General features: G+C 33.7%; 4 protein-coding genes and 1 long non-coding RNA gene across 9 annotated transcripts; 4 read left to right on the forward strand and 1 right to left on the reverse strand.

Annotated features, from left to right (window-relative positions):
• Window positions 1-12,583: 12,583 nt before the first annotated feature.
• Window positions 12,584-14,201, forward strand: LOC105771491 (GATA transcription factor 12). Its single transcript, XM_012592950.2, has 2 exons — window positions 12,584-13,024; window positions 13,303-14,201. The coding sequence occupies exons 1-2, from the start codon at window positions 12,758-12,760 to the stop codon at window positions 14,047-14,049; spliced, it is 1,014 nt and encodes a 337-aa protein (XP_012448404.1). The 5' UTR covers window positions 12,584-12,757; the 3' UTR covers window positions 14,050-14,201.
• A 14,254-nt stretch (window positions 14,202-28,455) lies between these two features.
• On the forward strand, window positions 28,456-35,390 carry LOC105774372 (uncharacterized). 5 transcript variants are annotated; one of them, XR_008196908.1, is made up of 7 exons: window positions 28,456-28,808; window positions 30,599-30,843; window positions 30,950-31,168; window positions 31,326-31,418; window positions 31,514-31,621; window positions 32,559-34,783; window positions 35,046-35,390. It is a non-coding gene; the product is annotated as an uncharacterized LOC105774372 (long non-coding RNA). The 5 variants fall into 5 exon arrangements; XR_008196911.1 differs by having other exon boundaries at window positions 28,461-28,808; window positions 32,559-33,133; window positions 33,351-35,390; XR_008196910.1 differs by having other exon boundaries at window positions 28,461-28,808; window positions 32,559-33,128; window positions 33,351-35,390.
• Window positions 35,391-37,600: 2,210 nt separating this feature from the next.
• On the forward strand, window positions 37,601-38,577 carry LOC105771548 (hypothetical protein). The gene has a single exon (XM_012592990.2). It carries the CDS (start codon window positions 37,679-37,681, stop codon window positions 38,426-38,428), a length of 750 nt encoding a protein of 249 aa, XP_012448444.1. The 5' UTR covers window positions 37,601-37,678; the 3' UTR covers window positions 38,429-38,577.
• A 983-nt stretch (window positions 38,578-39,560) lies between these two features.
• LOC105773874 (nuclear pore complex protein NUP85) lies at window positions 39,561-44,244 on the forward strand. Its single transcript, XM_012596050.2, has 18 exons — window positions 39,561-40,059; window positions 40,155-40,257; window positions 40,403-40,513; window positions 40,615-40,698; window positions 40,855-40,926; window positions 41,039-41,095; window positions 41,215-41,334; window positions 41,425-41,625; window positions 41,724-41,834; window positions 41,932-41,969; window positions 42,150-42,306; window positions 42,582-42,683; window positions 42,809-42,865; window positions 43,034-43,180; window positions 43,302-43,372; window positions 43,490-43,577; window positions 43,689-43,745; window positions 43,846-44,244. The coding sequence occupies exons 1-18, from the start codon at window positions 39,683-39,685 to the stop codon at window positions 44,038-44,040; spliced, it is 2,148 nt and encodes a 715-aa protein (XP_012451504.1). The 5' UTR covers window positions 39,561-39,682; the 3' UTR covers window positions 44,041-44,244.
• Window positions 44,245-44,693: 449 nt separating this feature from the next.
• Window positions 44,694-49,215, reverse strand: LOC105772277 (carotenoid cleavage dioxygenase 8 homolog B, chloroplastic). The gene is made up of 6 exons (XM_012593579.2): window positions 48,864-49,215; window positions 47,766-48,509; window positions 47,483-47,676; window positions 46,747-46,936; window positions 45,652-45,754; window positions 44,694-45,564 (listed from the first exon to the last, which is right to left on the reverse strand). The coding sequence occupies exons 1-6, from the start codon at window positions 49,167-49,169 to the stop codon at window positions 45,419-45,421; spliced, it is 1,683 nt and encodes a 560-aa protein (XP_012449033.1). The 5' UTR covers window positions 49,170-49,215; the 3' UTR covers window positions 44,694-45,418.
• Window positions 49,216-72,089: the final 22,874 nt, after the last annotated feature.

Consider the following 72,089-nt stretch of genomic DNA (forward strand, 5'->3'; position numbering starts at 1 on the left):
TGTAATCAATTACATGGAAAAAGAGAATTAGGATATTTTTTTATTATGTTGGGGTGTTTTTTAGCGATACTCTTAGATCAAAATGAATTTATTTAAACAATAGATTTATTATTTACCCTATCAAGTTAAAATAAAATAACCCCAACACCCAATTTTTTTTCTTATTCTTTTATTATTTATTTAAATAAGAATATAAAAATATTGTAGAACTCTAAATTCAAATAGAGTATAATTTGGAAAAAAAATAGTGTTTATGTGACTGTTTTACTCTTAATTATTTTTTATTTAAATAGTTACTCTTTATTTTATTGCTAATTTTTAGGACTATATATGATGTGTGCTCTAAAGTTATTTGAATTGAATCAGATTGATCAGTCGGATCGGTTGGATTGAGAATTGATCGATTAATCGATATGTAGAAAGAGGTTGCATTAGTTGATCCGCGAATTGGCGCATGGATTGGTGAACATGATTTTTTTAATAAATTTTAAATAATTTATTTAATTAGACCAACCGATCGAATATGAAACTGATGACCTAACTAATCCGATTACAAAAACATTAATGTATTTTGTTTTATTTATTTATTTTTTAAAGAAAATTTAATTTTGGAGGATAATTTTTTTCATAAAAACAAGAGGATTGTAATTCTTTTTGCAATTTTTTATATCCTTATTTAAACAATAAAAAATTGACTGTTACACATTATTTTAATGTAATAGAATAATAATGTATAAAAATGTGATAGAATAATTGATAAATTTATTTATTTTAATTCAAAGATGGATGATATTTTGATTTTCAAAGTTATCACCTAAATTATATTAGATAAATTAAAAATTCTAATTTCATTGCAAAAAAAAAAAAGTAAAACCAGCAAAAAGATGCGCGACCCTCTTAAATTTATAGCCCCTTAGAGTTGTTAATCCTATGTGCCATACCTAACTTGTTCTATTGTCCTTTTTAACTAACCTTGCTTAAAAATTATATTAAGATTATTTTTGCTAAGATTTGGGAACCGATATTCCAAGTGATAGATAGGATCTAGACTCCGATCTGAATGAACCCGACTCGAAAGAAGAATGTTTGCCTACAAGCATAGTCAACTAAGAACCTCGCGGAAATGCAAGATGTGCACAAAGATAGCTCATGCGGGAAGACCTCGGGAGGGAGCTCGTGTAAGCCTTACAGGGACGAGGCCGCTAGCCATGTCTGTAAAGAGGACCTCTGCTTGTGACTGACATGTGCGAGGTTCACTGGGAGAGTTGGTCCTAGGGTCAGAAAGGACCGCATGCTCCGCAAACAAGCGTCAAATAAGTTGAAGGAGACCCAAATAATGTCAGCACTAGGGACAGGGAATGTTAGTACCCTTAGCCCAAAGGCCGAGACAAAATAATGGGTCTTATTGTGAGCTTTAATAGTAGCAGTAGGAATGTGTATAAATATCCCATTGTGTTTCCCTTAATACAACACGAGAAAACATTACTCAATAATTGGTGTGGTGAACGTAGATTACTTTCGACCAGTAGATTTTCTCCAGTTTGATTCAGTTCTCTTCAACCTAAAGCAAAAAAATAACCCACCCCGACGAGACCTTTCCTTTTATCCCCCATTCGATCAAGTAAAAGCATCGGGTCTCGACCCTTGACATGACGAGAAAGACTTGTTTGCTATCTAGTTCACTGACAGACCCAAAAACCCCGACGACACGGTTTATCAGGGGCTTTCTCCTTTCCTGGACCTTAATCTCTCCTCCAGTTAGGGAATGTCTCTTCCCTTAACCAAGAACCACTCCGCCGTATCTTCTGACCCTCCAAGAGCAAATGGTGATTCAAGAAGCATGATTTGTAGAATAGCAACCTTTTCAACAGGAGCTGCTAAGATAAAATAAGGAATTGCATCGAAAGGCATGTAATGATAACTCGGGATCCTAGGGAAACGCTAACACCAAAGATGAAGCCCTGAACACTTAGGTGAAGAAGTGGATGAATGAGATGGATGAGCTTTGTCGCGATGTACGGGCCTTGTACCCTGAGTCACGAGACATGGACTGGACTGGTAGTTCTGTTCTAACAACCCGTTGGCTCCCGAAATCGCCTACCCCATGACTTTAAGGTGCCTAAGGACATGTTTGAGGGAATAAGGGATCCGCAAGCCTATCTAATATAATATAATGACTATATGAATGTGCTGGGAGCATCGAACATGACCAAATACAAGTCCTTTTCTACAACGCTGAAAGCAAATGCCAATGACTGGTATCTCTCCCTTCCATAAGGTTCAATTCACAACTTCTCATAACTGGGACAAATGTTCTTGGAAAGATTACGAGCCTACGGAACAATCATGAATACACTCATAGGGTTGATATCGGTGAAACAACGAGAGGGTAAATCCCTCCAGTGCTACATAGAGAGGTTCCACGCAGCTACACTCAACACAAAGAACTTAGAAGATCAATAGGCAATAGATACCTTCATCAGGGGGTGCAGAACGACTATATGCAGTACTCGTTCACGGAAAATAGGTCGCAGAGCCTAGCTGACTTATACTAACGGGCTCATAAGTTCACGGAGGCAGAGGAAATCAAGAAAGCAACCTTCCAGCAACCAGTCCTTACGGGTTATGACCGACAGGTCACATAGAACCTCAGCCCAAGGCGATACACTTAGAAACCCGCAGGGTAACCAGCAAGAGCACGCGAGGCATTACAACCTCCAGGCAGGTTCAAAGCTTACACCCCATTGTTTGCCACGTAGGGGTGAGCATTCGATCGAATTGAATCAATTCGAATAGAAAATTTTTGAGTTAATCGAGTTTTCGAATCTCATTTTATCATCCTAACCTTGTTTGAAGTTTTCTCGAATCGAGTCGAGTGAGATGGAATTCGAATCGAATCGAATCGGATATATTTGTTCGAGTTAAATTTTAAAAAATAATTTTGGGTCCTTGTAACCATTGTCACCCATCGTAATAAAATTTGTCCACCTTAATCAAATTTTTTATTACCTTTCATCACCTCATAATTTATTTATTAATTTTTTATATACTGGTTAGCTTATTTGTTTTCTTAGTTGTTTCAATTATCTTCAGATTATTATCACTATATATTTTGGAATTAAAAATATATTAAATATAAAAATATGTTTTTTAATAAAAGTTATTTTAAAAATAAAATGCTAAATTGATACCAATATAAAATTTTAACACGAATATTTTATGGCATAATTAAGAATTCAATTTAATATAAATATTCAATATGACTAAACAATTCAATAATATAAATAATATAAAATGTGAAATTTAATTTAATAATATAAATAGTATATATAAATAAAATTATTACTATTTATGTTTAGTGATTTTTTGGATAATTTTGATTTTTATTTGAGAGTAAAGGGTGAGAAGTAAAAGTTTAGGGGAAATAAAAGTTTTGGGGAATAAAAGTTTGAGGAAAGTAAATAGGGGAGTAAAATTTTAGAGGAAAATATTAAAAAAAATTGGAGGGGGAGGGTTTGGGGTAGATGGGAGGTGGGATGAGAAGAGAATAAAAGTTTTAGGGGAAAAGTGGGAGGGAGTAAAAATTTTGGGGTAAAATAAAAGGTTTTGAGGGTTTTTGGGAGTAAAATTTTGAGAAAAAGTAAATAGAAGAGTAAAATTTTGGTGGGAAATGCATTTTGGGTAGATTGGGGGGTTGGGAGGGGAAGGGAGTAAAAGTTTTGGGGGGAAAGTGGGAAGGAGTAAAAGTTTTGAGGGAAAAGTAAAAAAGTTTGGGGGTTTAGGGTACAAATGTAAAATATTATAGTTTGATATTCGAATTATTCGAATTATTCGAGTTATTCGAATTCGAAAACTTAACTCGATTTGAACTCAAAATTCGAAAAAACAAATTGAGTTGATTCGAATAACTCGATTAACTCGAATAACTCGATTCGTTTAACTCGAAATTCAAATTTTTTTTTGATTTTTTCGAGTCGAATCGAATTTTGCTCACCCTATTGCCACGCGAGCTTACATCCTTAACCAGGTGAAGAGCCTTGGCATCCTTCCCGAGCTACACCAGATACGAAGTACCGGCAGAAGGAGAAATTTTAGGGACTAGTGAACCTTCCATGATGATACGGAACATAAGGCCGAGGACGGCTTCACGCTAAAGGACACCATAGAAGAAGCTGTCTAAAATGGCAAACTGGTTGAGTTTATAAACCGAAGAGGTCCATAGTAGGGCTAAAGCTCATAGAGACCATACCTTAATGGAAAGAGAAGGGTACGAGGAACCATTCATGTAATAATAAGCACCAACGACGAGTGGATGTAGTCAAACACAAAGAGGTGAGCTCACATGGGGTGGTAATGTCACTCATTGTCTCGAAAAAATATGAAGCCAGGAAAAGTGGAGTGTGGAGTTCAAAAATGATGACAATGAACTAATACACGACGAAGAAGGTAACGACCCAATGGTGGTTTCGACTAACATCGTAAGCTTCGAAGTTAAAAGGATACTTGTTGATAGCAGCAACGTAGTGGAAGTCCTATCTTGAGAAGCGTATAAGAAAATGAGCTTAAAATAACAATCCTTATCTACAGTCAGCCTTTTATACCACTTCGTGAACCATCCTAGTTAAGTAAGGGGCATCATCACGTTGCTAATCACTCTGGGTAACGACAAACATACGACCACAGAGTGTGTCTAGTTCTATGTGGTTGATCACCCAATGGCATATAACGCCATCTTTGGTAGATGAATCATGCGAATGGCGAAGATGGTGATGGTAACTTATTATATGAAGATCAAGTTCCCGACCAGCGCATGACGAGGTAGTGTCACATGTTGTCAGTGCGACAGACAAAGTAGTCTCTGACTAAGAAGTAAAGTTCGCCAGCCCAAGCCATCAACTTGGATGTGAAAGAAAAAAATTGAGATAAAAAAGGCATGGCAGCATAGTACATTGAGACCTTGCAACTATTCTACGATAATTAAGAAATGACAATAAAGATTTCGTCGGCGCTGAGTGGAGAAGAAAAGATGTTACTGGTCGAATGCCTGAGGGGGAATTCGGATGTCTTCGCATGGCCCGTAACAGATATGCCAGACGTGGATCTACGAGTAATAGTGCAGAGGTTGAATATACTCTCAGAGGTGAAACCTATGAAACAAAAGAAGAGAAAGTTTGCACCATATGTAATTGAAGAGAAAGTTGGCGGATGGATTTATCAGGGAAGTAGAGTACCCGGATTGAATTCGAATGTGGTGATGGTAAAAAAAGGCGACAAACAAGTGGAGGATGTGTATTGACTTCACCAACTTGCACAAGGCATACCCTAATGATAGCTTCCTTACCATCGGTAGACCGCCTAGTGGATGCCTCCGTTGGGCACAGTTTCATAAGCTTTATGGATGCCTTTTCGGGCTACAATCAAATCCTATTAGACTGAGGGAACCAGCAAAAGACAACCTTCATCACTAAGGAAGGTCTCTTCTGTTACCAGATTATGTCATTCAGACTCAATAATGTGGGTGTAACTTACCAAAAGTTGGTAAATAAGATATTCAAAGAGCAGATAGGTCGCGGTCTAAAGGTATACATAGATGATATGCTCGTAAAAATTGAATCCATAGAGAAATATGTACGGAACCTATTTGACACATTTGCAATGTTGAGGGCCCACAACATGAAGCTTAACCTTGAAAAGTATGCATTTGACGTGCGAGTTGGAAAGTTCTTAGGTTTCGTGATCTTAGAGAGGGAAATAGAGGTGAACTCAGAAAAAAATTCAATCTATCGCGGAGGTTCCCCCATTACGAACTATAAAAGAAATCTAGCGCTTTAAGGGCAGGGTGATGGCGTTGAACAAATTTATCTCTAGAATGGTAAACAAGTGCCTACCATTTTTAGAGCTTTGAGGAAACTATTCTCATGGACTGAAGAGTGCCAAATCGACTTCGAACAACTAAAGCAGTACCTTACTTCCCCGGCTTCTAAAGTCACCTCAAATAGGAGAAATACTACATCTGTACTTAGCAGCTTCAGAGGAAACAATAGCAGTTGTTTTGGTCAAATTCAAAGTCACCCTTCAATTTTCGGTGTACTATGTTAGCAAGGTCTCAGTTATACAAATATAGAAAAATGCATCTATGCTCTAATCATTGTAACTTGCAAGCTACGACTATACTTCCGGGCCCACTCAATCGTTGTCGTTACTAACCGCCAATGAAGGAGGTGCTCGCTGAGGTAGACACCCTGTGGAGGATAACAAAATGGAAAATCAAACTGGCAAAATTTGGGATAAACTTCACCCCGTGGACGGTAATAAAGGGGGAGGTGTTTTGCAGATTTCATGGTAGAATGCTCGTTCGAATAAAGTGAAGACACGACAGGTAACATAGAATGTAATTTGAAACATCAAATAGTGAAATACCTCGCGAATATAATGTAATATGCAAATATTGAATTAGCTATTTAACAATGGCACATAAGATGAAAATGACAACTCTAATGATTCTCATACATTACGGAGAAACAATACTCACTTTGAATTTTTTTTACTAAAATTGCTTTTCGTTGTTGGACACTACCAATAGTAAACACACCCCAGGAATTACGTGCACAATAACGAAATCGAAAGATTGAATGGTTTACGTCGACGGCTCTACAGCCAGAATGGGATCTAGGGTAGGCGCACTCGTGATAGACCCAAAAGGCAATGAATGACAATATGAAATGGCATCTGGATTCCAAACATCAAAGAACACCACCAAATACGAAACTTTGATCTTTGGGCTACAATTAACGTACCAACTGGGTGTTAGCAAATTGACCATACACACTGACTCCCAGTTCATGCAAAACAAATACATAGCGAGTACGAGGTTAAAGAGCCAACACTAAAATGGTATCATACAAAAACAATTCAATTACTAGAGGGATTTGACAAAGCTGAGGTCAAACAGCTTTCAAAGAATGACAACATGCGGGCGAATGCTCTGTCAAACTTGGCATCCTCCATCACTATTAAGTAGAGAGAAAAATCATGCTCGAACATAAGGAGACACCGAGCTATTACATTCCCCAAGTGCTTTCTACAACCTAAGATGAAACATGGATGACTTTTATAATCCACACACTACAGGGTAAAAAGGAAAGCCAAGACTGAAAAGAGATCACCAAACAACAATGTAAGGCAACACGATTCACCTCCTAGAGGGCGTACTATATAGAAAAGGGTTTTCACACCCACTTCTTAGATGGCTCTCTCGAAAGCTGAGTATATCATGAGAGAAATCTATAAGGACATTTGTGGCGATCATTTGAGAGGTAAATTGCTAGCGTAGAAAATACTTAGACATGTAAATTATTGGCCTACTATCTAAGAAGACACCTAACGCATGTTCCGAAAATGTGACCCCTACCAAATAAACGCCAGAATACAACGACAACCAGCAAAACTTCTCCAAATCATGACAGGGCTATGGTCTTTTGCAATATGGGGGGTCGACATACTCAGACCATTCCCCATAGCCACAGCACAGAAAAATTTTATCATAGTAGTTGTTGATTACTTCACAAAGTGGATTAAGGCAGAAGCTTTGGCAACCATAACAGAGAGGTAGGTAGAGTCATTTATATGGAAGTCGATTGTCTGCAGGTTTGGGACACCTCACACTGTTATCATAGACAATGACACACAATTTCAATGGAAGTTTATGAATTTTGCACAAACATCTGGATATCTTTGGTTCAAAGCTCGGTGAAAAGTCTGATTGCGCTCAAGAAGAAAGTGGGCGAATTAAAAGGGGCTTGGTTGGAAGAGTTACCAGGAATCTTGTGCGTATTGTGCACCATGCCCCATACGACAATGGGTGAAAAAACCTTCTCATTAGTTTATGGCACAGAAGCCGTCATCCCTGCAGAGATAGGTCTAAGATCGCATAGAACGCAACACTGTAACGAAGAAACTAATAATGAGGTACAACACTCAACCTAGACTTAATTGACGAACTAAGAGAGACGACTGAGACAGAAAACACAACATGTACCCGACAAGTAGTTTGCTACTGCAACTCTAAAGTCAGAGAAAAGTAGTTTCAAGTAGGTGACCTTATGCTAAGAAACATCGAAGCCAGTTTACCTGCTTCATAGCGCGGAAAGATGACCCAAGTTGTGATAGACCATATAAGGTGGTAAAGAAGATATGCTATGGATCATATAAGTTTGCGATATAGAAGGCGCAATGATACCGCAAACATGAAATGCCCAACACCTCAAAAAGTACTATGTATAAATACCCATCATATGAATAAAATTCTTTCTTTACAAAATTATTGTTTATAAAATCAAGGTTCGAAGGTGAAGAGCTGCAACCTCTAACACAGTTAGCGAGAACAAAGCTCTTAAATGTAAAATCAATGTTAGCTGGATAAGAGCCACGACCTTTAACACAGTTAGCGAGAGTAAAGCTCCTAGCTGTAAAATCAAGGCTCGCAGGCGAAGAGCCGCGACCCCTAACACAGTTAGCGAAAGTAAAGGTCCTAGTGTTAGAATCAAGGTTAGCAGGTGAAAAGTTGCGAACTCTAACATAGTTAGTGAGAGCAAAGCTCCCAGTTGTAAAGTCAATGTTCGTAGGCAAAGAGTCATGACCTCTAACATAGTTAGCTAGAGCAAATATTCTAGTTGTAAAATCAAAGTTCGCAAGCAAAGAGTCACGACCTCTAACACAGTTAGTGAGAGCAAAACACCTAGCTGTAAAATCAAAATTCACAAGCGAAGAGCCGCGACCACTAAAGCAATTAACGAGAGCAAAACACCTAGCTGTAAAATCAAATTTTACAGGCGAAGAGCCGCAACCACAAAGCAGTTAGCGAGAGTAAAGCTTCCAGTTGTAAAATCAAAGTTCACAAGTGAAGAGCCACAATCTTCAACAGTTAGTGAGAGCAAAACTTCCATCTGTGGAGGCAAGGTTCACGTATAAAAAATTTTTGTTTAAAAAATTCCAAGTATGAAATAGCTCGCAAAAAAAAAACATAAAGAGAACCAAGCTAGAAATCAAAACTATATTTATTTATTAAAAAAAGGAATACAAGATCATTTTTTAACTACATCATCACCCACCACCCTGATCTTCATTAGTAGGATCAACATCCTCAACAGTTGGGGAAGCATCTGTAACATCCTCAGTCACCGAGAGAAGAAGTGAAGTCATAACCTCACCAACAACAGATAGAGCCAAGTTCGCAGTACTAGAGCCCTCCCTCTCCTCCGCTAAAAACTCTCATTTCTAAGTGGTTATGAATGAATCCCAAGTAGACCTAATAGGATTACAAACATTGAATTTCAAGCTACTCACATTCACATCTGCAAGCGCATCAAAATCCACCTTGCGGATATCAAAGGAGCCGTAGGCAACTTGGGTATAAAGAAGCAGATTCTACTTGAACCTTTAAAGGGAGCCTTAGATGTTCTAGGATATTTGCTGCTTGAAAGCTATCAAGGCATCCCCCTACTTCCGAAGGGTACTATCCACTTGCTCTTGACACTCCCTAATGATTCTTTCCAGCTTGAAGGAGTGCCTCGTAGTGACCTTCTTCAACTCCGCCTCTACGATTATGTGCATCTCTTTTTTTTACGGCGAGCTCAGCTCCGCACTCTTTCGCTTTTGTCTCCTTTATCTCTAACCGCTTGGTGAGGATCCCTTGTTGTTTATTTCTTATCTCATTTTTCTCCCTTACCTTGTTGTACTGCTCGCTCACCATATTTAGCTCAGCCTGAGTATTAGCGAGCTCATTATCATGGGCTACCGTGTACTTTAGGTTGAGAGCGCCAACCTGAGACAATTAGCGGCATAGAGATAAGGGGAAATCCTTCACAACCTCAACAGATACCCTTTCAGCTACGGGAACCACCAGAGAGTTCTCATGAGCAGAAAGAAATAGAGTGTCCTCGGTGATGTAACGGGCGAGCTCGCCTACGCAATGGTTAGCAAGTTCACGAAAAGAGAAGAGCAGATGGGGGTGATCGCAGTAGTAGGGCCTTCACAATTAGCTCTACTCATCTGTCTATGTTATAGTTGACAACCACTCCCTTTTTCCTCGCTAGAAATATTGACACGTCCGCCCCCAGCTGAAGTCCTGCACCTCTTCAGACCACTATTTATTAAAACATCAATGTCTATGGCTTTGTTAAGCTTGTATGATATGTTGTCACTGTCACTTGAACTACCTTCGCTACCTTGATTGCCCTTTGTACCACCAATAATCCTAGGATTAATAGAAGTAAGTAACAAGTGAGTACCTCTTCCAACACGCTCCTTTAACTCGAACTCTAGAAGGGCAAATAGACGAAGCGTTATCCCACAATAATGGTAGAAGAAGTTCGCAGGCTCCTCTAAGTGCCCCATTAATATCATCCCCAACTGATCGCATGAGTCTTGAGGCTAAGTGCTCCTCGCTTGTTGCCCACTAACAGACCGTATGACCTTTTGGTTGTCACCAACCCTCCAACCATCTGGGCTAAGATCCTCTAAAAAAAATATGAAGATATTTCTAGCAGTTAAAACCTCCTCCAAGGCCAGTATGCGACCAACACGTAACATCTGAAACTGTGCGATAGCCATATCAATGGTGAGACTCCTTTGAAAGGCACGCATGTATTTGCTAGGGGAGGACCACCTAGTTGGGAATCCAAAGCCTTTGCCAAATAAGATGTGAACTTGGATGTATTTCCTCTGCTTCAGGCGAAGATTCTTGCACTGGTTTTGATAATTGTTTGCACCTTACAATGGGGAAAAAATTGTAAAACCCCGCAGATTCCCCCATATCAATCCCTTTAAACTGATACAGATGTTGGAAGATGGAGAGCATAGAGACCTCGCCATGCTAGTAGCTATCAATAAAGTACGCCATGGCAAGCCACCGGGAGAAACCAGAAAGTTGGCCAAGAGCAAGCCTATAGTTGTTGAGAATATTGCAGAAGAAGGGGTGCAAAGGAAGGTGGAAGCCCGTTTCCAAGACGCGTAATGGAAGAAGGTAGTTGAAGGAGACCCAAATAATGTCAGCGCCAAGGACAGGGAATGTCAGTACCCTCAGTCTAAAGGCCGAGACAAAACAATGAGCCCTATTGTGAGCTGTAATAGTAGAAGTAGGAATATGTATAAATACCCCTTGTGTTTCCCTTAATACAACACGAGAAAACATTACTCAGCAATTTTCTAAAGTTAATATAGATATAATATGTAATTGTATATATGAATTTTAATTTGGTGCAATTATACACTAATTATGGTTCAAATGTATACTTGAAACTTTAATTTTGATTTAATCATACACATTTAAAGAAATAAATACATCAATTTATTTTTATATTTAATAAATATAATTATTTATGTAGGCAATATATAAACATAAAATAATGTTTTATCAATAATTGTGTTAATAATTTACAAGAATTAGATCAAATCAAAATTTCATATATACAATTGCACATTAAATAACTTGAACTATTATATAAAATAATTAACTTTTAGTACATCAAAATCCAAGAATTAAGTTAGCAAGAATTTAATTAAATTTAAGAAGAATGGACCCAAAATTAGCTAAAGCATTAAACAATTTGAATAAGCCATTGAAACTTGGAGTTTGATTGAATTTAGATGTATAATTTAATATAGATTTGAAAATATCAAACATAAATTAAGAAATACAAAATTTTAAATAACTTCAACTATCTTTTCATCAATAGATTTCTATTTTTAAACTTTTATATTACATAATTTATATCACCTTTTCTTTTTCTTTTTTGGTAACCAAATGTGCATACTTTAAAGTGTAACCCTATGTTTGGAAATTTAGAACCCAATTTGGCGAAGTATTGTAATATTACTACCTTATATTTGTCTTAAAAAAGAAAAAGAAAAAAGAAGGTAAGTTATGTATTAATGCAACAACTAAAGTTTGACATGAACTTGGTTTAAACAATTATGGGTATAATTTAAATTTACCACAAACCTTTGACTTTACCTTAACCAATCCCCCACCTTCCATTTCTTTTAATAATGAAACAAATCCAGCTCAAAATGCACTTGTGTTTGTTTCTTGGGTTAATTCCACCAAACTATGGCACAAAATTTACATCTTTCCAACCAACACTATTGTATCAATCATTTAGTCAGCTTTGATGTTAAATAACAGTTCAATTTAGTCATGGACGTACTGCTTGGATCTAATGTGCGAAAAGAAAGGAATAAAGTGATTTTGAAAAAAGTTTTTAACCTTGTCCACATTAATCTCAAAATTTGATAATCTTTTTCTAACTGAATTTTATTAAAGTATGATAACGTAAAACTTTTTTAGAATTTCATATTATCACCGGTAAATAAAAGAAATAGGTGATGATGTGACGTAATCTTAAAATAAGAAATGTTGTCAAATTTATATTTATAAATTAATGTTTGAGAGTTTTGGAGTGTAGGGTGATGTTGGATGGAGTTAGCTCATTTGTTTAATTTAAATTATATATATTGTGTTTATAAAAAAGAAAGATATTCACGTCGTTCAAACTCAAAATCCTCCATTTTAGGTTGTCCGCCTGTTCCCTTCAAAACGCAAATAAAAACCACAACTTACACACACACACACACACTTATCTCTATCTCTCTCTCTTTTTCTCTTACACTTGCATATATTTTTTTCCTCAGTATAATCTCCCTTTAACGCTAAAGCTTTGATTTGAGTTATAAACGAAAATAAAAGTTGGAAATTATTATGGAATTCATTCAAGAAAGCAGCTATTGTGGCGGTGACCATTTTATTGTGGAGGACTTGCTCGATTTTTCCAACGACGATGCCGTTTTTACCGACGGCACGTTCGACTCTTCCCTAGCCCTCGCCCATTCGACTGATTCCTCCACCTTCACGCCCGTCGACAGCTGCACTTCTTCCTTGTTTTCCGTTTGCGAACCCAATATAGGGACTGATATCGGTTGCCGAGGTCTCAACCACGATCAGTTTGCCGGTGACCTACCTCCGCCGGTAATTTCCTCCCCACATGCAATAGTGTGATAGGTTAAAATACTTTCTATGTATGTATACATGAAGCGACGATCGAAGTTTTGCTCTTTTTTTCATTATTGTAATTTTAGCTTGGGTTCAAATTTCGAGAAAATAAAGCTAGTGAAATCTGGACATTTTACAGTTTTACGTTTTTCTTTTACCATTTTTTTTGATAAATTTTCCCGGGAACCAAAAATGGATAAAGGCCCATATGCATACCAAATGTAATAGTGACAATGGTATCTTTTTTTTAACAGTACGACGATTTAGCTGAGCTCGAATGGCTGTCGAATTTCGTTGAGGAATCGTTTTCCTGTGAGCACCTGCAAAAGCTCCATCTGATATCCGGGTTGAAAACTCGACCGGACAAATCGTCGGAAACTCGAGAAACCCAAGCCGTTGACGGTGACAGTGACCACAGTAACAGTAACGGCAACCCGATTTTTGACCCGGACATGGCAGTACCGGCCAAGGCGAGGAGAAAAAGGTCCCGGGCTGCCCCGTGTAATTGGGCCTTCCGCCTCCTTGCTCTCAGCCTGACAAGTTCATCTTCTGAACCAGGAACGGATGTTGCTGTCCCGGTTCAACCGCCACTAACGAACCAAACCGGAAAGAAGCCGGCCAAAAAGACCTCGTCGAAGAAAAAAGACGGTGGTGAAGTGGCGACTAACCCAGATGGACGGAAATGCTTGCATTGCGCTACGGATAAGACGCCGCAGTGGCGGACCGGCCCGATGGGTCCGAAAACTTTGTGCAATGCTTGCGGAGTGAGGTATAAATCGGGTCGGCTTGTGCCCGAATACCGACCCGCCGCGAGCCCGACATTTGTGCTGACGAAGCACTCAAATTCTCACCGGAAAGTGCTGGAGCTTCGGCGGCAGAAAGAAATGGTGAGGGCCCAACAGCAACACCGTCATCATCAGAACATGGTTTATGATGCATCCAATGGTGATGATTACTTGATCCACCAATATGTAAGCCCTGATTTTAGGCAGCTGATCTAAGTGGGTGGTGCTAGAGTAGGTTCAATTAACGTTCAGGTTCTTTAAAAAATTTCCCCAGGAGTTAGGTTCTTTGAAAATTCTAGTTTAGTTTTTTTTTTTTTTCCTTAGGTGTAATTCTTCCAAACTGTTGTTATTTTAGGGAAATTTTTGTAGACTCTAATTTTCCTTTTCAATTTCTTTTTTCCTGACAAATTCCGCAAAGCACTTGAAACCTATGTTTTTTGTTTTCAGAACTTGAATTCTTAGATTAATGAATATTTTGCATGAATTTCTATAATGGTCAACTTGTAGTTTTCATCCCTGTACGAGATTCAACTTGAGGATTTAGTTTGTATAATATGGGATGATTTGATCTCCTACTATTAGAAAGGTTATGCCTCAAAATTTAAATTAAATGTGATATTATGCTTATTAAAATAATTGTCATTTAAAATTTTAGGTAAATCTCATTTTTGGAAGAAACTTAAGAACCAAATTTGTTTGTGTGTTTTAAAAGGTGAAAATATGATTATTAAGTAACCTCATAATATGAATGATAATTAAAAATATGAAATTAAAATCATAATTTGACGGTTTTCGTAGTTCATATGCAAAAGAAACATACTTGAAGATCCCATCCCCACCGGGGAAGCTAAATGCAAACCTTTTTCAAGGGCTAGTTGTAAAGGGGTTTAGGTCAAATTTTGAAAGGGAAATTACTGGCCCTAAAGGACAAAGTTGATGTTTTTAAGGTAAATCTGCAAACCCCAAACCCCAAGTGCACCAGCTTTTTAGTAAATGAGGAAATCATGGAGTGGGAGATGATTATTTAAGTGAAAGATGAAGCTATCAACATAAATTTTAGTGCAAAAGAAATGGAGGGGTAGCTTTTACATGCAGTAGAGAATGTTGGTAGTTCAAGTTAAATGTAGATTCCTTAACATTGTTTTCTGCCTTGTACTTGAATCCCCTTTTTGCCCGTATCTTTTCCTTTTCCCACCCTTGCTTTGCAACACTTGAGACTTCAAAGCAAAATGAAGAAACAAAGTTTTCAATTTAATTATTTATTTTACAAGACTAATGTCATCAAATATTCGCAAATTGTGATTTAAATTTTAGATTAATCTCAAATTTCAAAACATTCTAAATGAGTAATCAAAGTATCATATCATATTAATCAAGTCCTTCAATTAGTACAATTGTTAGCTTGAGTGTTAAATACTGAACATATTTTATGTACATGCATACCTAGTTACCTACAGTATAAACAACTTGGATATGTCATGTTAAATTAGTATCATTAAAATTTAGGAGGATAGTCACAAATCACGAAAGGATTAATCATCACAGATTGTATAGCGATCATGGGCAAATCTATAAATATTTTAGGGAATGAAATTAAATAACAAATTTTTGAGGGATTAAAACATAATTTTATAATGTACTAATTTATTATTTCATCATTTTTAAAGGGATTAAACACAATTGACTTCATCTTAGAAGGTCCAAAGTACAATTTTATCATTAATTAATTTTATCATTAATTAATTTATAAAGACTTAAATAGCAATTTTTCATTTGAAGGGACTAAGGTCTGCGCCTGTCTTGCTTCGATTCATCCCTTTTAATGGACATAGAGGATCCCTTGACTCCACAAAATAAATTTAGAGAGAAAAAGATATAGGAGGGTTGTTAGCTTGATGATAGTTTACATATTTTAAATATGCTCAATGTTAATGTCAGATTTAAGCTCACATTTAATGCTCAAGCGGATAACTATATTGATGGAAGAATATAATAAATATAATATTTTGAAGACTCAATTAGAATTTTTTAAAATTTGAGATCATAATTTAAAGAATTATGATTGAATTAACCCTTATTCTATGAATTAATAAACATTTATATAGAATAATGGTAAAATAGACACGAAATTGTTAAAGGGGAAATTCACGAACCCAAAAAAAATTAATCTTTATAAAAATTGAAAAACCTTCCTTAAAAAGATCCATTGGGATCCAAGAGATTGTAGGTGGGATATATATATATATATATGCACGATGGTAGGCAATGCTGATCCCATAGACCAAAATCTTCCCAATTTCAACCATTATTAATTAAACAAATACTCTCAACACTTCAATCATTTGTTCTCCAAACCAATGGTTTAATTTACCTTTTGTCTTAAAACAAACCAGCTCTGGTAATATATATAGATTTATATGTTTTACACTGCAAACTTAGTGTGAAAAGAAGCAAAGTTTGCGGTGGTCACATGACTCTTTCTCATTACATTACAGCGCTTAAATGTTATGCTTTACCACATTTCAATAAGAATATTTAATTTTTTTACTTTCTTTTTCTAAAGATTAAACACCCGATTGTTTGACAATTCTTATGTACAAGTTTCCATTCGATAAGTTTCACTGCGGAACCCTATTAGTCATGAGTCGCAGGAATTGTTTGCTGTGACAGTAAACTCCATTGTTTTTTGTAATATCTTTTTTACTACTAGAAAAAGGTTACCAAATACATTTTCTTAATAAAATTACTAGAAATATTATTTTAGACATAGGAACAAATAATAATGGTGCTGTGTGATATACCATAATGTGATATACATATTAATATGGGTTTCCATGCATAGTGGTTTCTTTTTGTTCCCATGTTCAGTTGTAAAGAAGCTGTCCCATTTTCACAACCACTTCAGCTTTACATGACTTGGCAATTGTCAGCACCCTTTTTCTTTAAGATATTAAGCTTACATGGAAACCGATGACTTTACCTTTGGAGTAATTATGTTTATTTGGGATGCGGGAGATTTTGGATTCGAGTTCTTACGGTCAAATCAAATTGGGTTGAGTGCAGATGGTCGGGCTTGCAAGTTTGAGTTAGAATTTACAGGTTTTGAGGATTTTTCCATTCTCCAAAATGAGCACGGTTGGTTAATTGGAATCAGGCAGGAAAGACTAAGGATAACCAGACAAGGGACGGTTCCATCATGCAAATTGCTTACACTAATATGGATAAAAGTATCGTATAAAAGTGTTTTGTATTAAGAGTCTGATTGCATTTGGTCTCTTTTATTTAAAAAATTAGATAAATTAGTTCTTATATGTTAAATCAAAGAGTAGATTGATCTTCTGTTAAAAATTTTATCAATTTTTATTGTTGAAAATTGGTCTCTATACGTCAGCATGAGATATAAAATGATATGTCACGTGTTACTATCTTATTATTCTATCAACTATGCCAACCGTACAAATGGATGAATATTTTAACAGAAATGACCAATTTATTATATGGTTTAACATATAAAGATTAATGTGCCTATTTTTTAAGTAAAAGGAAATAAGTATAATCTAATTCCTAGTAGAACAGCATTCATTATAATTTCACCCACTAATATCCTATTTGATGGGCTTATTGCACTGTGTTTGAACATGCACGGTGATGGAATCACATGATTGTCTGTAGGAAATGGTCTACAAGAGAAAATAAAAAAAGAAAAGAAGGTAGAAAGGGAGGGTGTTGGAGAGGCTCCACATGCAGATGTTTTGATAGAGGTGGAGGCATGCATATAGACAAAGGCAAGTTTGAAACAAAATGGGAGACATGCATGGGGACATCATATCTAATCCTTCTCTTGTTGTTGCTTAGGAATATAATTTAATGCAAAGTAGTAATCAAATTAATTATCATTGCTTTCTTTGAATATAAAATTTGGGAAGACTTACCTTTCCATTTTTAAAAAGTTGAATGAGCCCAAACCCAAATTCTCAATTTGAAAATATTTGAATTCCACCTATTTAAATTGGATACCTAAAAAAATATAAATTTTAAAAATTAAACTTAAAAAACCCAAACTAAAAAATTCGAACTAACACTTGAATAAAAATTCAATCCCAAATTTAATATTAAAATAATTTTAATCTATTTTAATAAATTAATTATGTATTTTATATATAATAAAATAATAAATTTTGAGGAAGTGAGATTGCTAGAGTTGCACATAAACACAAAAGCTCTATGTTACTTGTTTTCGTTCTTCGTCTTTAATTTTTTTCTCATGCATTTCATTTGCATTATTTTAGCTTCTAGTTCTTGCGACATAAATTTACATCGGATCATTCTTTTTTTTTTCTCTTTGATTTTTATCATTAAATTTTATTCCTATTGTTTTAATTTCTAAATGAGTAGCTTAAATTTAACCAAAAAAATATTGAAGTGCTTGAAATAAATAAGAATATTATGAAAATTTATAAAAAATTCATTAATTCAAATGAATGGGTTTAACAATATATAATATTTTATACATGTTATATTATTTTATATTATTTGAAAAATGCATAAATTTTTAAAATATATATATTATAATTAATACATGCATTGCATGATATAAGAAACTAGTGTATTTTATTACAAGGTTCTCTTTATAAATGATAAGTTTTTAATGTGTTAACACTTTAAAAAGTTGACATGTCACCATGAAAGAAGTTAAGCATTTGAGAAGGGGAAATTTGCAACAAAAAGTCCTCCGCCTTTTGTTTATAAATTTTAATGGTGTTCTACAAGGTATATTTTCATAATAAGTCTTTTCAGTTTAGACTTGCTTATAGGGTGGGCCACTCGGCCCGGCCTGAAAAATGGGAGTATTTTCAGTTTAGACTTGCTTATAGGGTGGGCCACTCGGTCCGGCCTGAAAAATGGGAGTATTTAAGTAAAAATATAGGCCTGAATAATGGGTTTGGACAAAAAAATAAAGCCTGTTTAGAAAACAGGCCAAGCCACGGGTAAGACTTTTTTTACCTGAGCCCGGCCTAGTCCGAATACGTTCTTTTTACCCTTTTTTTTACTGATTTTTTTGCTACTTTCTTGTTGTTTTTTTCACTATTTTGTTACAATTTCAATATTATGTCCCTACTATTTTGTTGTTATTGTATAACTCTTGTTTTATTATTTATTTTGTTACTATTTTAGATGCATTTGCTTATTAAGTTGCACCTATCTTAGTGTTATTTAAGTACACATAATTTTTTTTAAATTTATTGGGAAACATTTATTTTAATATTTTTAGTATTTTTGATGTATTATATATATATTTTTAAAATTATATAAAAAATTAATACAGGCGGGTTGGGCCCGAGTTTTAACATTTTTTTCCAGATCGAGCTTAGGCAAAAATTTAGGCCCATTTTTTGAGCCGGGCCCGAACAAAACAAACGAGCCTAAAATTTTGGTTGGGTCCGGCTTGGCTCATGAGCACTTCTATTCTAGTTTGCTTATATGAAATAATTCAACTTATATTTTGACATAATAACTCACTGTAAATTTTAAAATTATTTGAAAAAGGTTTTTTTTTCTTTTTAAGTTCATCATTATTTTTTAAAAGTAACATACACCATTAAAATTGAAATAGATATTTAAAAATACAAATTATAATAAATTATTTAGCGGTCACAATATTTAAATTTAATTAGTAACCTACCTTCACTAATTAATAGTTAAAATTAAGTTAGAAACCATATAAAAGTAGAATTTGCTGCTATTATAATATTTATATTTTAACAATATATTTAAACGGCATTACCGACTTTGGAAGCCTAACCGTTAAAGTTGAAAATAACTCATCAAACCTAAAATGACATCAAGTTATAAAAGAAAAATAATTAAATTTTTTTGTAAAAAAAATGGATTTTTGCTACACCAGAAATTGTGTACCGATACCTCGAAACATCGTATTTTGACTTTTTCTCTTAAAAAATATAAGCATTTTGATATTAAAAACTACATAATTACTGATATTTCTAGTATTGAAAATTGAAAACATTTGAATTTCCCCGCATCAAATTTAAAGTCAACCTAAAAGATAACAAAATGAAGCAAGGAAAAAAATGGAACTCCGGTGTTTTATTTTTATTTCCATCTACCCCGTTATACATGAAAATAAAGGAAAGAAAATGCCTTTTATATATGGGAAATGCGGATGGGTTATTTTCAACAAAACCTGTCAATGTTTTTAATTTATTTTATAAAGGGCTTTTGTCTTTTTAATTTTCTCATTTAGTCCCCATAATTTAAAATATTTTAATTTTAGAAATATGATAATATTGTTAACTATGTTAATCCTTATAATTTTTATATTACTTAGGAAAAGGAATTTATCTTATTTAATTTCCATTTTTGAACAATTATTTTCCATGTGAGTTATATTTATTAATATAAAATAATTGCAATTTATGGTGAGTTGTCGTCTTGTTTGTCGAGAGGCTGAAGAATCGGTACAACATGTGTTTAGTGAGTGCCCTTTCACGTGTCAAATCTTGCAAAAGTTGAATGTGTTGTTCTTATCCTCCAACAGAGAAGGTGATTGGAAAATATGGTTAGCTAAAGAGTTTATTCATAGAAATCAGGATACATGTAAATTGTGGGTGATTACTTTTTGGGCATTATGGCATGGTCGCAACAATATCTATCATGAAGGAGTTCATCAAAATGTGTACGGGGTACTAGTATTTATTAGAGCCTATATGGAAGAACTGGATAATTTGGATATGGTAAGACCAGTCTGTTAGGGACCGAATTTTTACACATGGGAACCGCCGTCAGGAGATGTCATGAAAGCAAACTTTGATGCCACATTTTATCAAGGTACAAAAAGTGCAACAACTGGAATTCTAGTTAGAAACAATAAGGGATTTGTGATGGCAACATGCACTTACCCATTTGAGCACGTTGCAAACTCAACAACGGAAGAAGCAATGGCTTGTTTGCGAGCCCTAATCTTTATGGAGGAGCTTGGGTTTTGAGAGATTATGGTGGAGGGGGATGCGCTGACGATTATCAAAAAGATAAACTCTCTTGAGGAAGAGATGTCAAGATATCTATCTCATTTGAGTTTAGAAATGTACATAGACAGGTGAATGAAACAACGCACGTGTTAGCCGAGGAAGGAAAAAGGCTTGCATTACCTAGATTTTGGGTAGAAGAAGCGCCGAGGGAGGTGGAGGCAGAGGCAAAGAAAAATAGATGAGCCATGCTAGGTGGAAGCTAATCTAGGTATATTGACGCTAGAGGATTTGAGTGATATGGGAATCTGATTCTATCACATCAAACAAAACGAAAAGAGAATCAACGAAGATATATTGTTATTAGAGGGAGGAGGAAGAAGATACATTCTATTTAGGTTGGTGATTAGTTTTGGATTCTTGAGCTTCAGAGGGGGTCGATTCATCTTTACATAACTCTGCTTTATTTTCCTTTATGTTTTAGATTTATTTTGTTGTTTCTTTAAAGTCTGTTTTAAGTTTGTTAGGCTGTTTTCTTTAAAATTCATTTTGTATTACACAGATAGACAACGAAGCCGATTTAAGAAATCTCATAACGGATGCACTAGGTATCAACATCCCAACTCTTAATGAGAGTTTTAATGAAGTTTCAAGCGAGTTTCAAAATAATGGTCTGGAGTATGATGCTAACGAGGCCAAAAGGACTACGGAAAGAGCAACTACTCTTTTAGATGATTGTGATATTCCGCTCTATCCCGGTTGTGTCAAGTTCTCATGCATCTCATTCCTACTTCGACTTTACCACTTCAAAGTACTTTTCGAATGGTCGGCAAAATCTTTGACATGCTTATTAGAGTTTTAAATGAGGCATTTTTAGATGGAAACATAATCACGACTACATACTATGAAGTGAAGAAAAAGATTTCTGCACTAAATCTTGGGTATGTGAAGATTGAAGCATGCCCAAATGATTGTATGTTATACTGAGGCAATGCTAGCAAAAATGTCAGTTGTGATGTTTGTAAAAGCTCAAGGTGGCAATCTTCTGATGAATTGGATGCAGATGAACAAGTTGATGGTAGTTGTCACCGTCCTAAGCCTTCCAAGGTATTACGGTACTTTCCCTTAATTGTTTCAATCCTCCAAGACATCACAATCCATGAGATGGCAAAAGAAGGACGAACCAAATATGGTATATTGAGACATCCAGCCAATGATTCTACTTGGGATGCGTTTGATAAGAGGTTTCCTAATTTTGCATATGATCCTTGAAATGTTAGGCTAGGTTTGGCTAGCAATGGATTCAATCCATTCCGAACAATGAGTACAAGTTATAGTACATGGCCTGTACTTCTTATTCCTTATAATTTGATTCCTTGGGCATGCATGAAACAATCATCGATAAGACTATCAATAGTTATCCCTGGTGAGAAAAGACTCGGCAACGACATTGATATCTACATGCAGCCTTTAATTAATGAGTTGAAGCAATTATGGACAGGAGTTGATGCTTTTGATTCATCAGCTTTTGAATCTTTCACTTTACAGGTTTGTCTTCTTTGGACAATCAATGATTTCCCAACTTATGCTAATCTTTCAGGGTGGAGTATAAAAGGTCGGGTTGCTTGCCTAGTATGTGCTGAAAAAACTCAATCTCGATGGCTACGATATAGTCAAAAGTTTTGTTATATGGGTTATCGTTGATGGTTATCAGCTGAACACCTATTTCGAAAATAGAGTCATGAATTCGATGGCACTATAGAGTGTGGGGTAGCTTCTATACCACGTTCCGAGGAAGATATCTTAGGGGAAGTTGAAGGTATCAATTTCATTTATGGAAAAGCCTGAAAGATGGATAGAGAAAAACTAGATGAAGGATCGATAGAACTCGATGTAGACGAGGGGTGTGATTTTTTAAACGACTTTGAAGAATTTGTGGTAAAGAGAGATGAAGCAAATATCATAAATCAAGATGAAACTTTATGGAAGAAGAGGAGCATATTTTTCTACTTGCCTTATTGACGTTACAATCTGCTTCGACATAACTTGGATGTCATGCACATCGAGAAGAATGCACGTGACAATGTCATTGGCACCTTTTTTAATCTTTCACGTGGTGATAAAGATAACATCAAGGCACGCAAGGACCTACATGATATTGGCATTCGAATTTATCTTCATCCAAAAATAAGAAATGGGAAAGAGTACCTACTGCAAGCATGTTACACTCTTACATCAAAGGAAAGGGATATTTTTCTTTCCATTGTGAAGAACCTGAAAGTACCCGATGGTTATGCATCAAACATATCTCGATGCGTGAATTTGAAATAGCACAAGTTGAGTAACCTCAAAAATCATGACGGTTACATTCTCATGCAAGATTTGCTTCCTATATGTTTAAGAGGAGTTGTAGAAAAGAATGTGCTAAGTGTTATTACAAATCTATCAGATTTCTTCAAGAGATTATTTGTAAAAAGTCTTGATCAACAAGAAGTTGATCAACTTCAAATACAAGTCGTGTTAACACTTTCTAAGATGGAGAAAATATTTCCTCCAAGTTTCTTCACAATTATGATTTATTTGATTATTCATTTGCCGATGGAGGCTAAGCTTGGTGGACCTGTTCAATACAGGTGAATGTACCCGATCAAAAGGTATATGAAATATATCAATAATATTTCACAATATTTTATTTTTATTATTTTAATATAGTATATAATAAGTATGTAAAAATATATGTATGTGATGCAAGTATCTTATGATATTGAAAGTTTCGGTGCGAAATAGAGCTTACCTCAAAAGGTACATAGTTTTAGAATGTCTTATATTTTTCTCCCGTTATTTTTTTAATGTGGAGACTATATTTTCCCGTCCTCTCAGGAATGATGGGAATATTAAAAAACGATACATTTTCTCTTCTGGAGGACGTCCAATTGGTATTATAAACACGAAGATATTGGACATGCGATCTCTTGCATAAGCAAACCGTTACGTTTTATTGCATAGAGATAAGTTATCACCATACCGTCAATGAGTTTCTGAGGAAAATCTTGTCATTCGTTTCTTTTTCTTAACCAATAGACAAATAAAGTAATATTTCTTAATTTGTATGCATTTTGACAACATTTTCGTAAAATACTGAATATATTATAGGGAATTTTTGGAGTTTCAACGAGCTGCTTATGATGGCATTCAAATTAGTAAACACACAATGTAATAGCCTATTTTCAGTGAAATCAGAATAGTGGTTTTGGGACCACAAATCCAAATTTAGAAAAATTTATTATTATTATATCATTTACAGTATGATAGAGATACCGTATAAAAATTTCGTTAAGAAGTTTTACCATTTACATGCCTAATTTGATAAAAAGGACTAAATTACATTAAGTGCAAAAGTTGAGTTCTCATGGCTAAAAGTATTAAATAGCTATAGGATTTTAAATTTGAGGTCCTTATATAGTAAATAGGTCATTAAAGTGCTTAATGGTTAAGCATGAATAGTCATCATTGGAAATTTCATGACATATTAAGGTTAATTTTGGAAATTTGTGATTAAAATTTTAATAAATTAATAAAATAAAATAAAATAAATATCATCTACCACCAAAAAAAAAGAGAGAAAAGCTAGCCATGGAAGCTTGAAATATTAGCAAGCTTATTTTGCTCAATTAGGTATGTATTTTTGTCCCGTTTTTAATGATTTCTATGTTTCCGAGATCATAGTAGCTTAATCTAGCTAGCTCGAGGATTAATTTTTAGAACTGTTAAAGTATTAGGGTTTTGCCATTGATGAATATGATTGAATTTTGAAGTTTAATAATAGAAAATGAATGGTTGTTGTTAGATAAACAACTTTTGTAAAGAGAATTTTGATGAAAATATCAATTAGGGATTAAATTGAAAAAGATAATAAATTTATGGTAAAAATTGTGAAATTATGAATTATGTGAGCTGCTATTAATATGTATAAAAATTTACTAGGCTTGAGTAAGGATTAAATTGTACGAATTTCATTTTTCGAGCCTAGGGACTAAATTGCAATGAATTAAAAGTATAGGGGTAAAATAGTAATTTTTCCAAAAAGTGTGTTGGACTAAATTGAATGTGAATTATATTGAATTGAGTTAAATTTATTTATATAGATTCGGTTAGACCTAGTACGGAGTTAGATCGAGGCAAAGGAAAAATATCGGATTAGTCACCTTCGTATCTACTAAACTCGTTGAGGTAAGTTCATGTAATTAAATTGTACATTTATATGTGTTAAGTTGAATTATTGTTTTGTGAATTGTACAATTACCTTGAATAAACACTGGTTGTATATTCGATAATTACCGAGCCCCATTTAAACCTTAAGAATCCGTAGGATACAAATGACATGTCATTAGGGTCACCGATTTCAGCTCGCATGAGCTTCCCATTATTCAACTTGCATGAGCTTCCCATTATTCAGCTCGCATGAGCTTCTTGCTATTCAGCTAGGAAGAGCTTACTGTTTATAGCTCGTATGAGCATACATGTATATGAATTGACGGATTACAGTTAAGTACACTTCGTGTGTACTACCCATGTATTCAATGATATTCTAAATGGTTTAACAGACACAGTTCTCTTACGAGATTATATGAGTTCGATATGAACTCTTATTGGAATTTATATGAAAAACATGAATTGTGATTATTTGATGAATTCAACCATGTGTGTTGAATCTTATGTGTGATTTTCATGGCTAATATGTTGGTGATATTGTGTGTAGGCTTTTGATCAAATTGGTTGATATATGCTATGTTTACTTACCTATTTTATGGATATATGGTAAGCTAAATTCTATGTTATACGAACTTACTAAGCTTAAATTCTTACTTTGTGTTATTTCCATGTTTTATAGTAATTCGGAAGCTCGTACGGGTTAGAAGCTGGTCGAAGTTATTTCACACTATCCATCAGTCCTTTTGGTATTTTCATTGAATTAATCTCGGATATAATGGCATGTATAGGTTATTTTGGCCAACGTTGATATATAAATGTTTTGTTGAGACTAGCCATTTGAATGGCTTGTGTTTGATATATTTTGATGTGTATATAAGTGGCTTTATCATATTTGTTATGTGTTTGATATGGTAGAATGAAAGAAATTAAAATGTGGTTTGAATATGTATACATGAATTTGGTCTTTTAGGTAAAATGAGATACTTGTGGACATGTCTTTAAATTGTCAATTGAGGTGCCTAAGGGCATATTGGTTGTATGTGGTGATATTTCATGTTTAAGATTTGATTTTGGCTTGTTTGAATGCCTTGTTATGACTTGTTGATGTGAAAATTGTTGTGTTTAGGTTGGTATCAAATTGAGTGAGAAATGTGGCTTGGAAAATGACCTATTTTCGTCCACACGGGCAGAGACATGTGTGTGTGTCTCAGCCGTGTGTGACACACGGCCAGGTGATACGTCCGAGTGTCCCCTGTATCTTTTAAATTGCGCAAGTCAATATGCTCACATGGCCTAGCATACAGGCATATGGCTTGACCGTGTGGCCCAAGTCAGAGAGTTACACGGGTATGAACACGGGCTGGGACAGGGTCGTGTGTCCCTATTTTGGATGCCCACACGGCTTGACCATACGGCCGTGTGACCCCTGTAGCTTGAAAAATTTTAGTGTTTTTCGAAAAAAATTTAAGCATCCGATTTAGTTCCTACTTGTTTCTAATGCGTATTTTGGGTCTCGATGGCTCATATAAGGGACAATATGTTTGATTTCGATTAGTTTATTATACGAATATTATATGATGTGAAATGTTTAAAATTTTTGTCTATTTGTTCAGTAAACTCTGATAATGCTCCGTAACCTTGTTCCAGCAATAGATACGGGTTAGAGGTGTTACACACAGAGGACAAATGGTTGGTTGAAAAGTTCCCGAAATGGCTTGTGAACCAGGTAAATTGTCACTGTTAAAATAATTTATCATATTATTTATATAATGAGGGCACATTGTAGAAATTTGTTCATAGAACAAGAGCTAATTGATTTCCTACTATATGGTCAGATTCCAAATATAGAAGCTGAACAAGTTGATATTGATGTAATTGCTCTTGCTCGAGGACCACATAAGGTGGTTTCCACATATGATGGGCTTATAATTAATGGTTTTAGTGTCCATACTAAAAAACGTGAGCAACATTGTAAGACTCAAAATAGTGGCGTGATGGTTTTTGTTGTCGGGAGAAACTATTATGGAAATTGCATTGAAATTATCAAGCTAAACTATTATGAAAGGTTTTGGGTTATCATGCTTAGACGTGATTGGGTGAATATTACATCTCCTACGAGTATGAAGAATGATGCAAATGGTTTTATTATGGTGAAATTTTCTGAGCTTATCCATACAGGGAATCGTGATTACATACTGGCTTCTTAAGTGAAACAAGTATTTTATGTCAAGGATGGAAAGAGTGAAGGATGGCTCCATGTTATTGGAGTAAAGCCAAGAGATTTGTACAATCTAGGCGTTGAAACCCCTATAGAAGATGATGAATATTCATTGTGTGATCACCATATTGTAACTTAATAATTTTAGTTTCAACATCTCTTTATTTATAATTGTATTTAACTAAAGTTATAATTTTCAAAGTGTTATATAAAGAGTGAACTCAACTTCCTTGTTCCTTTGCTGCTTCAGTTTTTCACTATACACCACTATACCCAATATGGGGAGGTCACCAACAAATCAGTTTTTTTAACATTTTTTGTATACTTTATAAATTTTTTTCCTCTTTAGATAAGTGGTAGATTGAGAAAATTCTAGGGTTTTGTGTAAATGTTACTATCTCTATTATGTTTTTACTTGTCTTTTTTTTTCTTCTGGTGGTCTACCATTGCCACTCACTTGCCAAAAAGATTTCAAAATTAGAAACCTCTGCTAATTCACAAGATTTGGAAAATTACTATGCTTGGTTTTTTTTGTGTTAATAGTTTAATATTGAAACTTGTGACTCAACATTAATGATTGAACTTAATTGGTATTTTTGATAAACTTGTCACTCAACATTAATGATATACACATCTCAGGAATTGCACATGAGAGTTGTACCAAAAATTATTTTAATAAATTAACTTAAATATTTTATTTAATGAATAAAGACTTGAAAAGTTAAAATATATTTAAAAGAAAAATAAGTTTATCTCTTTATAAAATAACATTTTTTATTAATTTTGATACTACATCAGTTAACTTATTATTGCTAATAACTATTAAAATAAAATATAAAAATATTAGATCTTGTTCTAAATTATTTAAATTAAATTAAAATTGCATAGCAAAATTCAATTAAATAGTAAAATAACATAACTAACTCAAGTGTAATTGTAAATTTACTTTTAATTTAAAAATACAATTTTTTAAAAAAGTAACGGATAAATATGAATTAAAATATAATGAATCATTAATAAAATTTCACATTAATCATTAATAGTGTCACATTATATATATTGATTTTTAAAATTTTGAATTAACAGAAACTATTTTAATTTTTTTATCACTTTGAATAATCTTGGCTATAATTCAGCCTTGCAATGGAATGGACGTCCTCTCTTCTTTTGACTATAAACTTGTCGGCCCAACCCTAAAAGCCTAAATAAAAGGTAAGCAAATAAATAAGCCAACTTTACCATAGGCTTTAAGTTTCTCGGCGACAAATCATAAACGGAAGTTGAAAATTCATATTTTTTCTGGTTCAAATCTCATGTTCTTTTCCTCCTCCCATGGCCTTTTTGGTGCTCTACAGGGTCCTTCATCGTTAACTGTCATCTATTACCGCTCAATTTTTCTAGGAAAATAATCGACAAAGCGCGAAAATTAAAAGGTGTACGATTTTCTTCAAGGGGTTCTTCCACGGGTTCGAACACCTTAGGAAGTGCTGCTACCGATAGTCAAAGTACGAGAGAATAAACTCCAACTCAAACAGCGGAAGAAGTACCCGCAACCCCGTCTGGTACTTCCATTACCTTCTCACTTATTCTTTATTTGGTTTTAGACTCATTTATTACATTCTACAAATGCCCCTTCTCACTTTTTCCAATTAAGTTTCTTGATAGATTCTTGTTAGCATATAAGGGTTTATAACAATTCCTGCTTGAATGGGAGATAGATTTTGGTTTATGCTATAAGGTTAGGTCTTCAACTAGTTTTTTGACTGTTTTCAACTTTTATGCAACATATGTTCAAGTTTTTTCTTGATGTATATAGATTTTGGCATCTGCAGTCTTTATTTATTGTTGTGATATGATAGGTTTTAGTTTCACCTAGAAATTAGAAGACAAATATTCAGTTCTTAAATAGAGGACTCTTGGGAATTTTTTACTCTTTGGCTTATAATTGATCTATGTCATTATTTGCAAAATAGTCAACATCCTTTTTCTCCCAATTTAGTCATCTTTTAAATTTTCATCTTTTTAACTATTAAATTTGTGTTTTTTTTGGTCAAATCATACCTAAATAGATGAAAAAGTTAATGTTTAAATTGACACAAGATATGTCAACATTTAAATAATTAACACCCTTTTTTCCCTCTTAGGCTTAGTTTACTATATGAAGACCGTTTTCCTCATTACTAGGAGGTCGATTTTCTACGTTAATAGACATAGCTATTTAAGCCTCTAATTATCAAAAAAGAAAGTTTAGACCTTATTTGTTTATTTTTCTCATGCAATCCTATTCATAATCCCATAGGAAATCTTATCAAAAGAATGGACATTGATTTTCATTAGTATAACACATGAGTAGTACCATGCAGGTCGGAAAATGCGCAGAGGATGAAACATGTAGGAGGCTTATTATAATTCATCCATTAAGTCTTCCCATATATACACTTGTCCATGAGATCAGTCTTTTTAATTACAGGATATTGAACTCATTCTGGTTAGGATATTTGACCATTACACAGTAGGACACTATATCAAACTTCTGCCATAATCCCTAACCTATACTTCATTTATCGTCCGCTGAATCATAGTTTGAACCATCCAAACCCTCCATTGATTGATATACAATTAAAAGTTGTTGGATACAAATTATAAATTATAAACTTTTGTAAATTCAATATGAAACAAAAACGACAGAGTTTAATAATTGCAAAAAAAAGTACTGATAACAATTGAGTATAAAATCACAAACCTCTAAAATTTATGTGAGATAAGTATATTGAACCGGGACTAAATTTTTTTTTGGTTTTTTGCCAAAGAAGAAAGTGGGGCATTAATTTCATTTAAGTATATAAATTTTTACAAGCAAAGAAATAATAGTAACAAATATGAAGCTGATCAATTACAAATTGCTAATGATTCCATAACTGTTACTATATGCTAAGAAAGAGAACAGAGATGAACTGTGGGAATGTGTGGTTTATTTAAAGAATAAAAAACTGGTTTACGCTTGAGATACAAAATGTTGGAAACAACACCTTAATGCACAAATATCTTGTTTTGTCACCAACATGAACCTTTTTTTTTATCTATAAACTGCTTTGCTAGATACAAAGTCATACTGTGTATCCCCTATCTTATATTGGAAAATGGGATTTCACTTCTCACTATTCACCCAAGGCAATCGGTATAATATCTATATTCATATTTTATTATGCTTTTATATAATTAATATTGGTACGTTTTTTTTATTTTACCATATTCACAATTTGCTCCTGCATCGTATTTATTTTTTCACATTGATACATAATTTTTTTTTGTTCCATTTTCATATCTAAACTATAATTGTTGCTTTTGACAGAGGCTACTAAAGGTACTAAGAGAAAGCGAGGGCCTACAAGCATGAAAGATATATGGAATCTTCAACCTGGAACTTGTATAGTAGTAGATGCCAACCAATATGGCCAACCTATTGGGAAGGAAACGTCCAAATTGGCTATATTTCTCGGTACAATTGCAAGGACTCGTTCTATCTGTCCTTTGAATACAAAACATTGGAAACATCTTTCCAAATATGTGTTGGAAAACATATTGAAAATCGTTCATGTATGTAGTACATAATCATTTTCTAATTTAATGTATAGCAATAATTTTGCATTATTTGAAATTGTATGTAATGAATACTTGTTACATTAATTTGTTATATGTGCAGGAAAAGTTTGATCTCCAAGGTAAGGTGGAGAACTCCGACATCTTCTCACATGTTGCAAAACTTCGGAAGGAGTTTAAATCGACTTCGAAGACTAGATAATACAAAGGGATGGTCCAAGAAGGTCGACCGGTTGAAGAATTATATGAAAACAATCCTCCTGGTGTGCATGATGATAAATGGAAGTGGCTGGTGGAGCGATGGGGAACACCACAAGCTGTGGTATGCACTTTTATTAGACTAAATGTTCCACTTTTTCTGTTTCCACTTACGGTATGATTAAAGTACGGGGTGCATATATGTGTGATTTGTTGAATAAGGCACAATAAACTTAGCTTTCCTATTACTTGCATTTTTTTCTCATTAATTTAAACAATAGGCACAATCATAAAAGGCGAAAGAATCCCGAAAAAAGGTGCGCTATGCACACACCGCTGGTAACATAGGATATGCGGCCCTCAATGCACAATTTGTAAGTATTACATATTAATCAATATGTAACTTATATTAATTGTTCTGCGCTCATTGGTGAATATTTTTAACAACTATTGTTTTGTTGTATAATAGGCTAATAAGGAATGCCATGAACCTTTGCGTTTGGAGCAATTTAGATTTCAACATTTTCGAAAAGATAGGAGTGACAAATTGAGCAGTGAGGCAGTAGAACAAGTTTATGTAAGAAACAAATGGGTATTATTTATTTTAATTTATTTTGACATTAGTTTTATTTTTTCAAAATAGATTTTTCTAATGAAAGAGAACTATAGGATGAAGCATGCAAGAGGGTTAATGTAATAACTCGATTTTCAGTGGTGGCGGAACAGTGGTTCGGGACCACAAAATTCCATTGTATCGACTCATAAATATTATTTTTAGAATATTTATAGAGTCATTAGAGTCATATTAAAATTTGGTTAAGAAATTTTAACGTTTAGATAGTTAATTTAGGAAAAAAAGACTAAATTGAAAAAGGTGAAAATTTTAGTAAATCTTGAATTTCCATTGATTTGATATCTTAAATATGAAATGAAAAGGGACTTAAATAATAATTAGTCCATTTGGATATTAATGGACCATAATATGCTTTTGAATTGTGGTTTTATAAGGTTTTAATTAAGGGTGATTATGTAATTTAGTAAATTAATTAAAGTTTAATATAACAAAACCAAAATTGTCCTCATCTTTTTGATGTTCAACCGAAAAACCTAAAAGGATTTCACCATTTTTGAAGCTTCATATTCGGCTAGCATAGGAACCTTGCATGTAAGTCCATTTTAATTTCATTTATTGTAATTTTTATGTTTTTAAGATCGTTGCAACTAGGTCTAACTAGTCTCTACTTTTGTTTTTTTATCCTGTTAAATTTTTTTGAAGTTGCCATTGATGAATCTTGAATTTAATGTTAATTAGAGACTTTTTAACGGCCTAGTATGTTTGGATAGAATTTTATTTGAAAAAATGGTTAATTTGATGAATTTCTATTTAAGGACTAAATTATAAAAATTATAAAAGTTTGGGTAATTGTGTAAATTCAAAAAATAAAAAGGTATTAATTGTAAAATGGATTGAAATGTGAAATGTAAGTTGATAATTGAGAAATTTTACATTATAGATCAAGATCCCGTAGATGTTCGTGGAAAAGGAAAAATAACGGAATAGTCCCTAAACTTTTGCAACTACTACAATTCTGTCCAAGTAAGTTTATACAGTTTAAAATTTAACATCTATATGATTTGTTGAATAGTACAACATGATACAATATATATATTCAATTGTTGATAATGAATGATTATTTGACATTTGTTATTGAATTTGATATTCGGATTGGATTGAACGCGGGATAGAGTACAGTCGTGATATGGTGTGCTGTGGGGGATTGGTGTGAAGATGACTTTGGAGAGATGTATATATTTATTTCTCGAGTAAACCGAGGTTCAACATTTGTTGCGAACTCTTGTGTTATACTCTCTATTTGGCGTGTTTCGATTGGACTAGCTCTTATAAGCACTGACGTGTTTCGGTTGGACTAGCTCTTATAAGCATTAGCGTGTTTCGGTTGGACTAGCTCTTGTGAGCATTTTATGTTTTTTGGAAGGATTGGCTCGTATGAGCATTTGGCGTGTTATGGTTGGACTGACGATGTGCTTCTATTCGCAATTTGTTCTTTGAATTGAAAATATTGGTAAGGTAATTTGTTTAATGAATTTGATGGATTTGCTATATATTTGAATATTAAATTGAATGTATGTGATTTATCGGTTGAGATTACGGAAGACAAGGAACCTTCATGGTTGAACTAATATTATTTGAATTGTTGTATTTATTCCAGTAAGATTTATCGTTTTGATATGTTGAACTTACTAAGCTTCATTGAGCTTACTTGTGTTATTTAATATTTTTGTAGATACTCGAAAGGTCGGACGATAGGATTGGCACTTAAGTCACACTATTTAGCATAACTCAGTAGTTTTTGGAACGTTTATTCCAAATTATATGGCATGTAATAGGTTTGAATATTGATACTAATGTTTTGGATATGTAAATAGTTAAGTATGAACTTGGCTGTATAAGTTGTTTTGGTTGATACCCTTTTTGGTAATTTTGATGTCGTAATAATTTGTGTTAAAGTGGCTATGTGATGTATGTTAGAATGACCAAATTAGCATGTGATGGATTGATTATAGTATAGCTAAGATATGGTATGTTTGAGATGATATTGAATTAGATGTTAGGTTTGAGTAAGTGATAAGTTGTGTTTGAAGATTTATTTTGATATAAAATTGTATATACTTGTGGTACCAATGAGGATACATTGATTAGGCACTTAATAGGTTGATTTGGTATGTTTTTGGCTTGATTAATGTCACTTTGAATAGGTGTTTTGGTTGGTAAATGGTTTACTTAGGACCCAAGTAAGCTTGAAAGGGTAAACTTATAGTTTAAGGTTCATTTTAGGTCCACACAGCCTAAGACACGGGCGTGTGTCTCAGTTGTATGTGACACACAGCCATGTGACACGGCCGCGTGTCCCCTGTAGGTTTAAGGCTTACAAGTCAGGGAGTTACACGGCCTAATACACGGCCTGACATACGGGCGTATGAGGCTAATTTGAGTGTTACATGGCTTAGTACACGGGCGTGTGGCTTGGTCGTGTGACCCAACTCAGAGAGTTACATGGATGAGGACACAGGTTGGGACAAGGCCGTGTGTCCTTATTTCGAAAGTTACATAGCTTGAGACACGGACGTGTGCCTCAGCCGTACCTGGCCACATGGCCGTATGACCCTTACAGTCCAAATTTTTTAATTTTTTCTTAAAATTTCCAAATGTTTCTGATTTAGTCTTGAATTGTTTCAATAGTATTTTTAGGGCCTCGAGGGCTTGATTAAGGGACTTTATGAATGTAATTGAATGTAATTATATTATGTTTGCATTGATGTATGAATTGAATGATTTACTGTTTTGTTTGTACGGTAATGCTCCGTAACCTTATTCTGGCGTTGGATACGGGTTAGGGGTGTTACAGTTAAAGATTCTATGCCAACACCTGAGAGTTCTTTCGCGCCTTAAGATAATATTGCATTAGAAAACGAGGTGTATACACAAGTGTTCGATCCTGACAAGGATGGAAAAATGTTGGGATATGGACGTGGGATGACCAAATCCAAGTTGTTTAGCTATGGTTCAGTCACTCGAGGAAGCCAATCTACATCAGCCATCAGTACATTGATTGAAGAGGTGAGTGCTAAACATGTGAGAAGAAGCATAGGGCTCTCTTCAACGAGTGTATGGCAAAGGGAATGTCAAATAAGTACAAGGCTTTTCATAGTAAGCATGGTAAGGTGACTATTTTATAACTAGATTGTCAATAAGTTTGTTAATGGTTTAATAGACATTGATTGTTGTAACCGAATGCTAGGTTCTTATTTGATGTCTTCATTGTTTGCTCGACTAATAATTAGTGGATGTACTGATGAAAATTCTTTATTTAGCTTTAATTTATGGTTCTTTGGTTAATACTAAAATATTCTTCCTACGTGTTCATGTTGTTTCTCATCTAACTCGTATAAATAGAAAATGTACATTGTTATTTTTGCAGTTGAATTTCAGAGTAGCGGGTTTGATGATAAAGCCTTCAGTTCGGATGATGAAGAATGAGGCTTGCTGCATATTATGTATTATATATATGTTATAGTGGTTGATGAATGCGGTTGTCCTATAATTTTTTGATGTCATGGGACATAGGTTGACAACATGTTTGCAACGTGTTGACTGCTTCTATTAGGATTTTGTATAATTTTTTGATGTCACGTGAAACAAGACAACATGTTCGCAACTTGTTGACTACTTCTATTAGGATTTTGTATATAAATTACGAACTGCATTATTCAATTGTAATTTTATATTTATATGATCATTTTATATTAATTAACTGTTCAATTAATATTGTCTCAAACTTTTCCAAACCCAATACATACAAATTTGCTCATATTTCGCCAAAATAGGCTATTAAAAATAAGGGAAAAACGTCGTAAAAAAACATTGGACATGAGACAAAATCTATCCCAACCTTTTTTAGTTTACCTTAGACGGGTTTACCCTAACCTTTTTACGGTTGCCTTAGACGGGTTTATCCTAACTTTTTTTAAGTTGCCTTGGAAAAGGTCTATACCAACTTTTTTACGGTTGCTTTAAATGGGTCTATCCCAACATTTTTAAGGTTGTCTTAAACGAGTCAATCCCAACTTTTTTTAAAAGTTGCCTTAGACAGGGTCTATCCTAACCCTTTTATGGTTGCTTTAGGCATGTCTATCCCAACCTTTTTTGAAGGTTGCCTTAGACAAGGTTTATCCCAACTTTTTTAAAAGGTTGCCTTAGACTGGCCTCTCCCAACTTTTTTTAAAGGTTGCCTTAGACAAGGTCTATCCCAACCTTTTTAAGGTTACCTTAGACGAATCTATCCCAATCTTTTTTAAAGGTTACCTTAGATAAGATCTATCCTAAATTTTTTTAAAGGTTGCCTTAGACAAGGTTTACTCAACTTTTTTAAAAGATTATCTTAGACTGGTCTATCCTAACCACTTTCAAAGGTTGGCCTTGATTAGGTCTTTTCCAACCCTTCAATAAAGGTCGACTTATGTTGACTTATGCCAACGCTTTTTCAAAAGTGTCGCGGAGCCTATGCCAACTATACTATAGACAACCTTTTTGGAACTGTCAGGAGAAGCGTCGCGAAACCTATGCCGACCTTTTTTGTGTCGTCTTAGGTCAAAAAAGGTGTCGCAGTAGACTTGTTTTGTTGTAGTATAATTTATATAAATAAATTTTATTATAAAATAATTTAATATATTTTAATTAATACATACAATTAATTATTACAAGAATGTGAAAATTAATATATATTATATTACAAGTTTTTAAGAAATATTTGTGTTCACACAAATGTAAAGTTAAAAAACATGTTTTTAAAAAGTAAAATAAAATATAAATTCCCGTTGCATTTCACATGTTTTATGACTATTTATTAATTTCATAGTACAATAGAATAAAATGATTGATTCTGTATTTACGTTATATCCATTGGGTATATATATTTGAACATTAATATCATTATAGGTTCGTATTGTATATTTTTTTTGATACAATGTTTAGAACTACTCATAATCCCTCCTCACCTCTTAAATAGGAAGATCATGCGCTTCAACGTACTCGAACTCACATCCTTCTACACTAACAATAATATTGATATCAATCGAACTAAAACCCTATCGACACATCCTTATATTTTAATTAAGGTGTAAATACAAATTCACATCCGTCCTTAGTATTAATTTCAAACCTACATCTAAAAAGTCGTATCTCACCATGCACATATTCAAAGCAATTATTATGTACAAAATGAAAATAATTTTCCACTTAAATCATATCTATGGCCATTCGAGTAAAGCATTCATGCACAAATGATCTTAATATACATTAAAAGTTATATGGTCAACTCTTGAACTCCTTACCATTTATAAATAAATGTTATGCAGATGGAAATTGGAGACATATTTGATAGTTTCGAGTCCATCACATAACATCTAATGAGTTAATTTAATTTTTTTACAATAAATTATATAAAATCCAACAATTTTCCCATTAAATAAAATTTGAGCATGATTGTAGGTTTCGAACAACCCGATATGGTTTAATAATTTTGTCAAGGCAATTTTATTTTCAATTTGTTAATATTAATAAAATGTAAGATGCTCATATCTTAAAAAACAAGAGAAAGGAAAGAAATCCTAAGTGATGTTTGTTTAAGTTAAAATTTTGTGAGGTAATTTGTAACGATAGGACCAAGAATTTTAAAGTTTCTTAATAATTTTGTTTATCAAACTATTTTTAGTAGTTTCATTTTTAATGAAATTTAAATAAAAATATATAATTGATCCCAAAAGGGAGAAAAAGTGTGGTTTGCTTACACCATGCAATTACTTTGCCTTACTCACAACCTACCATTTTTCAAACCATTCATGCCTTTTAACTTGCTTCAGAATCAACCTTAGATGCCATATGCCCATATTGGCTATTGCCATTGTCATAGTATTTCCCCAACAATACCGCTATTCCTCTCTTGTCCTTCAATTTCCCCCAAAGAATCTAACCCCAAAATTCTCTTTACAAGCACCATAATCTTTTCCCTTAAAACACCACATATTTTGCCTTCACTTTTCAATACCTCCAATCATGGACCTCTCTTCTAGTTCATCATCATCCTCATCCTCATCCTCATCATCAACCCCACGACCAAACAACCATCATCATCACCTCCATTACACCAGGCTACATTATCGATTCAAACCAACTCAACCAGTTGCTGAACGGATAGCTCGAGCGCTCCGTCACCCGCTCTTCCTCCTCCATCGATCCGATTCCGACTTTTTCGTGTTAGGTGCTACGGGGAATGTCTACACCGTGACCTTATCTTCCACCCCTTCATGCACCTGCCCCGACCGTACAACCCCATGCAAGCACATCTTATTCGTTCTAATCCGAGCGTTGGGCGTCTCGGTCGACGACGCGTGTCTCCGGAGGCGAACTCTCCGTCCATGTAGGCTCAGCCGTCTCCTCGGGACGCTGACGTCACCTGAAGCTCTAGCCGAGGCAGGGGTACGCGAGAGGTTCCACCAACTTTTCTCTCAGAGGAAAACACAAGGCGAGTCCGGGGGAGTTAAGGAGATAGAAGAAGGAACGGTTTGCCCCGTTTGCTTGGAGGAAATGGAGAAAGGAGAGAAGGTGGCAGCGTGTTCCACGTGTCGGAACCTGATCCATGAAGAGTGTTTGATGAGGTGGAAGAGGAGTCGAGGGAGGAGGTCGGCTAATTGTGTAATTTGTCGAGCCAGGTGGAGTAGTGATCAAGAGAAGTATTTGAATTTGGCTGCTTATATTGGTCGTGACGACGTTGGCGACGGTGGTAGTAGCCTATGTGCTGGATAAATTGTTGTAGGTCGTTAGTTGAAGGGTAAAAAATTGATAATCACAAATTCTTTATGTTTAATTATGAAACTGATAATGGATAAATTTATTTAATGATGTCATGAATTTGTACTATGGGGTTAATTAGATGATGTTTGGATTTAATGCAAGTATACCTATGAGATTAATTTAAAACAAAAGGGGTGCATGTTAGATTAAAATAGACTCGACATTTGATGCAATTTCAATCTTTTATTTATCTAACTTCAAGAAAACAAGCTGTTTGTTGTTTTCTATTTATCACCCAAAAGTTCAAGATTCATATACGAGTGATTTTATTGGATTTAATAAATATGCGTGAATTATAATTTAGATTTTGAGTTTATTTGGAGATTTTCTTTTTAGTTTTAAATTAAAAATCGAGTTTGACTTAAAAAAACCTGAATCTAGAATTTTATTTTTAAATTAAATAAATTATATTTGAATTTAATATATAAATAAAAGATTTAAATCTGAATAATAGATAGATGTTGGGAATTTTATTTAAGATGAATTATTCTTAGGGCCAGTTCTTCATTACTTTTGAAAAGTGCTGCGGAAAAGTACTTTTGAGAACTGCTTTTGAAAAGTTTGATTTAAAATTTGAGTGTTTAGCATTACTGTTAAAAAGTACTTTTGAGAAATAAAATATTCATTTTAGACATGTTATTATCAAGTAACAAATATGTATTTAAATAATATTTAAATTAGTTAATATTATTATATTTTAGTAAGAATATAAAAAATTATTATAACTTGTTATTAATATTTTAATATATGAAATATAAATTTTAAATATTTTAAGCAATAAATATTAATTATTTATAAAATTTAATTAGAATATATAAACTATATTTTAAATATTTAAATATAATCCTTAAATATTTGTAATTAGAATTTTAAAAATATTTTTTAATTTTTAATTAATGATTTTAACACATTTGTAATTAAACACCAAGAAAAAAAAGAAAAAGATTATATTTTTGAAGCTGTGAAAAAGTAATTAAACACTAAAAATGTTTTTAGAAGAGGAAAAGTTAAAACTTTTACTCCTTTTCAGACTGAAAAGTTAAAAATTTCGGCTTGTTATTAATAGTTTTTCTTTCAAAAAGTAATTCGGCATTAGTTTAGTTTAGTCAAACACAGGTCGAATGAATCCCTCCTCAACGTTTGCAAACCCCCTCGAAAACCCTAACGCTTTCAGACTCCCACTCACTGATTTATTGGCAAAAGGAAATGCCCGGCGTCTCTTCTGATTCCGCCCGCGGCGCTTTGGTTCCACTTTCACCCGAGTCCCCGGCCGCGGCGGTGTATCCTCTCCGCCATGGTCTCAAGTCTCCAATCTCTAGACTCTCCATCTCATGGTCACGCGGTAACTCCCTCCGCGTCTCGGTTTTCGCCGCTCCTTCTTCCGATGGCTCCGTCAATGACGGTGATGGAGGAAAAGTAGTGGAAGTGAAGCTCGGCGGCGGAGACGGCGAGATCAGCGAGGCTCATTGGCGGAGGATCGCCTACGGTTCGGTCTCTCCTTTTGCTCTACTCCAAAGCAGGAAAAATGCTGTCTTCAGCTTGTCCAAATTTTCCATGAATTCTTCACCTTACGATGGTGACTGGTAATTGATTTTCAAAATTTCATTTTTTTATACCAATGTATCTTTGAAATTTATTTTCTTTTCTTCTGAAAAAAAATTGAATTCGCTGTTTTCAGGTGGGATTACATAATGGAGTACAGCAAGGACATAAATGCCCTTCTAGTTAATCAGAAATCGGCTTCAGTTCCGGTTCTCGATGACCCGAAGTCAGTCATAACTGTGAGTTCCATTTTTTTGATGAGCCATTTTGTCTTTGCTTGGTATGAGGGATGGAAAATTTGTTAATGTAATGGTTAAGCTAGAAAGTGTTAATTTAAATGGTAATTTCTTTTAATTTCAAGTTACCTTTTTTTTCTCCTCTCAGAAAGGAGAGGAACCAACTAGCTTGAAGGCTGCGTGGGAGCTATTGGAAATGTTTTATGCAGAAAAGCCATCTCATTCATGGTTACCCGAACGCCTTGTTGATTGGTTAGCTGTAAATATCCTACCCTTTTCTTTTTTACCATAACCATTAAGTTTTACATTAGTTTGTTTTTAAAGTTGTTTGTTACTAGTAAGCAATTTGTGTCTTGGCAGGATTACGATAGCCTTTTCTCTGGAACACACCCGACTGTCCACTCAAAGCTTGTTGATTTTCAAAAAGAACTTGTTAACTTGCAGGTGTTAAATAATTAGCCTTCTATGTTCCTTATGAAGTTAACTTCTTTTATATGGTACTTCTGCAGTTTTGGAGGTTTAGGCTTGCGAGTTGTTTAACTGATACTTGGTTCTATATTCACCTACGATGATGATGTTTAATCAGTTTATTGAATGCAGGTTGTGGAGGATGATCCCAAATATTGGGAAGTTATGTCATCCGCACTTGCTGTTGGTTGGCTGAATATCGTAGTAAGTGGTTTGATAGTCTAATGTGGTTCATAGCTTACAAAGAGGAAAGCATGGTAGGTACATTTTTCTGTGGAATTTTATCATTTGATACGGTTTTTATTCTCGCTTGCAGGTTAAAATGTTGCGCTTGCATGGATCTTATCGATTAGATCAACTCAGCAATCGTGAGGTTGGTACGAGATTAGTTGTTATGTATTGCATCTGAAAGTTGTAGCTCTATTTACCTCTAGTAGCATGTTTTGAGTGTAATCGAACAGTAAGCATTTTTCTTTTCATGCACATCAACAGACAGAGAATGGTCTTGTAGAGGCAGTTGCCGTTCTTATTTCAAAAATGCCACGCATGCGTTTGGAACATGAAGCCGGGAAATTGGGTGAATGCTATAAGGCCAAGCCTGATTTTGTAAAGGTCTCTTAATTTTAATGGTTTTTTTCTTTCATTCTGCTTCATGATCCACTACCACCATATATAAGTCATTCGAGTTTTTCTCTTGCATAGGCATGGGAGAAATGGCGGGGTCAGATAAATAAGCTGGATTCAAGTGCATTCTGGTTTCAGTGTGCTCACCAGCAGACTCGGGAGGGCTTGAGAAGTATGTTACAAATAATGCTGGGTAATGCTAATAGTCTCTGCTCTGCAACATATAACTGGATAGAGCTGTATATTTCTCACTTCCTATACATGAGGCCATTAACAGTGGTATGTATCTTCCACGTATAACATATATCGTAGTGTTGATAGTTTATGCATGATAGCTGGACCCTGAAATAATCACTTGATTTCTTTTCTTCTGTTAGGGGTTAGAAAGCATGTACAGCTTGGCACAGAAAAGCATTCAATTGAAACCAATGGCTTCTGCACATAGGCTGATGGGGCTTATAATTGGAATTCTTGGGGAAAATACTGAGGTGACATATGGGAATATAATATCAAATTGCATTCTCTGTTAATTCTCCTTTTGATTCCTTTAACTTTAAATTAAATTTTGCTATGGGCATTTCTCAGGTTGTATTAGCAGAATGCTTGAAAGGATTTGGTCCTTGGTGAGCTGTCATATTTGCATCTTCATATATTTCTGTTTGTTAGTAGTGCAATTTTGGAGCCTTATATGGGGTGCTATTTCAATTTATTTTTGTTCTGACAACTATAAGAGCTTATCATGAAATTAGAGCTTGGATTTTCTTGTACATTCTTTTGAGAAATATGTGTTTTCTTTTCATCAGGATGGTTGCGCATGCCATAGAGTTGTTGACTGCTGGGAGTGACCATGCAGAAATGCTTTTACATGAAGAGCGTCAAAATTTGGGGGGAATAAGCATAGAGGAGCTTCATCGACTTGTTTATGCTCAAGTCCTATCTTCATTTCCATTAACTTGGCAAGTGAGTGTAAATAACTGTGGATTTCTTCATTGGTATATGGAGCTGCAGTTGTGCTTCTTTTATGCATCGTATGGTTTAGGATTACCCTTCTAAGCTAGACAAATGAAATGTGGAGTGCAACTTAACCAACCTTATTGGATATAATTCATAGTAATGAGTAAATTAATACTATTTTCTAGTATTATCTTTATAGTGGATAAGATGTAATATTTGAATGGAACGCTAGCACTTTGAATAAATATTCCTTATATATTCTTTTCCTTTAACATCTACAGATTGCTCCGATTTATCTTATATCATGCATGAAGCACGGGATGGTTCTGTTACAGAGATTATTGTCCAAGCAACCTGTTCAAGATAATCAGTTATTGCTGAAGGTCATTGATTCATTTTTTTTGATGCCTCTCATCTTTGCCATTATCATTTTGTTTTCCCCTATTGTGTTGGATTTCAGGGGCTTATAAAGTAGTTTATTGATGATCAAATTCTGTGTTGTATGCAGAGCATAGAGATTTGCCGCCTTTATGAACTCCATAGTGTAACTTCAAATATTATGAAGGTATAAGCATCCATGAAGGCATAATTTTATTTTGGTGATGGAAAACATATAAAGCTTGGCATTTGTTTTTGGAAACACATTTTCATAACCTGTAGAAAAATATTTTGTTAGACATGATGATTGAATGTATTAGCATGTCAGTTAAAGATTCTCACCGTCCATGTTTAGATTGCTGGAGTACACCACTGGAAGCATGGTCGGAAAGGTTCTGGAGTCTTTTGGCTTCAGCAAGCTCGGGATGAATATCGTCTTAATAGGATAGCTCTGCAGTTGTTTGATTCAGTTGGAAAAACAATCTCTGATGAGAGTTTCAAGGTAAATTTTATAGACAACCTCTGAAGCTTCTTTACTTTCCATTTCAGTAATTAAAAGATCTTTATATTCTTAAGGCATTTAGATTATGGGATATTATTTAGTGCGTCCTCTATCTTTGCAGCAATGGGAAGGTTTAATTCAGTTATTGGGTTCAGATTCTAAGACTGCTGGTGGACTAGAGTTCCTACACAAGTAAAGAATTTTCCATCTTTGCTTACCGTTGGATTATTATGTATAATTACAAAGCACATTGCATTAGTTTCTCATCAATATTCTGAGCCCCAATCCATAACCTTTGATGCGTCACAGATATAGAGATTTCAAGAAATCTCTTCGGCAGATTCATGACGGAAAGGCTACAGATTCTGCTCGGCAAGCTGTGGAATCTCTCATATCAGTACATATCATCTCTTATAATCTATTACTTCAAGTTACCATCATATTATCAAAAATCATAACAAGAGCAAATATTGTTATGTGACTGTCTTTTTTTCTTTTCTTACTACAGCTTATGAAAAACCCTTCTACGCCTCAACGCTTTTGGCTGCCGCTTCTTTATGATTCTGTAAGCAATGATCTTCACGAAGTTTTTTATATCTATCTCATTACAGATTGTATCATGCAGTATTGATTTTTTTTTTTTTTTTTTCTAAATTTTTCCACAGTTGAAGCTGCTTAATTGGAAGGAACGTCCTTTGTTGAATGTGTCTCAGACAAATCTTCTATTAAATAAACTACAAGAATTGTCCATGGCAAGGCTTCGGCCGGACTTTATTGAATCTGAGTTACCACCCCAGGCCTTGAACTCTGTTAGACTAGCTCTTGGCACGAATCTTGGACGTGCAATCCTAGAGGAATGAGCCCCTTAAAGTATGTAACCTTTGTCCACCTCCATAATTGTTATTTCAGGTTTGAGATTATCACAAGCAAACCCAACTTGGCATATTTTAGAGAGAAGTCTTTGTAATTACATGATATGAAACTAAAAGAGTTGGGTTTGATAGATATAAATTTAAAGTAAAATTTTAATTTTGCTAAAAAAGGGAAAAAGAATGGCTTTGATATTTGCATGCTATGGCTTGAAATATAAGTCCCACTCTTTTTGCGATGCAATTGTTAAGGCCTTAATGTCCCATATTTTGGACCATTTGATTGAAATCGAACCAATGATTTAAATATAAAATAATTGAAATAAAATAAGTGATCTAAATTCCAGATAATACTACTTGAATAATTAGATTGTTACCTAAAATTAACTTGAATATTAAATAGACCAGAGTTACTCCTGAGATATTTTGTCATCTATATAATACTGATATTTTATGTAATCTGACTTTGATTTATGGTAACTCAGGATTTTGTTTTCTTCTACGTGGCTGATATTGACTCTATATTTAAACTGCTTAATTTAACATTATGTATTTGTTTTAGTGCATAAATCAAGGGGGTGGCCGATTTTAAGTTGCGCATAATTCCCATAATCTTCTATTCTATGTAAGGGCCAATTCAACCAAAGATGACCCAGATTTTAAATTACTCTTCCAACTTACTCCACAAATTATTTTATTATTGTGTCTTAAATATGCTCTATATGTGAAATATTTAGAGTACATTGATCAAATTGTAAAAATATGTGTGCACTATTTAGTTGTTTAACAAGTCAGATCCAACATCGTCTTTTGGTAGTACATTTATGTTTACAAATTGATCAACGTGTTTTCATTATGTTCCACATTAGATTCGAACTAATATTTAATACCTAAAGTGATGACCGCATTGACGGAAGGATTTGATTGATACAATACAGATGCACTGATGCCTAATTTAGAACATTTTGAAGTTTAAGATTCAGTTTAAATATTAGCAACAATTTAGGGACGCTTGGTAGAATTGAGCCTTTATGTAAAATCGAAACAAATGGCTGAAAACAGTCTTAATTTGCTTCTCTTTATATCCTCGAAAACAAATACACTAAATTTCCTTTACATAAATTCATGATATTACAATCCAAATATTCACTCTGGTTTCATCCTCCGCATGCTACACTATATATGCTTTTCTTTTTTTTCTTGCTAATTGCTTAAGATAGACATATATACATAAATCACACTAATTTAATAATATCATATCCATAAAATTTATGCACTGAATCAAAGGTGGAGTGATCAAACAATGTGTCCAAATCTTTAATTAACACCAAGACAATCGCTACTCATTAAAAAAAACCAAGCAGAGGTATTATTTCTTGGGTACCCAACATCCATGTAAGCCATAAGGTAGACCATAAGGGAGCTTTGCTCTTGCAATTTCTTTGAATGTTGAACCGTCCAACAATAAAGCATATCCACCTCCATTTTTCTCACTGATTAGGGAGATTACAACGCCTGCAACATTTTGTGTTTTTTAAGGTAAAATAAAATAGTCCAACCAAAATTGAAACTGCAAAGCATACAATGATTGAATTAGCTCACCATCATCTTCCTCGGTGGCACCTGGTCGAGCCACAAAGAATGGCTCCGATGGCACAGCTCCCTCATCGTACCAATTCTTTGCCTTTTTCTCTACGAAATCAAGCTGCCATTGGTATAAATAATTAAACATTGAGGACATCTTTAGAGGTTTTTAAGTGTTATGCGAGTAGCATAATACTGAAATAAAAAATTAGACTCAACTTAATTTAATCATAAAAAGCTAATAATCTAAACCTCTCAAGTTTAAACTCTAGATTAACACCAACTTGAAATAACCTATAATTTGAATTAAAAATAATTTAAACTTAAAATAACTTAAAAACCCAAATTGACCATAAGAGTTTACAGCCTAAAACCACCAAACTCACACCTGAAGCCAAAAACTGTGTGGGGTGAGGGGGTTGGGGGTTGGGGGTTGGGAAGATAAAATTCTAAAATTCAAGGGGACGAAGCTAAAAAATTTATTTCAAAACAGCTTAGATTATATAGTAGGAAAATAGAGTTGAATGTTGCAACCATGGATCATTGACATTAAACATTTGATTAACCTTGTTAAAACAACAGACCTGGCAACTCGAGATGACTATCACATGGCGGACACTCGATAATGGGCCACTTTCTCTTCTAAATTTTTATATCTTTTCTTATGATATAACTAAGATGTAGATTTATATGCTTGCTATATTTATAAGAAAAATATAGTTAATGTTTAGGAGAGCCTGAAAATACAAAATATTTATTTATTCAAATGACTAAAAAGGTTAAATTAAATGATTAATGCTTAAGATAGGTAACTTTACCAAGAATAGGTTAAGACCCTAATTTGTACCTTAATTTTATCTTTGATTCAAATTCGGAATCGTCCAAACAAGTAAATGATGAGAATATAAAATGATTCAAATTTGTAAGGATGAAATTCAAAAAAAGAGAGAAAAAAACTACACTCACACGAATTCAAAAATAAACCCAACTTGACATAAGAGTGGAGTAGGATCTAAAAATTAAGTTGAAAAATTTCAAATTTAAATGGATGTAATTCAACCCCATTATTCTGATTCGCATAAAGTGATAATGGATGATAAAAAGTTAAAATACCTTGGTGAGGGTGTTGGGGAAATGACATGGGCGTTGAGCTCCACAAGCATAAGCGTATCTATATTTTTTACCCAAATAAGCAGGGTTTATGCTGCACATGTCCATGCCTCTTCCATGTTCATCTGCATCCAATGCAGCCTCCAACTTCCCATTCCGACTCCCATCCAATGGGATTTTGAATCTTCCCACCCTATTATGTTCATTATTTTTTAATTAATTTCAACCTTTTTGAATACATCCTTTAATCTATGTTCTTACAAAAATCTAATAAGCCTATAAACAGGCAAAAAATGTAAAATAGTCTATATATGACCAAAGGATGAGATTTTTCCATCTTTTGATCTCACCTAACAAGCTACGTAGGAGCTTGACTCCCATATTCTTGTAAACACATGCATGCAGTATTCAGAGCTTGACGTGCCATGCTCATTTTCATTTGAATGTATATTTTATTTGTATGCTTAAATTAATAAAAAACCTTTAGCTAAATAAACCCTCATACATATTGACTACTTGTATTCTAATAAAAATACTTAACATGAATCAACAATTCATGCGGAATATAGATGGAAAAAAGGTATCTGAATAAATCATTATATATGGTTTACTAGATTTTTTTAACAATATTATAGCCTACATGTATGTATAAATCAGGCAAGAGAACTTAAATTCCCTTAATTATAACATGAATATAAAAGATAACTTAATTATAAAAAAAAATGATATATTATCTTACCTTGCATCTGGTAGAACATCCTCCCCCTTGAAGAACCGGAGATTTTTAAGCCTAAGCTGATCTAAAATGGAGGTGTCGGCGTGGTGTTCACAACAATCAGCGATAATAGAAGTCACTCTCCCATCTTCATCTTCCTCTTCGTATGCATTGATGAAATGAAAGGTCACGAATAACGGCACTTCCACACTCGTCACCTTCAAGATTTGAACCGTTCATAAAGGATTCGTGTTGAAATCCGTTCAAAACAAAGAAAGATTAAAAGAAAAAAAAAATGGGAACGTACTACTTTTCCACTAGCTTTACACATAACATGCAGGAAGGCTTTAGATTGAGGATGCCACTGGAATTTGTACAAAGGAGTAGGCTCAGCTCGGAGCAAATTTTGTGCACAGTACCTCAATGGCATTTCAGGCACCACAACATAGTGTTGAGTCACAGGAAATGAATGGACCCAACCTGGAGCTGGTCCGCAACTGCAGTTCACCCTTCCAATCACCTTCCTTTCATTGGTCCCTGGCTCCATACGGACCACTAAGTACCCAGGCTTCAACAAATCTGGCAACAGGGTCAAGAACTCGGCATCGGTCACTATAGGATGAGCCGAGTGTATCAATCCCCCAAGGCTATCGCTATATTCGAACCTCCCAAGTGTTTCCAAGCTGTTGGGGTCGATAACCAAGGACCCTTTTTGAGTTTCCGTCAGGCAAACCACTCGTCCATCCCCGAGCTTCACGACGCCGGTGTTGGCATTATCCGTTAAAGATGACCCAGATAAGAGCTTTGATAGATCCCCGACATAGGCCATGAAGTTTTCATGCTTAGGAACCTCCGAGAATTCCCGGAAGCAAATCTTCTTGTTCTTCTTTGCGGCCTTGTAGGCTTCCGATTCGATTTGGCGGTGACCGGCGATTAACCGGCCGTCCTCAAAGTGGAGCTTCACTAGTGTGGCGTAGCCGTCAAAGAGGTGACGGAAGTTGTAATCTTCTATATGCCATAGACCTGGACCGTTTCTGAGGTACGTTCCTTTCTACATAAATAATTAATTAACGAAAAATTGATCAACCAAAATTTTTTTAATGTAATAAAATATTGATGTTGTCAAGATATTTTATTGCATTTAGTGTATAGTTTTTTATAGCTGACAAAGGACATTATGATTATGTGTGATGATCAGTTGTTGAAGATTTTTTAAGAATATTCTAGCTGGCGTAATGTTATGAATTAATAGCATTCTATATTTCAGTATCACCTAATTATGACACCTAGCTAGCAGAATGTATTTAGCTTGGACGTTTCCTTTGATTCTTTAGATGATGTCCGATGATCCGAGCATCAAATATTAACCTTAAATATATATGGTAAAATTTATATATTTACGTACCAGCCATAAAGGTATTTCTCCTTGCACAACCAGCTCTCCTTCCCATCGTTCTTGTTTCACACTCGTCCACGCAACATGGTTCTGATCCGGGTCGACGGGTTCTTTTTCCGGAGACAGAACAATCGCTAGTTGCGATGGACTCACGACTCGGGCGATTGTTAAGGCTTGCTTGTATAGTTTTCTACCAAAAACAAGCTTGTTCTCCAAGGAAAACCCATGTTTTCTATGACAGGATTGATCAAAATCCAACATGGTAAAGGGAGAAACATGGTGCCCGCAGATATCTGAAAACCATAGGGAATCCATGAGAGAGAGAGAGAGAGTGAGAGAGAGAGTGTGTGTGTGTTTAAGAACAAAGGGTTTGTGATAGTTTTAACTAAGGGTGTAAATACCATATGGTATTTATAGGACGGCTTGGGGGTGAGCAAAAGTTAGAAGGTTAAGGAGACAATATTCGGAATCTTGATTGGTGGAATTCCTTTGCACTACAAGACATAGTAATTCAAGTATATTTATGGTCAGAAATGGGAGGTTTACTATATGTATAATTAAGTATATTTATGGTTGGCATTTTTTGGCACAAGAGTGATATAGGGATGGAATCATATTGTGGGTTCATTTTTCTTTTAAGAAAAAGAAAAATAAAGTACTACTTATCACTTAAATATTGCCATTTAGTTTGTCCTTGGTGCCCCGGCAATAATGTTTTGGGGATGCTATTGCTAATGTTGCCAAAGGTTGATGCTTTTCGTATTAGATTCTGCCTCATCAGGTATCCGAGGTTTTGAAATCTTGTGGTGCATGACAAGTACTACATTCTCATTTACCCAAAAATCTTGTGTTATGTTATACATGTTAATGCCCCTTTGGTAATGTATCTGAGTTTGAAAAAGGTTTGAAGGAGGAGGTCGATTGAGTTAGAAATGTTCTTGCAATATAAACGTGATTGGAGGTGTTGAGCTTTATGTTTGATACGTGTTCTAATGCTTAATTAAGTAAAAGATAAAGTAGAAAGAAGGAGGTAATATAGCATAGGGTGATAAATGTTGAATAATCTGTAGTCGACATTTATAATATAAATAAATACATGTTATTATTTACTATTATAAAATGTTAGTCCAAATTAAAATTGATTTAATATGGTTAAAATTTATTAGATTTCAATTATTAAATAAAATATTGGTCAAATATATGTATATAATTTAGTAACTAATTTCTAAATTAAATTTAATGTGTAAAAGTTATATATTTAGGTTATGGTCCCTAAATTATATAGGCGTATTTTTGTAACATCCTATTTTCAGAAGAGAGAGTGAGAGTCACATTTTTAAAATACTTGTGTGTTAATTTAAAATATTTGAACCACAAGACATGAAGATTTTAAAATACCGATTGATTTAGGTACGCTTCTATATCTAATTTTGTTCTTGAAGATATGATATGATTGCGTTGAATCATTGAAACAAATTGGTTTTTTAATTTGGCATTCAAAGTATATATAGGATGATAAAAGTTTGAGAGTTTTGATAGTAAATATGGGATTTTTCGATTGTAATGCTTTAATCAAGAATTTGAATTATAATTGAGCTTAGAATGGTTGTGCAATATATTACAACTGACGCTTGAGCTGGAATTCAATATTTATAATCGTATATAGAAATTTATTTGTGCAATTATTATTTTGAGTTTTTACACAATTACTTCGGCCAGGAATCATTTTGGTGCCACTCAAATTTAACAATAAAAATTGGTTTGGTGCACCATTTTGATTCAAAATTTAACTGATATGCATATTCGGGTTTAATGGTGCACCTATAATATTGATTATTATTATTATTATTCTTAAATTTTTTTTGTTATTTTAGAATTTGCAGTGGGATTAGAAATTTCAATTTTGATTTTTGGATGTTATAGAAATTTTTAATTTGAATATTAATATATTTATATATTTTTAAAATGACTTAGTTGAAATAATAAGTTGTTAGAATGACCTATTTTGTTGAAATTATTTTGTTTTAAAATATAAAAATTGTGTGCATGTAACTTAAACCATGTTAATATTGACTAGCCCAAACGAAGGTGAATATTTAACAAAATTATATGTGCAAGCTGCGATAATAAACATGTGATGATTTTTCGGTTTTAAATGGAGTAATAAATCGGTCAAAATAAATATATTTTGTTCAACATGTTCTTATTGTTAGTATTTGATTACTATAACAAGATATCACTTATAAGTTAATATTTTATCCAAAGATGAAATTAATGAAGTACTTAGTATCTTGAGATGGAGTTTACATTTATTTGAATTTATTATTATTTCAATTTATATTTGAAGATTTCAATTTATATTTGAAGTTCTAAGTGAACTTGTTTTGTTTGATTCAACTACTTATATACTTGCTAATATCACCACATGCATTGATTATATTTCCCTGTTGAATGGTATGACCAGAGAATCTTATGATAGTTCTAGGAGTAATGAATCTCGACCTTATGTTAAGGATTGATTCTCCCCCATCGCTTACTTATGAGAGTACCTCTAGTCAAAATAGGGGGATGAAAAGGTGGGAGAGATCAAATCGCATGTGTATGATGATCATGAATAATGTCATTCCAAAAATATTTAGGGGCACTATGTCTGATAAAATTACCATGGCTAAGGAATTCATGATTGACATTGAAAAGGGGTTTGTTAAGAACAAAGAGGTTGGGATTGGTACATTCTTAACAAATCTAACTTCAATGAGGTATGCAGAGAAAAATAAAAAAATTTGTAGATATAACAATGCAAAAGAAAAGAAAAAAAAACAAAAAACAACAACAACAATAAAAGGAATCAACTAAGGATGGTTGTTTATCTTGTGGTGTGACATATGCACTTTTTAATTTTTAGGTTATTTTGACTTTGGTACCTAAACACATTTGGTGGATAGATTCCGATGCAACAACTCACACCATTATGTCTATGAGAGGTTGTTAGAACTATCCAAAGTTAAATTATGGTGAAAGATACATCTGCATAGGTGACAATAATTAAGTAGAAGTTGAAGCAATATGAACTTTTTAGATTATTATTAAGACTTGAACTTTGTTTTTATTAGAATGAACTTTTGTTGTACCATCTTTTAGGTGGAATTCGATTTTCATTTCAACTTTGGACAAATTCAATTATCCTTATTCATTTGGAAATTAAAATTTTAGTTTTTTTCCATAATTCAAATTTGGTTGGTTCTGGTTCTTTATTAGGTTATGGTGATCTATATTTACTTGATATTATTGCTTTATTTAATGAATCATTGTATAATACCATAATACGTAAGAAACACAAATTAACCATTGAGAATTTGACTTTTTTGTGGCACAAGAGATTAGGTTATATCTCCAAAAGGAGAATTGAGAGACTTGTGCTCGATGGTATTCTTGTTCCCCTTACTTTTTTGGATTTTGATATGTGCGTTGTATTAAGGGGAAATAAACAAATATTAAGCGATTTGATGCCAATAGGAAACTAGATGTATTAAAACTAATACACAGATATTTGTGGAACATTCCCTACGACTTATTGGAATGGTCAACAATATTTCATTACGTTCACAAATGATTTTTCCAATATGGCTACCTTTATCTCACTTATGATAAATTGCAATTGTTGGATGCGTTCTTTTTAAATATAAGGCTAAACTTGAAAATAAACTCAACAAAAGAATTAAAAGTGTTAGATCTAACCGTGGTGGTAAATATGAAGGTGGTGGTAAATATTAAGACAGATACGACGATGTAGCTGAATAACGTATAGGACCATCTGCAAAAATCCTAAAGGAAAGTGGTATCATTCCATAGTACACTATGTTAAGTTCGCCCACTATGAATGGTGTTGTTGAAAGACGAAATAGAACACTTAAGGACATGGTAAGGAGTATGATTAGTCATTATACGTTGCTTGTATTACTCTAAGGAGAAAAATTAAAGGATATAGCTTATATACTCAACAGTGTTCCAACTAAAGCAATTGAAAAGACCTCTTATGAACTTTAGACAAGTAAAAAACCTAGCTTAAAGCATTTGCAAATTTGGGGATGTCTAAGGCTAGGCCTTATAGGCCAAATGAAAGGAAATTGGACTTATGTACTATTAGTTTCTATTTCTTAGGATACTTTGAAAGGTTTAGGGGTTACAAATTTTATGATCCTACCATTAAGGTATTGGATCTAATGCCTTAACTGTAGTATTTGTGTCTAAGTACACTTGTAATTTTTTGAACAGATTGATTAATAAAATTATTGATGAATTATATTAATAATTTGTATATTGTTCTGACATGTTTTTTGAACACAAAGCAAAATGGAAGCAAATTTTTCTCATTGGTTGTCTACTGTTTAACTAATATTAAGCGGTATTACGTGGTCGGATCGTAATACACAAAGACAACTTGTATTAGTAGACGAACCTAAACATGTCCTTAGTCTAACTGGAAATGAGAAAATTGATTGAAAGACTAATATCTTGTTTATCAAATCCAATTGGGGAGATGCTTTGTCTTGGGCATTGGAGCGGATGACTCTCAAAAGATAGAGACATAGATAAGACTGACTGGACTGGCAGTGCATTGAACTGAACCAAGAAGAATAGATCCTGAATTTGTTTATGGATTTATTCACTTGTAATGTTCATAGTGTGATATATCTAAATCCTGAATGGATGATGGATTTTGCATGCGCGACTCATACATTTTGATGTAAGTAAAAGCTTGAGTTCAAATAGATAAGGAACCAAAAGTTGGTGCGTTGGGTGTACGAATTCTACAATATGTAGCGTCATTCAAAATAATGGAATTCATAGCACGAGACATGGGTAAATAATATCCTCTCATTGGCATTACATGGTTGATGAAAAGTAAACGTGGCCACGAGTTGTTCATCTTTGTTGTCGAAACCGTTTTTATTTTTTGAAAAAAAACAAAAATTTAGTTGTCGATGAAAATTTGGAGTCGCCACCAATCTTTTATTGAGGTGTGATTGGATCACCTAAAACATCTTTGGTCTACGAGTTTTAGAAAAACAGGTTCGGGAGTCAGTTACGTACGAGAAAGGATTAGCACCCTCGTAACGCCCAAGATTTGGTACCAAGTTGATTAATTAGTGTCTTAATGTCGAGAGTTAATAAATACTATCCTTAGTTAAATTAAGTTATTTATTAAGACTTTCTCATTTTGAAAAGAAAAATATCACACCCAATGCGTTAGGGCAAAACACTTTATTCTCTTCAAGATGAGTTAGTCCAAAAAAACTCGTGTAATAAAATTTAAGAAAATATTTAATTGTTTAAAATTATGAAGAAATCGTAGCACAATACGTTAGGGCACAATTTCTTAAAATCTCAAACATTCAATATTTTCTTTATTTAAAAAAAAAAACTTTATCTCGAGAAATCAACATGTCACATCCAATACGTTAGGACACAACATATTGAATTCCCGATGACAAGTTTTATTTTGTTTGATTAAAGAGCAATCCTCGATTGTTAGATTTTACGAAGAAAATTGGAACCCAATATGTTAGGGCTCAATTTTCTTGAAAATCCTAAATACGAGTATTATCTCTATTTTGAAAATTTTCTATTTTTAAAATCGAGTAAAAAATGATGTAATATTAGATTGAATGCATGTATAAATGCCGCTTTAACAAATAATGATAATGAATATAACAATGGCATAGAAATAATATAAACAAATAAATAAACTACACTAATATACATAATAAAGAAAATAATCAATGACATGCAAAATATCGAATAAACGAGTCAAGATAAAATAATGTAAATGAAAACACAAAATAATAGACAAATGAAAGAAATAAACAAAAAATATAAAGAAGGGTACATAATACATACGTTGAAATTATGAGAAAAAAATGATTTATTTATAAAATTTTGGATTATAGAATTATATAAACAAAAGTCATAATGCATTTAAGAAAATAAATAAAAATATATATTATAAAATATGTGTTAAAAATATAAGTATATATTTAAGCATTTTGAAAAAAAAACATGGGTATGCATAGATATATATAAATATAAAAATATTTATTAGAAAAATATATATATGTACACATAAAATATGTTAAAAATAATTAAATAATATCTACATTATCAAAATTAATTAAATAATAAAAATAAACATGTGTACATGAGAAAAGTATTAATTAGGAAAATAAATATGTGCATAAGGAAACAATAAATGTACATATCTATATATAGATTCAAAATAATTTCATAAAAAATAATAATTACATTATTAATTTTAAAAATAAAAATAAAAATAAAAAAATACATATGTATACAAAATTAAAATAATAAAGAATATGTACATGCGTATAAAATATAAATGTATATATGTAAAAATAAAAGTTATGCAAATAGAATAATGATAAAATATATATAAAATATGTGGATGTGTTTATAAAAGTCGTTTTTTTATAATGTATGTATATTATTATAAAAATAATGTATATGTATATAATAATAATAATAATAATAATAATAATAATAATAATAATAATAATAATAATAATAATAATAATAATAATAATAATAATAAGTTGGGATTAAGTCGAAATTAAACAAAATTTTAGAGCCGAAATTAAAAATAAACAAAAACTGAATCAAAATGAGCGAGAAAGGGGAATGACCAAACGCGAAAATTCCCCATTTAGGGCCAGAACGCTCGGATCCTGCTTGCGGGTCGGGTCAACGCGCAGATCTGGCCCCTTTAAAACGGCGCCGTTTCGTCAGGTTATTTAAGCCACAATTTAGTTTAAAAAATTTCTTTTTCATTTTGTTTTAAAAAAAAAACAGAAAAAACCTTCAAAAAAAAAGTTCTTCCCCCTAGCTCGTCCGGCCTAGGTCCGGCACCGGCCGATCGTCGGCCACCACGCCGACTGCCGGCCTCCGGCGACAGCATCGCCGTCTGCGGTGGACGAAAAAGGGGAAAATAACCCTTTCGATCCGCTCGACCCTTCCAAGCCCGAATATGGGTTCAAAGTCTCCGAAAAACCAACAGAAAACACGAAAAGAACTTGAAACCTTTCGGTTTCCGGCCACCGATCCTTGGGGGTGGCTCCCTCAATCTTCCCACGGCGAGACAGACCCGAATACAGGTGTTTTCAAACCCATTTTCTGTCTTCTATTTTTATTCTTTTTATATATTTAAAATAAAATGCGAAAAAGAAAATAAAAAAAAATAGCAGTTCCAAAAAAAGATTCAACCTTTGGATTTTCCGATTGCTCTTTGCTCTTCTAGTATTCTGTTTTTGTAAAAATAATAGCCTTTTCTTGTATTAATTTTCGATCCCCTATTACAGTATGTTAAGATTTCTTTTATAGCAATCGTAAAAAGAATACAAAGAAATCTTCTAGTATCTATTTGATTTGATTTCGAAATCTTCGATTTTCTTTCTATTTTTGTTGTTTATTTCTTGCAGGCTAAGACATGGAGATCCGGAGGCTTTGCTGCGGCGCGAACATGGAAGGATCTTTAGGGTTTCCTCTGTGCTGGAAACGTTGGGCCTCTATCTTGTTTGGGCCATATAGGCCTACTGGGCCCTTTTTTATTATTTGGTTAGACCCGGGCAAAATCGGGTATTACATTTGTGATGGATGACTTGATCACTATTTGACAGAGATTGACTTTTCATGAAGGAAGATTTAATGGTTACCATGAGATAAAATAAGATCACATTAGGAGGACGGATATTGTCCCAAAGATATTAAGGATATCCTATAAGGGTAACACAATTATGACAAGGTCATTGGGCGAACATTGAGTAGTTGCTTTTGTAATGGTATGTTGTTAGGGCGAGCTCAGTCATGATACTATAGTGGAATGACTTCGTGACTAAATGAGTTTATAATTAACAGGTGAAAAGCTAGAACTTAATTATAAATCATTTAAGTTCTAATTACATATGTCTAATCGACCCCTTCGCTAGCTCATTGAAACCATAAACAAATTGCCTGTTTGAATCAAAATGAACAGAATGAATAGAAATAGAGAAATGAAAAACATTCAGAAATGACTTTGGTTTTCTCTGAAATGGAGAAATGGAATCATTTGAAAATAAATGTGGTTTTCTCCAAATGAAAATTGAAATGAAAATGGAAATGGAAATGTAAATGAAAATGAGAAATGATTCATTTACAAATGTAAATGGATCACTAAAAAATGATTGGAAGAATGAGTTTATATTTTTAAGCTGTTTTAAATCTCAAAAATGAAAATAAACCATTTGGTCATAGTGAACTTGTTGAGTGGTGAAATATTAAACATATTTTCTTGAAATTTTACTTGGGGGTAAAATCATCATAATTTTACCGGAGGTAAAATTGAGATGAGAAAATTATTTAATATAAATATATTAAAGTTTATTTGGGGGAATAGAAAAAGAAAATCAGGTTGGATCAAATTACAAAGTATTGAGTCAAAAATTCTGGGAAGTACTCGTAATTGGACCCGATATGAGAGAAAATCCTCTCATGCAACTTGAAGGGGCCGAAAACCCTAGTAGGAATACTAGGGTGTGTCGTCCACCATACTTCCACTCTAAGTAGGAAGTTTTTTTTTCTATTTGAAATAAACCACTACAACTCAATAAGGGTTTTACTTTATCTTCCTATAAATAAATGACATTGGTAGAGCTGTTAACACAACTTTGAGAGATTGTTACTCTACTAAAAAATAGAGAGAATTTATTCTCAATTATTAAATATATTTTTCCAGAAAAAAAATTCTACCGGTTTCTATTAAAGAAGAGAGAATTTTTGTTTTCACCCCCAAAAGAACTTTTTCTAGTTTTGTGTTTTGATTCAATTGGTCCGAGCCCACACTCGAAGCAGTTTGTGGTACAAGAATAGCAGAGAAGATTACTTGGTTGAAATCCAGAAAATATTAAGGACCCGCTTATCTAAAAAGACATGTACGATTTCGATCTAAGGTTTATTGTTATAAATATCACAGGTCGTGTCAATTTTCAAAATTTTAATTTTTCATTGTGCAAGAAAATCATTTTCAAACTGGATTTTTTTCCAGCATAAGGTTGTTTTTCAGACGATTCATGCCTGATTCTTTAAGGATGTTGAGTTTGCTATGGAGAGAGAATTAAGGATATTGTCTTTGAGGAAAAATATGTTGATATTCCTTAGCACATTTCTTTAATTGCTATTAACAATAATCATGAATAGTATATTATACATGATATTGTTCAAACGACAACTCCAGATCAAGACAATGTTACTGGACCTCCTAATCAAGTACAAGAAATTGTTTCAAAAGAACAAACTCTACAACCTCAATAACTAATGCTATTAAGAAGATAACAAAGAAAATTGATGTGTAAGATTAGATGATTATATTGTATTTCTCTATGAACATGAAGTTGACATTGGAGTGATGGAAGATGATCCAATCAACTTCTGTCAAACTATGAAAAGTTCTAACTCTCAAAAGTGGATAAATTCCATGATTGAAGAGATAAATTTTATGAAAGATAATGATTTATGAGACCTTGTTCCATTTCTAGAAGGTGTGAACCCATTGGTTACAAATGGATATTTAAAACCAAAAAAGATTCAAAAGGAAATGTGGAGTGGTACATGAAACGTCTTGTTGCTATAGACTTTATTTAGAAAGAAAACTTCAATTAAAAAGAGCCTTTTGCATGGAAAGACTCTTTTAGGATTATAATGGCTTTTGTAGCACATTTTGACCTTAAGCTACATTAGATGGATGCCAAAATTGCATTTCTTAATGGCGACATGGATGAAACAACTTATATGGTGCCATTAGAAAATTTTGTATCTGCAACACCCTTAACCCATATTTGTCGCTGAATTAGGATTACAGAACATTACCGTACAAATGAAACATTAAAACATACATTTCATACATTATCATAAACACATTATAAAACAATCATTCACATACATATCATCCCTAAATCGAGCCCTCGAGCCCTTAAATTTCATTAAAAATGATTCAGGACTAAATCGAAAACATTTAAAAAATATAAGAAAAAGATACAAAAATTTGACTACAGGGGTCACACGGCCGTGTGGCTAGGCCGTGTGCCTAACAAGGTTGACATACACACCTGTGTCTCAGGCCATGTAACCTTTGAACTAGGGACACACAGCCGTGTCCTCACTTGTGTAACTAATTGACTAGGGTCACACGGCCATGTCACACGACCGTGTGCCAGGCCATGTGCTAGGCCATGTAACTAATTGACTTGCATACAAAGGAACCTACAGGAGACACATGGATGTGTCGCCAAGCCGTGTGTGACACATGGTTGAGTTATACGCCCGTGTCTCAAGCCGTGTGGACATAAATTTGCCTATAATTAAGCCATTTCCAACACCAATCCATGCATACATCTTTAGGCCTTTTATGCACATAATCAAGGCATCAAAACCCTATCAAAACATGCATATAGTGACCAATTCAATAGTCCTAAATCAATCAACCAATATGCCATTCAAGGCACCTCAATTTCAATCATCGAAAACTTACCTAAACATGCTTATTATACCACTTCTTATTCATCAACTATTAGTGCAAATTCCTTTCAAAACATGCCATAATCTTACCATATTCTAACTATATCAAAACATACCACATAAGCCTTTCAAAACATGCAACATGAAATAGCACAATAACACAAGTCATTAAGGCGTCAAGATACCAAAACAATAACATTTACAACTTTTACAAGCCAAAATACCAAACAAACATTCATCATAATGACATTACAATACAAACTATACATGCCATTATAACCTTGGCAAAAACATTCAAAAACTACCGATATATATGCTGGATAGTGTGATAGATATCCGACAAGCTTCCAAATTGATCGAGCTTCCGATTATCTTTAAAACATAAGAAAGAAACTAAGTAAGCTCATAATGCTTAGTAAGTTCGTAGAACATGAAATATAACTTGCCATTTCATTTATAAAACATTAAGTATAAGCATAATGTAATTCAACCACAAGCTTGGCACAAGCCTAAATATCATCATCAATACATAAGTTAGTGCATTTATACATAACTCATTTAGATTAACCACATGATAAGTCATTTCCATATGAAAATACATCATTTGAATCATTAATCCATTCCATGAACATATGCATAATACCATTTGGTAACTTACCATTTCAATCCATTTTTTTGCCTGTTAAACCAACTAGAATATCATCAGATGCTCGGGAAAGCTCACACGAAGTGTGCTTAAACATATAACCAAAACCTTTCCTTTACATCATTGCTCACACGAGCTGTGAAATGGGCCTGCCCACACGAGGTGTGGGTCGGAATGTAAGCTACACAATGCTACTCACACAAGCTGTGGAGTATCCACAACAAATGCAGGACCTCAGCTATCGGTAGGACATTCAAGACTAGCACCTGAAACATGAAATCCCTAATCACATGTCATTTGTATCCTACAAATTCCTAAGGTTCAACCGAGACTTAATAACTTTTATAGTATTGTTTTGGATATAGATCATTATAGCATTGTTTTGGATATACATCATTTATTTGCATGATAAATAACATATAATTTGAAACAAAATTAAAACGATAATTATTCTCAAGAACTTACCTTGACGACTAGGGTGTAGAAACGAAGTCGAACTAATCCGAGGCTTTAGCTTTTCCCCGATCTAAATTCGTACATGGCCTATCTTGATATAAATAGAAAAATTCAATACATTTAATATCCCTATTATTCAATTTAGTCCACATTTCATATTTATACAAAATTACTATTTTGCCCCTAACATTTTAACTTTTCACAATTTAATCCTTAAGCTCATAAATTGAAATTTAAGCATTTTAATCCTCTTATCAAGCTAATAGGGACTTAAATAAACCCATACCAATCATCATTTCATAAATTTAACATGAAATTTTACTATTTTTACAAACAAGTCCCTAAATGCAATTTTCATCAAAAATCACTTTACAAAACTTGTTTATTTATCCACAAGGACTCATAATCTATTATTAAACATCAAGAATCATACAAAATCATTCATGGCATAACCCTCAATTTTAACATTGTTACAAATTGACCCCCGGGCTAGCTAGATTAAGTTAAAACGACTTCAAAAACGTAAAAATCATTAAAAATAGGCCTCGGAAACACTGACATGCAAGAGAGAAAACCAATCGAATGCTCCCTAAAACAAATTATTTCCCTTCAATATTTTAGTGGAAAAATTAAATGAAGAAGATGATACATCTTTTCTTTACTTTAATTTTAAGTTTATTTTTTTAATTTACTATTTTAAGCTTAGCTTTTAACTTAAGAATTAATTTGTGTCCATAAAAGTCCACTAACTATTTGAATGGTCTAATTACTATCTAAGTCCACTCACTTTAAAGTTTCATAGCCATTTGAACCTTTTAACTAATGGAACTCTACTTTCACACTTTTTGTGATTTAGTCCTTTTCACTTAATTAATCATGCAAACATCAAAATTTCTTAACGAAATTTTAATAAATATTACTAACATCCCATAGACATTAAAATAATAATAAAATATAAATTTTCTCTTTGGATTTGTGGTCCCGAAACTACTGTTCTGATTTTACTGAAAACGGGCTGTTACAGTGTTTAATGATATAAAGTCAATGGTTTGCAAATTAAAGAAATCCATCTGTAGGCTTAAGCAGGCTTTTCATCAATGTTATTACATGTAGTTATAAGGTAATTAGTATATATATAGACGTAAATGATGGGCAAGATTGCTCGAAATACTTTTTGGATATGATATCAATGTTTTGAGTTCATAAGGTTAAATAATAACATGTAGTTATAAGGTAATTAGTATATATGTTTGGTCCAAGTGTGAGATTGTTAGATAATATGGACGTCACATATATAATAAGAATAATTATACGTTATTATGTACTATCCTAAACCCTAAACCCTAAACCCAAATTAAAAGTGATCTAACATGGTTAAGGTTTGTTGGGATTAATTATTAGATAAAGTAGGAATCAAATATGTGTAGATACTCTAGTAACTAATTTTAATTGATGATGGATTGATTAGAAATTAAGATTCATGTGCAAAAGTTATATATTAGGGTTATGGTCCCTAAATTACACGAAATAACTTTTCTAACATCTCATCTTCAAAAAGAGAGTCACATTCTTTAAAATACTTATGTGTTAATTTGAAAGGTCTAAACCACAAGACTTGAAGATTTCAAGATATCAATGGATTCAAGTATGCTTCATTTTCTAGTTTTTTTTCTTAATGATATAACATGATAGATCTTGGTTTATTAAGTTTTGTATCAAAGTTTTTTGGTTCTAATAGTAAAGAGTTAAAAAATATAGATAATCTGGATAAGAGTCGCTAGTTCTTAGGTTACCTATAGGGAAGCTCGATGCATGGCCATTGGTTTTCTTCTGTTCATGTCAGTGATTCATCATGCTTAATTTGCTTAGTGACCGATTTGTTGGTTTTGCAACCTTAATTGCTCAAAGCTTTTCCTAGTAAGGTTGTCGAGTTTTAATAACTACTTATACTAGGTGGATTGGTTTTATAACCAACAGTTGGATAAGCTAGGTGGTTATGGCTCCTTGAGTTTAAATTTTCATTGCGCCTTTTGTTAGTATTGAGATAGAATAAAAGGAACAACTATTGTGCATAAGAAAAATGGTTTAAAATTTATGGTGTCAATTACAAGAAGAGTACATACTAATCCACTCAAATGCAACAGAACACCAAGAATAAAATAGTAAAGACCTAAAATACAATACACCACCAAGCAGATAGTAAAGTATAAAATAACCAACCTATTTGTTAGTATAATTGACATGTTTTTACTTGGAGGATACTTTTATTCTTATCCTATAAGCAGCAACATATGGATTTATGTGAGATTTTTATATACTTGATGCAACACACTGAATGCTTTAATATAAAAGATTTCTATCTTTGAATGGCTCTTAAAGATTAAAATAATAAATAAGAAAATTCATATTTATTCAAATATAAAGAAGATAATGTAGATGACTTTTGTAAAGATAAAATAATTCAAATTTACTTGAATAAAATTATATCCCACATTATATGGAGTCTCTACAAATTGTATATTGAACTCTCTATATAGAAGGCAGTCTTATGGGATTTTTACCTACTATGTAAAGTTTTATTGACATAATTTCTGTTTATGAAGGAACTAGTGAAGCGATTTTGTTTTACACCTTTGAGTTTTAATTTTTGGTCAAATTCTACTATTAGGCCCTATACTTTGGGTAAATTGTGGATTTAGTACCTCTACTTTAATTTGATCAATTTTAGTCCCTTTACTTTTCATTTTTTGAAATTTTAATCTTAACCCAATGATAATGGTTAAATTTGTTTGGTTAAGTTAGTAGTCCTGTGTTATGCATAAAGTTATAGATTTAATACATGTTCACCAATTGGATCATTCTTAGTGGTTATATTTTTGAATTTCAAATTTTAGTCTTAATGCAAACGACAGTTGCTAAATCTATTAACTGAATTTTTGTGAGTAATTTATGAAAATAACAAACAAACATATCATTACACATATGATAAAATGTTTGGCACACCAAATTTTAAAAATAAAAGAACTTAACTTAGTGAATTTAATAGCTATCTATTGATTAGGACTAAAATTTTCAAATTCTAAAATACAAGGATTAAAATTGACCAAATTAAAGTACATGTACTAAATCCCCAACTTACATAGTACAGGGTATAATAGTAGGACTTTATTTTTTCAATTACAATTGGAAAGGTTGATTGGGGAGAGTTCATATTGAATCTAATAGAGTGAGGTTGAGATTATTTAAAGGTCATGGTAGTTTGAGCTTAAATAATTGCTTGTATCGTGGGTTTAGTAACTGATTTCTTTTCTAAAGAAGGTGGTGCATCTAACTGCGTGACAAATTTGCTTATTTTCTTCCCAATGTTTACTGTTTTGTTCATGTTGTTGTGTCATACTTGTGTCAAAGCTTGTAGCCTTGTTGCATTTCACAAGAAGTTGCTACCATTGATCTCCTTTATAATAGGGAATTGGAAAAAGCTTTGACCGAAGGTTATCAAGATTAAGACAATAATTGTAACATCCAAAAAATTGGGTTATAAGAAATTGGGTTAGTGAAACCCAGAGTGGTTACATCTTGAGTTTGGTTTAAGATTGTAAAATTGTGACAAGTGAATTAATCTGGTTTAATGGATATGTGTTGTGTTTATGTGTGCGAGGTTCTGGGTTCGAACCTTTTTTTTGAAATTTTGTTACTTTTGTCTAAACCCCTATTCTTGAGTATCTGGTTTATATATTGTTGTTGCTCAATTGATTACAACGATGAACTTAGTAGTTCAGTGGTTAAGCTTCTATATACCCTTTGGTCTTATGTTTGAGTCCTTGTGAAAGTAATAAAAAAATGTTTTTTTTGTTATGCTATCTTGTGATTTAGTTTTTATTTTCTTAAATTAATTAAGTTTTTCTCAAAACTTCTATCCATTTCATGTTCCTTTTCTATTTCTTCTTTCTACTGTTACTCTTCTTTTTCTTCTTCTTCTTCTCTTTTTTATTGTAATCTTCTTCCACCCTTATTTTACTGTTTGAATCATTTCAAATCTATTGCTCTCAGTACTGTTGTGCTGTCAATATTTTAATCAGACTGCGTAAGTGTTCCTTATTGGGTTTTGTTCGAGTTTGTTAATGGAAGAAATTACGTTCCGTTTTGTATGGTGCAAATTTTTAACTTGCGTAAATATTTGTTAGGGAAGATCTCAAGATTTACGTCCCTCCAATGATTTAAGAATTGTGTATTGGTTGATTTGTTTCCCGGTAAGTTTTAATTTGGGGTTTTGTGTCAAAATTTCTTTGACGTAACTTCGATTTTGGATGTTAGTTTAGCGATTTAATTGCAAATAAATCGTTTGATTGGACATTTGAACATTGTTTGTAGGTTCTGGGATCGTCTCTGTTGCTTTTACGCCAAAATCTTATCTGGTGTGTAATGAAAACCCGAGTAATCTACGATCTACAAAAGGCAAAATTAAGGTTGTCGATGCCACAAGGCCATGTGTTAGGAAACTAACTTGGGTCACACGGACGTATGTCCAGGCCGTGTGAGGGGCTAACTTAAGCTACACAGCCGTGTGCCAGGCCGTGTGGGCCAAAAATAAGAATCTTTCCCTAGGGCTGTAAACATTGTTCGAATAAAACGTAGGCCTTTCTTGGGGTCCGTTTGATCTGAAACAAGCTATAAAACTTAATTTTTGATGATCTATTGATGTATAATATGGTATCTATACGTATGTCTGATATGATATAAACTAAGTAAGCATGATCTGTTAGTGTATAATGTGATTTTGTTTGGGACGTATTTAAAGTATGTGATATATTTAGGTATGATCTGTGCTATGTTAATTTTGATGACTCATTTTCGTGTTACCTTGTTGGTTGTGAACATGTGATATCCGAATAAGTTTTTGTATTTGATATTGATTCTGATATGTAACCTTCTTCTTGCTTGGCCGAATACACCATTGAAGGGGGGAGAAAAAATTGTTTTGAATTTCACTTGCATGGTATGATTTTTTAAGCCTATTTTTAATGATTTTTATGTTTTTAAGGTCATTTTAGCTTAATCTAGCTAACCCGGGGATCAATTTGCAAAACTGTTAAAGATTGAGGGTTATTCCATGAATGCTTTTATATGATTCTTGATGTTTGATGATAGATTATGAGTCATTGTTGATAAATAAACAAGTTTTGTAAAGTGATTTTTGATGAAAATTGCATTTAGGGACTTGTTTGTAAAAATAGTAAAAGTTCATGTTAAATTTATGAAATGATGATTGGTATGGGTTGGCTTAAGTCCCTAGATAATTTGGCTGGCTTGAGAGGAGGATTAAAGTGCTTAAATTTCAATTTATGAGCTTAAGGATTAAATTGTGAAAAGTTAAAATGCGAGGGGAAAAATAATAATTTTTCATAAATATAAAATGTGGTCTAAATTGAATACTAGGGATATTAAATGGAATGAATTTGTCTATTTAGATTAAGATAGACCACGTACTAATTTAGATCGAGGAAAAGCTAAAGCCTTGGATTAGCTCAGTTTCGTTTGTACTTCCTATTCGATGAGGTAAGTTCATATGTACGATTTACTGTACCCATGTTATTCAATTTCATGTTATTACGTATTTATAATGCTATTGAACAATGTATATCGAAGGCAATGTTATAACGGTTATTGAGTCCGGTTTGAACCTTTGGAATTTGTAGGATACAAATGACATGTCATTAGGGATTTCATTTTTCAGGTGCTGGTCTTGAATGTCCTACTGATGGTTGATGTCCTACATATGTTATGGATACTCCACAGCTCGTGTGAGCAGGCCTATTTCACAGCTCGTATGAGCAACGATGGAAAGGAAAGGTTACGGTTATATGTTTAAGCACACTTTGTGTGAGCTTTGCCGAGTATCAATGATATTCTAGATGATTCAATGGGCATGAAAAAGGATTGAAAAGGTAAGTTTCCCAATGAAATAATGCATATGCCCATGAAAAGGATGTATTTATCAATGATGTATTTTCTTATGAAAAAGGCTTATCATGTGGTTAATCCAAAAGGCTTGTGCCAAGCTTGTGGTTTGGATTACATTATGTTATTCATTATTGTTATGCAATGAAATGGTAAGTTGTGTTTCATTTTCTATGAACTTACTAAGCATTATGTGCTTACGTTGTTACTTTCTTATGTTTTTAGATAATTGGAAGTTTGATAGGTTTGGAAGCTCATTAGAGATCTATCACACTATCCAACATAATATTGGTAGTTTTTGAATGTTTTGACCAATGTTATAATGGCATATAGAGGTGGACTTATAATGATATTTAGTTAATGATTTGGCATGTATAATTTATTTTGGTTTGGTTCACTTGATGCCTTGCTAGTTTGTGTTCATATGGTTATGTTATGTTGCATATTTGAATAGCTTTGGTATGTGCACCTAAGGCCTATAGGTGTATGCATGATTTGGTGTTGGAAATGACTTTATTTTAGGAAAATTTATGTCCACACGGCCTGAGACACAGGCGTGTGACTCAGCCGTGTGTGACACACGGCCTGGTGACATGACCGTGTGTCTCCTGTAGGTTCCTTTGTATGCAAGTCAGTTAGTTACACAACCTAGCACATGGCTTGGCACACAGGCGTGTGGGGGTATTTCGAGAGTTACACGGCCTGACACATGTGCATGTGACCCTACTTAGAGAGTTACACGGGTGAGGATATGGGTTGAGACATGACCGTGTGTCTCTAGTTCAAGGTTAGATGACTTGAGACATGAATGTGTCTTAGCCGTGTGACCCCTGTAGTTAAAGTTTTTTAACTTTTTCATAAACTTCTCAAATATTTCCAAATTGGTCCCGAACGGTTTCTAAGGTAATTTTAGGGCCTTAAAAGCTCGATTTAGGGACAATATATATGTGAATGGTTGTTTTATATGATGTTTATAATGAGTTATGAAATGTATGTGTAAATGTTCTGTTTGTTCAATAATACCCGGTAACCCTAATCTGTAAATAGGTACGGGTTAAGGGCATTACATTTAGTAGTATCAGAGCTATGGTTTAGTTAGTTCTTGGACTGAACGTTGCTTGTATGAGTCTAGAAATACATGCCATTATTGAACTTGCGATAGTGTGATAACTCCTGACTCAATTTGAATTATGTTTTCATATAGATAAGATGTCATCCAACCGAGCTGATTCTAATGAAGTTGAAAATAATGCACAAGCCTCCATTCACGAAGCAGCGTCTAGCGATTGTAGGCTCGTATCTGAGGGCTAGGAAGGAGAGGCTAAAGAAGCCTTCTACCAGATGATGTCCGAGTGGTTGTCAGAGTTCTTACGAACAAATCCAATGGCTTAATGACCTCCACCCCCACCTGTACCCCAACTGGTCCCCATATTTCCTTAGGGTTTGGAACCAATACGAGTAAACAAGCCTTCAGTTGATGAAATCTGAAAGTTTGGGGCTGAAGAGTTTCGAGGTTCAAATAAAGATGATCTAGATAGAGTCGAGTTCTGGTTAGAAAACACAGTGAGAGTTTTTGATGAATTGTTGTGTACTCCAGTCGAATGCTTGAAATATGTTGTTTCTTTGTTGAAAGACTCAGCTTATCAATGGTGGAACACCTTGGTTGCGGTAGTACCGAGAGATCAAGTTAACTAGGAATTCTTTCAGGCAGAGTTCAGAAAGAAATATGTGAGTCAGAGGTTTCTACGTAAGAAACGTAAAGAGTTCCTTGAGTTGAAACAAAGCTGTATGTCAGTATCGGAGTATGAGAGGTAATTTGTGTGACTTAAGTATGCCTGAAAATGTGTACTGACAGAGGTTGCTATGTGTACTCGGTTTAAAGAAAGCTTAAATGAAGATATCAAGCTATTAGTCGGGATTTTTTAGTTAAACGAATTTGTAGTTTTAGTTGATAGAGCGCAGAAGGCCGAGAAACTTAGCAATGTGAAGAGAAAAGTCGATTCTGAGGCTTGTGATTCAGGAAAGTGGCCTATGAAAAAATCATTCTCATCTCCATCGGAGAATTTGAAAGAATATCATAGCAATTTATCAGTTTCGGTGGGTTATTTTGGGAAAGATAGAGGAAAAAAACATTCGAGCTCGAAACCTCTGGTTACGTCTGTAGCAAGCGTGGGGCAGTGTCAGAAACAACAAGTCCGAGTGTCAGCAATGTAATAGATAAAATTTTGGTGACTATAAACTGAAGGATGGGTCGTGTTTTAAATGCGGTTTTTATGAGCACTATCTTAGAGATTTCCCTGAACAATCTAATAAAGAAAAGGCTCAGACTACCCGACCGAGTAATGTAGTTGTGGGAGAGAGACCACCTTCAAAAACTGGATATGCGGGTAACAGTCGTAGTGGGACAAAAGATTCTGCTGTGAGATCTGAGGCACGAGAACCAACAAGAGCTTACATGATCCGTGCTCGAGAGGAAGGTTTAGCACCTGATGTGATCACCGATACATTTTCTATCTTTGATACAAATGTTAATGCTTTGATAAACCTGGGGTCAACGTGCTCTTATGTATGCACAAATTTAGTGTCTGATAAGAAAATACCTTTTGAGTCTACTAAATTTGTGGTTAAAGTAACGAACCCTTTAGGTCAGTATGTGTTAATTAATAAAGTCTGTAAAAACTGTCCTTTGATGATTCGGGGTTGCAACTTTCTGACTGATTTGATGTTGTTACCCTTTGATGAATTTGATGTGATTCTGAGCATGGACTAGTTAACTCTGTATGATGCTGTTGTGAACTGTAGAAGAAAGCATATTGTGTAAAATGTTAAAACGGTGAGAAGGTTCGAGTTGAATCAATCAGATTGGGTAGTGCATCTAAAGTTATTTTAGCTATGACGACACATAAATATGTTAGAAAAGGCTGTGAAGCATATCTAGCTTATATATTTGATTCCAATGTTTCAAAATTAAAATTTGAATCAGTTCCGATTGTATGTGAGTTTACATATGTGTTTCTAGAAGAATTACCAGGGTTACCGCTGATCAGAGAGGTTGAATTTGCTATTGAATTAATGCTAGGAACATCTCCGATATCGATAGCTCCATATAGAATGGCACCTACATAATTGAAAGAATTGAAAGCACAGTTGCAAGAGTTGGCAGATATTAGCTTTGCTCTGCCCAACTTTTCTCCTTGGGGTGCTTATGTATTATTTGTTAAGAAAAAGGACGAGTCAATGCGACTATATTTCGACTATATTTCGACTATCGACAACTCAACAAAGTCACGATTAAGAATAAGTATCCATTGTCGCGTATCGATGATTTGTTTGACCAGTTGAAATGTGCGACGGTATTTTCGAAGATCCATCTTCGTTCTGGTTATTATCAGCTACGGGTTAAAGACTCTAATGTGTCTAAAGCTGCGTTTAGCACCAAGTACGGACATTATGAGTTTCTTGTGATGCCATTTGGTTTGACTAATGCACCTGCTGTGTTTATGGACTTGATAAATAGAATAGTCAAACCGTATTTAGACAGATTCATTTTGGTGTTCATTGATGAAATTCTTATCTATTCACGAGATGAGATAGAGCATGCCCAGTATTTGAGAATTGTTTTTCAAACTTTACGCGAAAAATAACTATTCGCTAAGTTCAGCAAATGTGAGTTCTAGCTTCGAGAAGTCAGATATTTGGGACGTGTGGTATCGACAGATGATATTTGAGTTGATCTGAGTAAAATCTCAACTGTAGTAGACTGGAAACCTCCGAGAAATGTATCTGAATTTAGAATTTATTTTGGTTTAGCTGGATATTATAAAAGATTTGTCAAGAGATTTTTTATGATTGCTCCATCGTTGATGAAACTGTTGCAAAAAGCTGTTAAATTCAAATGGTCTGAGAAATGTCAACAAAGTTTTAATCAGTTGAAACCTTTGTTAACCGAGGCACCTGTCTTGGTTTAGCCAAAGTTTGGTAAAGAATTTGTAATTTATAGTGATGCTTCATTGAATGGTCTGAGCTGTGTTTTGGTGCAAGAGGGAAAACTGGTAGCGTATGCTTCTCGATAGTTGAAATCGCACGAAAAGAGTTATTTGACTCACGATTTAGAGCTTGCAACTATTGTTTTTGCTCTAAAGATTTGGCCACACCATTTGTATGGAGAAAAATGTCATATTTTCACATATCACAAAAGTTTGAAGTATTTGATGTCGTAGAAAGACCTAAACTTAATACAACGCAAATGGCTTGAATTGTTGAAAGATTAGGATTTAATCATTGACTATCATCCGAGAAAGGCTAATGTTGTTGCTGATCTTTGATTCAAAAATATTTGTTTTCTTTGAGAGCATTGAATACACGGTTGACGTTTATTGATGATGATTCAATTTTAGCTAAATTAAAAGCTAGACCGACATTTTTGTAACAGATTTGCGAAGCTCAGAAGTGTGATGAAAATTTGATCACTAAATGGAAACAGATTGAGGCAACATTTGATTCGGATTTTCATGTTGGTTCTGATGATAGTTTGTATTTCAAAGACAGAATTTGTGTTTCGAGAAATTTTGATCTCATTCAGAAGATTTTGCAGGAAGCTCATAGTAGTAGCTTATCAATTCAGCCTTGTAGCAATAAAATGTATGACAATTTGAAATAGATGTACTGGTGGCTAGATATGAAATAGGAGATTTCAGAGTTTGTATTAAAATGTTTAGTATATTAGCAAGTTAAAACTGAACATCATGTACCTTCTAGTTTATTGCAACCTGTGATGATTCCTAAGTGGAAATGAGAATGTGTTACAATGGAGTTCGTATTAGGATTGCCTCTATCTTCAAGAAAGAAAGATGTTGTGTCGGTCATTGTAGATAATTCGATGAAATCTGCGCATTTCATTCCAGTGCGTATAAATTTTTCACTTTAGGGATTAGTAGAGTTGTATGTTGCCGAGATTGTAAGACTGCATAGTGTGCCAGTTTCTATTATCTGTGATAGAGATCCACGATTTACGTCTCAATTCTGGAGCAAGTTACACGAAGCTCTAGGTACTTGATTGCATTTTAGCACAGCATTTCATCCATAGACCGATGGTCAGTTTGAGCGAGTAATTCAGATACTCGAAGATATGTTTCGATGTTGTGTTTTAGAGTTCGAAGCTAATTGGGAGAGATTTCTACCGCTAGTGGAATTTGCGTATAATACCAATTATCAAGCGAGCATTAAAATGGAACCGTATAAAGATTTCTATGGTTGAAAGTGTTGAACTTTGTTATACGGGACTGAGCTGAGTAAGAAAAATTTATTCGGTGTTGATTTGATTTGAGAAACCGAAGAAAAAGTCAAAGTGATTCGTGATAGTTTGAAAGTAGCTCCGGATCTATAGAAATCCTATGTAGATTTGAAAAGAAAAGATATTGAATTTCAAGTTGGCGACAAGGTATTTTTGAAAGTATCGCCTTGGAAGGAAGTTCTTCAATTTGGCTGAAAAGGAAAGCTTAGTCCACGATTTATCGGTCCGTACAAGATCATTGAGAGAATTGGTCCAATAGCTTATCGGTTAGCTTTGTTGTCAGAGTTAGAAAAGATTCATAATGTATTCCACGTAT

This window comes from Gossypium raimondii, chromosome 6 (assembly GCF_025698545.1).
Source record: "Gossypium raimondii isolate GPD5lz chromosome 6, ASM2569854v1, whole genome shotgun sequence".
In the NCBI taxonomy this organism is placed as follows: domain Eukaryota; kingdom Viridiplantae; phylum Streptophyta; class Magnoliopsida; order Malvales; family Malvaceae; genus Gossypium; species Gossypium raimondii.

Bases quoted from the DNA above. Each gene is read 5' to 3' on its own strand.
- LOC105771548 (XM_012592990.2), top strand. From the start codon at position 37,679: ATGGACCTCTCTTCTAGTTCATCATCATCCTCATCCTCATCCTCATCA.
- LOC105771491 (XM_012592950.2), top strand. From the start codon at position 12,758: ATGGAATTCATTCAAGAAAGCAGCTATTGTGGCGGTGACCATTTTATT. The intron at 13,025-13,302 runs GTAATTTCCTCC...TTTTTTTAACAG, and splicing joins CCGGTGACCTACCTCCGCCG to TACGACGATTTAGCTGAGCT.
- LOC105772277 (XM_012593579.2), bottom strand. From the start codon at position 49,169: ATGGATTCCCTATGGTTTTCAGATATCTGCGGGCACCATGTTTCTCCC. The intron at 48,510-48,863 runs GTACGTAAATAT...TTATTTATGTAG, and splicing joins GAGAAATACCTTTATGGCTG to AAAGGAACGTACCTCAGAAA. The intron at 47,677-47,765 runs GTACGTTCCCAT...CAAATCTTGAAG, and splicing joins GTAAAGCTAGTGGAAAAGTA to GTGACGAGTGTGGAAGTGCC.
- LOC105773874 (XM_012596050.2), top strand. From the start codon at position 39,683: ATGCCCGGCGTCTCTTCTGATTCCGCCCGCGGCGCTTTGGTTCCACTT. The intron at 42,307-42,581 runs GTGAGTGTAAAT...TAACATCTACAG, and splicing joins CATTTCCATTAACTTGGCAA to ATTGCTCCGATTTATCTTAT. The intron at 42,866-43,033 runs GTATAAGCATCC...GTCCATGTTTAG, and splicing joins TAACTTCAAATATTATGAAG to ATTGCTGGAGTACACCACTG.